General features: G+C 41.8%; 2 protein-coding genes across 6 annotated transcripts; both read right to left on the bottom strand.

The window, feature by feature from the left end:
• Positions 1 to 289: 289 nt before the first annotated feature.
• On the bottom strand, positions 290 to 13,192 carry NACA (nascent polypeptide associated complex subunit alpha). 3 transcript variants are annotated; one of them, XM_058307941.2, is made up of 10 exons: positions 13,120 to 13,192; positions 12,423 to 12,593; positions 11,483 to 11,554; positions 4,166 to 8,770; positions 2,975 to 3,060; positions 2,727 to 2,804; positions 2,292 to 2,438; positions 1,773 to 1,901; positions 532 to 654; positions 290 to 414 (listed from the first exon to the last, which is right to left on the bottom strand). In XM_058307941.2, the coding sequence occupies exons 1-10, from the start codon at positions 13,175 to 13,177 to the stop codon at positions 400 to 402; spliced, it is 5,484 nt and encodes a 1,827-aa protein (XP_058163924.1). In that variant the 5' UTR covers positions 13,178 to 13,192; the 3' UTR covers positions 290 to 399. The 3 variants fall into 3 exon arrangements, with proteins under 3 accessions (XP_058163924.1, XP_071074917.1, XP_058163925.1); XM_071218816.1 differs by lacking the exon at positions 13,120 to 13,192 and having other exon boundaries at positions 12,423 to 12,678; XM_058307942.2 differs by lacking the exon at positions 13,120 to 13,192 and having other exon boundaries at positions 11,483 to 11,577; positions 12,423 to 12,510.
• Positions 13,193 to 14,637: 1,445 nt separating this feature from the next.
• On the bottom strand, positions 14,638 to 48,485 carry PRIM1 (DNA primase subunit 1). 3 transcript variants are annotated; one of them, XM_004466150.3, is made up of 13 exons: positions 48,282 to 48,485; positions 47,529 to 47,686; positions 39,644 to 39,750; positions 39,500 to 39,573; positions 38,360 to 38,496; positions 37,235 to 37,293; positions 35,963 to 36,072; positions 35,366 to 35,457; positions 35,061 to 35,199; positions 31,335 to 31,404; positions 30,781 to 30,872; positions 17,448 to 17,546; positions 14,638 to 15,972 (listed from the first exon to the last, which is right to left on the bottom strand). In XM_004466150.3, exons 1-13 carry the CDS (start codon positions 48,382 to 48,384, stop codon positions 15,953 to 15,955), a joined length of 1,260 nt encoding a protein of 419 aa, XP_004466207.1. In that variant the 5' UTR covers positions 48,385 to 48,485; the 3' UTR covers positions 14,638 to 15,952. The 3 variants fall into 3 exon arrangements, with proteins under 3 accessions (XP_004466207.1, XP_023446816.1, XP_071074916.1); XM_023591048.3 differs by lacking the exons at positions 14,638 to 15,972; positions 17,448 to 17,546 and adding an exon at positions 24,074 to 28,821; XM_071218815.1 differs by lacking the exons at positions 14,638 to 15,972; positions 17,448 to 17,546 and adding an exon at positions 28,260 to 28,447.
• Between the last annotated feature and the right edge of the window lie 12,463 nt (positions 48,486 to 60,948).

The raw sequence follows: 60,948 nt of genomic DNA, 5'->3' as shown, positions 1-60,948 counted from the left end.
ACCATTTTCTGACAACCCCATCTCAGAAACTTTTTTCTCACTCTCTCCAACCAAGCTGTGACATGTCAAGGCATAACCAATGTGACATCAGAGGGGCCCAAGGTATAGACATTAGTTAATTGAAGGGGCTTCTTATTGGATAAGGAAGAATCAGGATTTGCTAAGGGTTAACATCTGGGGGCAGAAAGTAGAAATGAGAAACTTTATAAGCTAAGTTATCAATAAATCTGTATCCTCATCTCTAGAACCTTCATATTCTTTGTGGAAAAGAGATCAAGTACTCAGTGAGTTCATCCAACAAGAAGCCATAACTTTATTAATGATAGAAACAGTACAAATTTCAAACCAAGCTGCAGTTTTTCTTCTGAAACACACAAAAAAGTCCTCATTTTCAGATGGTTACATTGTTAATTCCTGTAAGAGAAAAGAGATAATCAGAAGTCCTTACAGGCAGAATGGGTGAATCCAGGTCACTAAAACCTGAATTGGTCAGGGAAGAGGAAGTCAAGGAATAAAGGCTTAGACACTTACCATAATAGCATTTACAATATCATTACTGTTGTTCTTCAGGGCTCGGACTGCCTTTGCTCTTGACACATTTGCTTGTGACATGACTAATTCTATGTCCTTAACTTCCACACCTGTTTCATCAACCTAAGACAAATGAGGAAAAACAAAACACCTCAATCAACCAAAGGCCAGGACAACTTCAGTAATTTTTGGGGGGTCAGGAACCTTCTGAATCCAGTTACTCTAACTCAGAAAGCACTTAACTCAGTGGGCTCTGAGAGCCTTTACAATACAGAATTCACCCAACACAAACATACTGTTATGTGGAGAGAATTAAAAGATTTCCTCAATGACTGAAGTGATGAATACACAATCATGTGATTATACCAAATACCACTGATTATACACTTTGGATTGATCACATGCTTTATTACTATGTATCAATAAAATTGATTTGTTAGAAAGAAAACAAAAAAAAAAAACCCAACATGCAGGTTCACAGCTGCCGCCCCACCACCTTCTAGCTCATGGAGCTCCTACCAAAGCATGGGAAAAAAGGAGGTCTCTGTACCATGACTCATACAAAGCAGACTGTCCACAAATCCACCCGCAGTTAACACTCAGGAGACAACATATGACAAAAGCCGCTTGCCAAAGTGCACCCTCTACTGGAAGGGTGAAGAAACCTCTTGGCTATAGGCCTGGTACTGCCACACTCAGTGAAATTAGACGTTTTAAGTCTTCTGAACTTGTGATTTTCAAACTTCCTTTCCAGCGTCTGGTGCAAGAAATAGCTCTAGACATCAAAACAGACCTGCATTTCCAGAAAGCAGCTACTGGTGCTTTGCAGGAGTCTATTGAGGCCTACCTGGTTGGCCTTTTTGAAGACACCAAAATATGTGTGCTCTCTGTGCCAAATGTGAGGCAATCATTCCACAAGACATTCAGCTAGCATGCTTCATTGAGAAGAAAGTGCTTAAGAATCTACTATGATGGGAAACATTTCATTCTCAAAGAAAAAGAAAAATGCTGCCCCCCTTTTCTGTTATTGGTAGTTTTGAAAGTATTTTCCCCCTCCATATGATTGCAAATGGAAAAGCAGGGGTATTGGGTTCTCCCATTTTCATCTGTGACTTTTTAATATAAATGAAGGACATAAAACATTAATGTAAGACAATGTTTCAGTGAAAAATTTCAACAGTACAACTTCATAACAATTACAAATAAAAGTTAAAAAAAAAAAAAAAGATTCCCTAGCATACCTCTTCCTCTTCACTCTCCTCTTGTACAGTCGGAGTCTGGGTGTTTTCCTGAATATTCGAGACAGCTTCACCTTGAACTTTGAATTTTTCAGCAGCTGCTAGTTGTGCTTGTTGAGATAAATCCTCAATCTACAGGGCAAAGAATACAGAGATTCATTTGAATAGGTAAGTCTGTAGTAAATGAAAAGAAACCATATATATTGTTTCTAAACCCTCTCTCTCACCTTGCTTCAGGTAACTTATTATATAGCTTTAAACTGCTTGCTCTCACTCAAAACTATGTATCACTGTAGAAAGAAGTAACATAGGTCTAGAGCAGTGGTTCTCAACTGGGGCGCTGGGAGGCTGGGGTAGATTTTGTACCCAAGGGGACATCTGGCAATGTCTGGAGATATTTTTTATCATTGCAGCTAGGGAGTGCCATGCTGCAAAACAACCTACAGCGCACAGCCCATACCTCCCACAGCAAAAATTATCTAGCCCAAAATGTCAATAGTGCTGTGTGCTTCAGCAACTTACCTTGGCTTCCCCAAAAACTATATAGGTATCTGATGCTGGGCTCTTGTAGACATCTGGCTTTGTGATGACAAAGAGGATATTCTTTGATTTCCGGATAGTGACTCTAGTAACCCCTGTAACCTGTCGAAGACCCAGTTTGGACATAGCCTAAAAGAAAAGAAAAGCAAACCAGGTTTTCAACTTCCTTACAAGCAGCTTCAGGAAGCAAGAACATAAGACCACATCCAAAGCAAAGGCTTCTCCCGGGTCAAGGAAAGTTTGTTACGAGTTAAGAACACAGAACCAGTTTCCAGGACTGTGTTCACTGCCATAATAACTTTTGCTACTTTAAAGGTAATTCTACCACTACCAAGAGTTCTACTACAGGTGTTCTACACTCTAATGTTGCTGGCTTAATAAAAAATTTTCACCCTTGTTTATAACTTAAACCCTTACCTTCCGTGCCTTCTTTTCACTTCGACTCTGTTTTGCTTTACTGACTGGTTCTTCATCGATTTCAGCTGCTGCCGCCAGCTAAGGTGATAAAACAGCTCTGAGTAAACTGGAACCTGGATACCATGTGGTTTTCCCTTTTATTAATGGTCACAGTTCCACATTCACAAGTCAACTTTTCTGATCAACCTTAGTTTGTCAATGCTTCCTTGACCCCAGTGCTTTTTACCAGTTAATTAAACAACACTCACCTGGGCCTGTTGTGTGGTTGCTTGTGTGGAATCCTGTTCCTCCAGCTCTGGTACTGATTCATCACTGTCAGATTCTGTACCAGACCCTAGGATGACAAACAACTTTTACGATTAAATAGTAGATTATAGGGCAGTGCCACTGCACCATGGCTTGCCTCACAAAGCTAAATGTAAAACAACCGACTTGCATGAAGCGAGCTCAACAGCCCCCAACTTAGAAACTTGTGTGTACACATCCATTAAAGATCCAGCCCCAGAAATGAAGGGTAAACACTAGAAACAATTGTGCAGTTTTATGTACTTTCTATCCCTCGGGGTCCTCACTTCTTGGCCATGCAAGCACCAATGACCCATTTAACTCTAATTTTACAAGGTGTCTCCAGAAACATTTAAGTGAGAACAACAAAATAATAAAGTCACACTGTAGAGGCAAGGCACTTCCCTCTCACTTTCTCCTCATCCTTTAAATTGAGTTGGGAGAGGCTGGAAGCAGTTGTGTACACACATTTCGGCCTTATTTTCAAACCATGCAACCTAGCAATTTGATCTAATCAGTACAACTTGAAGATTTTCAATGATGTCGACTTCAACCTCTAATAAGCAACTTCCGCTCTCCACTAGGTATTCTTCTGTGACCACCCTCATTTCTTCCAAACATAATTCAGTATTTTCAAAGGCCAAGCATTGATAAAGATTACTGAGGAAAAAAGCATACACCTATACCATTCTCAGGCTAGGAAAAACAGGTCTCTACATTTCTAAGGGTGTCCCTGGGCAGCTGGTCATTACTGAGTTTAAGAAAATAAATTCAAATTGCTCCATCCATATTTTTAGAAAATCCCAGGCCCAGGGACAAGGTTAGTGATGTGGTAGAGATTAGAACAAATTAAATGTCTGTTAGTTCTTGGTTTTCAATGTCAGATCAATTATGTAAAAAAGATGACACACCCAGGGTTTTGTGGGGGGTCACTTCACACTAGATGATACACAATGGACAATCTGAGGTGATGAAAACCAAGATTTTTTCATATTTGAAGAGCTCTTGCATGTAAAATTATCATTCTATGTTCTATGTCCAAACACAAGCAGATACACCAGAGAAAGTGGCATATACTAGGGTTAGTACTGGTGGGCAGCCCCCAAGAGGGGTGTGGGCGACACACCATGCACACAGCAAACCAAGGCAAATACCCTTATTGTTCTTCAGAACAGGTTGCTTGGCGGAGGGGGTTGGGGCAGGGATCCCAGCAGGTTTTGGGATAGGCATGTTGACGAGGACGGACTGGAAAGGCACTCCCCCTGAGATTGGTTCCGGGGGAATCAGAGGCGGCAGCTCATCCTCATCAGCAGGGGCTGGGGGCTTACAGGGTGACTCCAGCACCAGCCCAGGTGAGGACGGCAGAGGTTGCTGTTTAGGAAGCAGAGGGGGAATCGGGGAGGGAGCAAGAGGCAGAGAGACTGATGGGGTGGGTACTGGGGGGACAGATACTGATCCAGTTTTAGGAAGGACCTTTTCAAAGGCAGCTTTTGCTAGAGGGGCAGAGGTCTTTGACTCAGGAGCCCCCGAGGGACCCTTTGGGGAATCAACAGAATCTTTGTCCTTCACTGGAGAAATAGGGAAGACTTTGGGAGTCTCTGGAGGGGCTGAAGCCGCTGTAGAAAGGGATCCTTTAGTACCATTCCTAGCTGAAGAATCTGGACACACAGGAGGTGAAGCAGCAGAAGCCTTCTTAGCTAGAGGACCTTTCTGAGTGGGGACTGTGATACCTGGTACACTTTCTGGAACTGGGGCAACAAGTACTTCTTGTAAAGCTGCAGGGCCTTTCTTTGTTGGGAGCCCTTTAGATGCCTGAGGAGCAACAGCCCCCAATGGAGAGGTGACTGAAACTGGGGAAGTAATGGCACCTTTGGGCGATGAAGGAATCTCAGCTAGGGAAATTTGGGACCCTTTAGAAGAGGGAGGAGTTATACCTAGGCCAGTGGGGGTCACCATGGCAGAGGGAGTAGCTGAGACCCCTTTGGGAGATAGAGGAGTCTCAGCTGGAGGACTGGGATCTCCTTTAGAGGAAGGACTTACAGCTGCGATAGCAGGGGCCCCCTTGGTGCGTGGGGTAGTGGGGGTCTTCTTGGGGGATGGGGAAGCTGGGGCTCCCTTGTTAGGTGGAGTAGCAGGGCCCCCTTTGGTGGCTAGAGGAATCTCAGCTGGAGGGTTAGGGTCCCCTTTAGAGGAGAGAGGAATTACAGGGGGAGTAGCAGGGACCCCCTTGATGGGTGGGGTAGCAGGCGTCCCTTTGGGGGTTTGAGGACCCTGAGCTGAAGGGCTGGGGTCCCCTTTAGAGGAAAGTGAAGGTACTTGTGGGGTAGCAGGGGCCCCCTTGGGAAGTGGAGTCTCAGCTGGAGGACTAGGTTCCCCTTTAGAGAGAGGAACTACAGGTGGGGTAACAGGGGCCTCCCTGGTGGGTACCTTAGTGGGGCCTCCCTTGTTGGGGAGAGGTGTCTCAGTTGGAAGATTGGGGTTCCCTTTACAGGAAAGAGGAGTTACAGGTGGGGTAGCAGAGGTCGCCTTGGGAGTTGGGGTAGCTGGGGTCCCTTTGAAAGGTGGAGGAGTAGTTATAGCTGGGGTAGCAGGAGCTGCCTTGGTGGATGGAGGAGTCTCAGCTGGAGGACTGGGATCTCCTTTAGAGGAAGGACTTACAGCTGCGATAGCAGGGGCCCCCTTGGTGCGTGGGGTAGTGGGGGTCTTCTTGGGGGATGGGGAAGCTGGGGCCCCCTTGTTAGGTGGAGTAGCAGGGCCCCCTTTGGTGGCTAGAGGAATCTCAGCTGGAGGGTTAGGGTCCCCTTTAGAGGAGAGAGGAATTACAGGGGGAGTAGCGGGGACCCCCTTGATGGGTGGGGTAGCAGGAGTCCCTTTGGGGGTTTGAGGACCCTGAGCTGGAGGGCTGGGGTCCCGTTTAGGGGATAGAGAAGTTACTTGTGGGGTAGCAGGGCCCCCCTTGGGAAGTGGAGTCTCAGCTGGAGGACTGGGGTCACCTTTAGAGGGAGGAGTTACAGCTAGGGTAGCAGAGTCCCCCTTAGTGGATAGAGTAACTGGGGCCCTCTTGGGGGATGAAAGAGTTTTAGCTGGGGGAATAGGGGCCCTTTTGGGGGACAGGGCCTCCTTGGGGGAGAGAGTCAGACCTGGGGTGGAAGGGGTATCTTTGGGGGATGGGAAAGCAGAGGCCCCTTTGGGGGAGAGAGGAATGGGAGAATGATTTTTGGCTGGTGAGCCTTTAGGGCCTTGCAAAGAAAGATTGGCCTCTGGAAGAAAGGAAGCTTCAACTGGAGAAACAGGGGACGGGAGATTTCCAATTGGAGAATCAGGGAAAGCAGGTGCTATCTGTTTAGAAACAGGAGGAGCAAGAGTCAAGGTGGTAGGGGAAGTAGCTGAATCCTTCTTGGTTGGAGGAATTTTAGTTTGAGGAGACACACTGGTCCCTAAAGGAGATGGCGAATCAGCTAGGTAAGTTAGAGTTCCTTTGGAAGAAGGAGTAACAGAAGCACCAGAGTCCTTCTTAGTTGTGCATCCATCAGTAGAGGAAGATGGAGTTGCCAATAAAGGTGTACGAGAAATATCATCAACTTTCTTTGCATTTGGAGGAATCCCAGCTGGGGGAAGACAGGGGCAGGGCACAGACTTGGGAATTTCAGGGGCCAGTGCCAAGGTAGACAGAGAAGTAGAAACATTCTGTGGGGAGGAAATCACAGCTGGAGCCAGAGGGCAAGTTTCAGGGGCTGAAGGTAAAGCAGCAAGAGTAGAAGCACCCTTCTTAGCTGGGTGGCTTTCAGGAGTTAGAGAAGAGACAGTTTCTTCTAGAAAAGGGATGGCTGTAGTTGCAGGAATAGTGGTACTCACAGGGGCCACCCCAGAAGGGGCAGCAGGATCATTCTTACTTGGGATGTCTGTAGAAGCTGCAAAGGCAGCACTTTCCAAAGGAAATGTTGCCACTGTTGGGGAAGTGGGAAAACTTTTAAGGAGCAGACTAGCAGTGTCTGGGCCTGTGTCAGAATCTGTCTTGATTACAGAGGTTTGGGAGTTAAGACCACCCAGAAGGGAGGTAGTAGTGCTGGCTAGATCAATCACAGCAAGAGATTCTACAAGGCTCTTCTTTGCTAAAGTAGCTTTAGGAGAAAGAGACATCTCCAGAGAAGAAGATACACTTTGGGGAGAGGGGGAATCTTTAGGGGCTGCCAGAGCCAATGGTAGTAGAGTAGGGTCTTTCTTGGTGGAGAGTCCTGCCTGGTCTAGAGAAATAGAGGCCCATATAGGAGAGGCAGGTTCAGTTTGCAGATCTTTTTGTGTTGGGAGTTTTCCTGCGACAGAAGTGGAGAGACTTTTGGAGTCTTTAGGAACTGGCAGAGAAGGAGAGACTGCGGTTCCCAGAGTGGTTATTTCTTGAGGAGTAGGAAGCTCTTTGGGAACCACAGGTGCTATAACCAAGGTAGTATGGGAAGCTGGGTCCTCACTGCTTATAGGACCTGATGAAATTGGAGAGGAGATACAAGTAGCATCTTCAAAGATGGTATGTGTTGTAGAAATTGCAGAAGGGTTAGTTATCACAAGTGGGGTGGCTCCAACAGAAGAAACAGGAGGTTCTTTTAAGCATGGACTCCCTGGTGAAGCAGGAACCTGGGACACCAAAGACTGACTATGAGCAGCATCAGGAGAGTCTCTCAGAATGAGAGAAGCTGTAGGAGATAATGGAGACAAAGCAGCTACATTTGGGGAGCCAGACGGGCCTTTGTCACCAGTCAGAACCAAAGGGGTAGCCACTGGAAAAGCACCTCCAATAGTAGGAACCACCTCATCTCTGGAAGGAATTAAAGAGCTCTGAGAAGGATAAGAGGCTCCTATGGAAGAATGGCCCACAGGGATGGTATCCAATGAAGGATTTGAGAGACTATCGGGGCCTGTTTGACTTGAAGGTTGGACAGGAGAACTAAAAGAAGCGAGGAAAACTGGTGGCACATTGGGATCTGCAGTCTTTTGAGAAGAGGTGGCTGTAGGAATACCCTCGGTTGTAAGGGATAAGGCAGCAGGTGGATTAAGGGGCTCTTTTAGGGTGAGGCTTGCTGGGTTTTGTGGAGAAGGCAGAGCTGAGGGAATAGAGATGTCTTTCACTGTAGGGGAAACGGGTGATGTCTGAGGACAGGAGGTTACTCCAGATTGAACAGAGGCGAAAGGAGTTACAAAGTGGGATGAAATGCCACTGCCTATACCAGGAGGGGTTGGGGTACCTTTTGGGCCAGGAAGTACCTGAGAGGGAACTTGAATAGGAGAGATTTTTGGGTCTGAGGGAGCAATGGGAGCTGATGGAGATGTCACTAATCCTGGCTCAGCTACGAAAACCGGAGGAGAGGCCAGAGGGTTAGGTGGAAAAGCAGAGCTCTTCTGAACTGAGGGGGGAGCCAAGGCCACTAGAGCCAAGGGAGCTGAAGAGGACTGGGCTCCTTTCAGAGCGGGAGCTATCATGGGAGAGGCTAGAGCTAAGGCAGCTGGGGAGATGGGAGGCCCTATCAGGTCTGGTAGGAAAATGGGGGTACCTGAAGGGGGAAGGGCACCTCCCAAAGCTAGGGCTGTCTGAGAGGATGAGTGGGGAAAAGGAGCTTCAAAAGGGGTCGAAGGAATGGGGAATAGGGAAGGCTGGTTAGCAGTTGCCAGATGGCATTGTTGGGGAACCAGAGAGCAAGGAGGAAGGGCAGGTCCAGGCTGCCCTGAGGCAGCAGTGACACTCAAGGCTGAAGACACAGGAAGTGCAGCTGGAGCAAAGCAAAAAAAGGGGACAAAGAAGGAAAGAGGAGGAAAAAACAAAGGTGAGTTATACAGCCCCAATTTGGCTCAACATGCCTCACAGGAAAACACTGGAGTTTTAATCTGAGAATGAGTCACCACACAGGATTAGAAAACGGTGACAGGCAAACCAACCTTCCCCAAACATACCTCAGTGGTCCCCTCTCTCATTTCCCACTTCTCAAGTTTATCAAAATCAGTGAATTATTTTAGGGTGGAAGAACAGTCTCAGTGCAGCCTATTTGTCTCTAAATGGGACAAGTCCAGGAATAGGGTAGGAATGTCACCTTACTATGCTTTCCCATCTGTGCGCTCCCCTTCCCTCTTCAAATGAACCCCATTTATAAGTCTTTCTCACAGGCAATGGGATTACCACTAGAAGAACGGCTATTCTACTCTGCCCACCTAAGGATCATGAACTAACTGAAGCAGATATTGAAAACTGGAACAAGAAAGGTAGTGCATAGTGCTAAGGATGGGAAATCAGAGCTGAATGAGAAAAAGTAGATCTTTATACTAGATCAGGAAAAATCTGACTTTGCTAAAATAAAATTTTAGGAAGGCGGTATCTGGCACAATTCTTCCTGAAGTTGAAACTCTTCAGAATAAAATGTAAGCATTAAATACTAAGTCACTTAGCCTACCTATGCCTCAGTTTACTCTCTTGCACACACACACACAAAAACACCAAAAAACCAAATGGGTTGGATTCCATAATTTTTACAGTCCGAGGTAATGTTCACTCTTCAGACATCCATCAAAGGTGAATCAGACGTGTGAGAGAGCTTAGTCATAAGGGTAGGGGCGGTATTATGAAACTGTAACCCAACTTGTCAAACCAGACTACAGTTCTATTTTGGAAGCAGAAAATTGGAATGAAGAGAAAACATTGGATCCCCTTAATGTGGATAAGCAATTCATTCCGCCAAAATAGACCAATATTTGGCACGAGAGTAAAGCTAATAGATTTCCTGAATGATGGAAAAAAATACTATGTCATTCAGGAGATAACACAGAATCAACAAATGTTCAACCCATAAACTCAAGGGGAGAAAAAACAAGAACAACAAACCCACAGCATCCAAATTCACAATTCAAATATGCAACCAGAAATCCCTAAATTTTTATAGTATCCTACTACAGAAAAGATAGGTGGCTCAACCAGTTTCTCCTGGGGAGTCTGTAGATCAGTATCTTATAATGCAAATGCTTTCAAATAGATTAATTAAAGACATGACATGGAATGTATTTTCCTTTGATTGGACCTCAAGATGGGGTAAGACCTGTACTGCTTGCTTTTATATCATAACCAATTCCCTTAGTTTTCTCATTCATTCTGATAGATTAATCATAATTAGAGATAAAATCCTGAGTGTTTACCACTGGTATGCCCTTAATTTTATAAACCTACTGTTCAAGCTCAGGCTATTCAGGAGTAAATTAAACAGCACTATCTCAGGATTGCTTTGGAGGTAAATGGCATTAGATTTGAAACAGATTATTCCTGAGGCCTCTGAATTTCAGTCTCTACAACTGTAAAATTGCAATTGTTCAACACATGACCAAGGTCTTGGTTAACACTGAAAACACAGGGTCTTCAGAGATCAGTCCTTTAATTTTTTCTTAAGTCCCTTGTTAGTTCAAGGATTTCATATAGCTTATGCCCCAGCTCAGGGGCTCCCTCCTTTCTCCTTCCTCCTTTTTAGCAGCTGCATTAATCCTTTCTGTTGCTAAAATCAGACAGGTGGTGAGGGAAGACCTTAATGCTTTCAACTATAAACAACTCTATTTAAATTCCAAAATGGGACAGAAATTACCCTTAAGCGACAGGTGGAATAAAAAAATAATTTACAATTAAAAAAAAGTGAGGATGAAGGTTATAACCTAAAAATTTCCTTCACTTAGTTCTGCAAAACTGACTCAGTGAGGAAAGTGGGCACTTAAAAATTTCTTTTTCACTACTTCTTCCTATAGGAGTACAGTTTTTTGCCACTTCTTCCTGTAGGAGGATAGAACTACACTCCTTTTCTCTATGGTTTTCTATAGAAATGCGTTTCCATCATAACTAAACACTATAGTACACACCCATTAATTTCAAAACTGAAGAGCAGCCAAAGGAAGGCTTTATTTCAATCCCGGGTACCAGACAAGCTGTTGGTGCAGGCACTATTCCCACAGAACAAGTTAACCGACCTCAGAGGACTTGGGGCCCAGTAAAACATTTACCACTAGTACACTTCTCATCCAGACATGTGATGAAGGCACTATGCCAAGTTCTGCTATCTAAAACCTTGATGCAACTTGGTGGCTGGAAAAGTCACAAAAGCTCAGGTCTCCCTGGCCTGCGTGTCATAAAGTTCCAATAGGTAGGAATCACTGGGCCCCTTCTCCCTTCCTTCAGTTTTCCCCTGTGAGGTGGGGGTTCCAGAGCAGACCTCCTCTTGAGACAAATTTGGCTACGAGTTTAATGTCCCTAAATTTTAAAGATACTTTTTTTCTTTTTACTCCATCCCCGAAATGACGCACCTCCAGAGTAGCAGTAAAGCTATAACCCCGTCTTTTCTAATGAGAGTTAATTCTCTGAAACACAGAGGAGTATTCCCTTTGACACTTTACCAACCAAAGACTTTAAGGTCGTTCTTACGATCCTAAACAAAGGCAAAGGGGTTCTGGGAACCTACCTGTCTCAGCCTGGGGCTGTGGCAACTCCTGCTCTGTAGCAGGGACGGTTTCTGTGGCTTCACCAGGCATTTCTGAAGGAAGGGAATAAAAAGGTCTGACTTGACTGGGATCCATGCTCCTGCAGGACCCAGAGTCAAGTACTCTTAAACACTCGGCAGAGGGCTGTTAAAGAAAAACATCACGAGGGTGTTTGGGGACATTCTTCTTCAAAGTAGCTGGAAATAGGTGCGATATATGACGTGACGCTCTGCTCTCGGGTGAAGCGAATCACCATCTCTCGCTGCGCCTCCTCACTCCGCAGCGCGCCGAACCCCAGCGCCCCGGGCTCGTTTTAGGTCACACTCCCAAATCGCCTGTGGCCAGCAATCAGCACTGCGTTCTCAGCCCAAGGGCGAGGATCCCAGGCTGGCTCCCCACCAGCGGAGACTTCAGAGGCTACCGCGAGCCCCACCTCCCCTTCCATTCACTATGCCTGGGCTGCGTCTCCCCGGACTCGTCTGTTGCTGACTTTCGGGAGGCAGGACGAGAGGGAAAAACGGTGCCTAAGTCCCAACACTCGCTTGTCACAGTAAGAACGGTGTGTGCGGGCGGGTGGGGGGATGTTCCAAGGCTATGACCCCTTAACCTCCCCCGGATTCCCGTGAAGCGGGTCTCAACATCAGACGCACTCCGCTTCCGCCCCCAACGTCGCAGAGGCGCCCCTCTCCCCCGTCCAGGACTCCGCGCCCGGCCACGACCCTTCTGCCTTGCTTTTGCCAGGACACCAACCTCAGACCCCATTCTGAACGGAAGCCCCAGGGTAACAGTTCCCAGGGTCGGGTAGGTGCCCTGTGGCGCCAAAGCGCCTCCAAACCTCCTTAACTCAGTCCCCGGGGCGGCTTAGCCCCCAATAAAGGCGGATGGCTGCGGATAGAAAGTACCGGCGCAGATGGCACTTACTGTGCGGCGAACCAGGAACCAAGATGGCGGCAGAAAGAGCGAGGAAGCGAGAGCGTAACCCACGCCTGTTGCAGAAGGAAGCCTGGTCCGGTGTGGGCGGGATCAGGATTCGATTCCGGGTTAGGAGCAGTCGGCTTCCGGCTGCTCCTAGGGCGGAGCTGGTGACGAGCACTAAATAAGGGTAAGCACAGAGTCGGAGGTGCTGGCCAAGCAGTTCCTCCGGTAGTCGGCCCCCTCCCATCGCCTCTGCTCGAGGCATTTTTTTTGATATCTGCGTACAAACCGCAGAGGGAACCAATCTCCGTTCTCTGGTTACCAAAGTAGCCACAGCGGTATTAAAGCGACCTCACGATTTCCCTTTCTCAACGGAGGAAAGTATGAGACATTACATAATGTTGAATGTCACAGCGATTGCATCCACAGCATTGGAAGCTGGCAGTGGCCGAGATTAACCCCCAATTACTTTATTTTTAAAACACGATGTAAGCCTTTGTTTAAATTATCACGCATTCTCTGGGTGGACCTCAATTGACAGATTGATGTCAGCCTATTCAAAATTTGCCAACTTTTCACGGTTTGGTGGTATCCTCAAGTTTGCAGAAGCATCTCCCTTTACTAGTAATATCTCCAACTGTAATTTCTCCAATTTATAAAGCTATAGATTCTTCCCAGAAAAAAAGAACATAGGCACATATACCATTCTTTTTTTTTCCCTCTCCCCTTCCCGTCTTCAGTTGTCTGCTCTCTGTGTCCATTTGCTGTGTGTCGTTCTGTGTCCGCTTATATTCTTGTCAGCTGCACCAGGAATCTGTCTCTTTGTTGCATCATCTTGCTGCGACAGTTCCACTCCTGGGCAGACTGCACTTTTTTCTGGGCGGCTCTCCTTACAGGCGCATTCCTTGTGCGGGGCCTCCCCTACATGGGGGACACCCCTACATGGCAGGGCACTGTTTGCAGTCGTCAGCACTGCACATGGGTCAGCTCATCACATAGGTCAGGAGGCCCTGGGTTTGAACCCTGGACCTCCCATGTGGTAGCCGGATGCTCTATTCGTTGAGCCAAATCCACATCCTACACACTTATATACACACACACACATACATATATGTAGGAAGTGGATTTTTGTCTATTTTGGGGGCTTCTTAGATCTGAAACTCATCTAATGTAGGAGTCCAGGATCCCATATTAAAAACTTGTGTTTTATATAGGAGGATTCTTGAAAAGCAGAATGTAAAATTGGTATAAAATTTCTGAGATCTTTACCATGGTGAAGTCAAGATTAGGTTTAGTGAATTCGGATTAATGACAGTGGATATCTCTGACTTTCACTTCAGGTATGAGAGGCAATATGGTGGAAGTGATTAAGAACATGGACTCTGAGATCAGACTCTTGTTTGAATCTCATGTCACCTAATAGTGACCTTAGGTGATTTAATTAACCTATATGTGCCTCATCTGTAAAGTGGGGATAATAGCTACTTCACAGGATTATTAAGAATATTAAATAGGAAATATATGTATAGCCCTTAAAAAGTGTTGTTAGTATTAACACTGTAGATAGAATTACTTTCTTCCTAAGCAGGTAAGTAATTTGGAAGATTTTCAATGCAAGTCATTAACTTCAGAAAAAAGGGCCTGAAATAACCAATCTCTTTAGAAAAAAACACATTTTGACTATTCCCCTTTCTTTCTATAGCAAGCACACTGAATTTTCTCTCTCCCTGTTGTAATTATTAGCAAGGGATTTTCTTTTTCTTAGAGTTTCTTTATAAATTGGATAAGTTTGGAGAGGGAAGCCATTTCTGGTTTGCCTGTTTGTTTCTATAATTTTAACATATCGGTGAACTGGCAAATCAGGGGAAAGGAAATAGTTTGAGTATATTTCTGCTCTCTTCAAGAAGCAAACATCATTTTCATGAGCATAATATGTTCTGTAATTAATAACTTTATTAATTACACCAGCTTTTATCCAAGGTCTTTAATATTAAAGCATTAAAATACTTTAATGCTAGACATATTTACAAAACTATAATGGAAGCTTAAAGCATCTCTTGTTGAAAGCATAATACCAGTCTTCCTACTCTCATTCTTAGTTCTTAAGATGGACTAAGAACTAGTTAGTCTTTAGTAATTACCTGTATTCAGGAATTGTAATTGACCCACTGTTTTTAGAACTTGAACACTGAACAACACCTGTAAAGAGAAGCTCAAATAGTGAGGAATTTTGCATAATAATCTTTATTTTTTTCTTAAAAATTTACAGAAAGGAAAGAATCCAAGGCATTTCAGCATACTGACTGCATTAAAGAGTGTTTTATATAAACCAAAAGATAAAAGACTATAGAGGAAACAGTGTTAAAGGAAATGCAAAGAAAGGAAAAAAGTTAAAAAAAAAATCTGGCCCTCACCACCAGATGGCTCCCTTGTCTGTTTGCTCATTGTTTTTGCTCGTTGCCTGCTCACTGTTTTGTTTTTTCTTTAGGAGAGGCTGGGAACCAAACCTGGGAGCTCCCATGTAGGAGGCGGGTATTCAGCTGCATCAGTCACAACTGCTCCCCAGGAAGGAAAATTTTAAGTCACAGCAAAGCACTGGCCCAATGGCTTGCTTCTTAATTCTTCTCAGAAGATAGAATGTAAACTAGAATGACTGCTTTGTTTAGAGTGGTTGTAAAACCAGGCAAAGCGAAATCTGACACTCTATAGACTCTATCACACAAAATCAAACATGGAAGAAACGAAACTTTAAAAATTTAAGTATTCTATCTAAATATATTAAAAAACATCCAAGTTTTCTGACAAATAGAGCAGGTTTTATGTTGGTGAAGATGGTTATTTTTCCTAAGCTGCTTTTTAAAGATTAATCCAATTACTCTCTGAGGGAAAAAATTAGGAGCTACATTTGCAACAATCATAAAAAACACTATACTAAGCCCTAATACTGTTAATCTAGTAATTGATACCTTTTGAATTTAAGTTCTGGTAAGTTTAGATGCCTTGTTTAAAATGATTTTTAAAATATGGGCAATGAGGTATGGTCTGACCAATAACATTAGTAAGCAAAATTAGGAAGTAACTGGATATATACACTCCAGGAATAATTAACTTATGGGTCTGAGAATTAAAGCAAAAACTCCCATTCATCCTGCAATTGGAGGCTACGGTGAGCTGAGATGAAAGTCTTGGGTATATCACTGCTCACATAACTCTATTTATAGTAACTGAGTATTGAACCAAGTTATTTACATCAGAAATTGTAGCATTATCTTTGTATAATATTAAATTTTATAAATTTTAACTGAAATCCAACCATCACTTATTCCTCCCTTTTGTGCTATTTCTGGGAACCTTGACACTCTCCATCAGTGATCTCGAGGAATCTTTTCAACATAATTCTTTCTCAAGAAAAGGAAATTTTACTTGAAGCATTAGAATGCATAAATGGTTCTGCTGTATTTAGTAGATGGCTCTTGAAATATTTGATCTTTGGTTGAATGTAGAAGATATCCATATTGGTTTGAGGAGTTGTTATTTCAGAAATCTTTCTGTAAATCTAAAACAGAATAGATTTTGTCAAAGGATAGTAAAGGAACCCCCCCCCTCCAAAACACATTTATTTTCATGATTTGATTTGTTTAACACTTCCGTTAATGTCATATCATACATTAAGGTTTTTTTTTTTGAGGTCCAGGGCTGGGGACTGACCCGGGACCTTGTATGTGGGAAGCCGGAGCTCAACCACTGCGCAACACTGGCTCCTGTACATAAAGATTTGCTGAAGCCCACATTATAGGCTGAGCCTAGTACAGAACAATATGAATATGAAGGACTTAGTAGGTAAGTTGGAATGGTAGCTTCAACCAGGCTTTCCAAGGTCACAGTCATTATTGTTCACTCAGTAAATATATATTTGAGTATCTACTAAGACACTACTCCTTAAACCATCACAATTAACTAACGAAAAAAAAATAAATGAAATGGAGAGGGAGTATGTAGTTCTGTAACACTGCCACAGTTTTTAGGGTACCCATCTATCTCCTGAATAACACTTACTCTGCTCATTTTTTTTCCTTTTGGCTTATATATATATATGCTCAGATATATATTTTAAGAACTCTGCCTCTTCCTGGATACTATATCCAACAGGATTTTATCAGTTTCCTACTGCTTGATAATCTCCTTGAAAGGTTCCTTTTTCCTTGCTTCTGTGAAACTTTCCCTTCCTTTGTTCACTTTCCATTTCTAAATCATTACAAAGTTTCAAGGAGTCTCCAGCATTTGTATCTTTTGGATATCTCCAATACTACCGTCCTAATGGCAATAGCCCAGCTGGCCTTTTGGGCTCTATTTTATCCTCTACCTCCCTCCAGATGTACTGTTGGCCAGATTTATATTTATATCTCATCACTTCCTGACCCACTTTTTTTTTCCAGACTAGCTGTACTACTTGATGGCCTGTAGAGCCACTTGATACTTTCCTTTCTCTATATTCCTTTGCTCCTGCTTGTTCCTCCTTGAGTGAATAATGCTTCTTTCTCCACCCTTATACCCTTACCCATCAGATCTCTCCTTGTGGAAATCCTATTCATGCTTCAAGGCATTTGGCAAAGGGAATTAGAATTCTTTGAGAAGTGCAAATACTACCCTTTCAGATAAGTCATCTCAGATTCTTCCAATCAGATACACCTTTTAGCATTTTTTTTTTTCTTTCTTAGCATTTTGTACTTCTTCATTTTGCATCAGGTTAGTAAGACTATTAATTTCTTAGGGGCAGGGAGGCATGGTGTGAAATTCATCTTTGTATAATTCATCTTTGTTTCCCTCATATGACTTTATACATAGAAGGTATTTAATAAATATGAATTAAAAGACCTCCATTTTCAGGAACAGTAAAAATAATAAGACAAATCAGTGAATTTGGGGGGAAGAGGGCAAATACTAGACTCCAATATTGATCATGTATTGGATGCTTTAAACTACCCATACTAAGATCCAAATAGATAAAAGGGGAAGGTTATGGAATCTTACCACTCTTCTTGAGAAGTTCTCCTTTTTGGTATTTTTCCAGTTTCTCAAGAAACTGTTCAAAAACTTTCACATAAGGTGCTAGACTGGTCTTCTTATAATCTAAGTTATGAAGAACATATAGTTAGTATTTTGACAGCAAGAAGATGAAAATTTCTTTTAAGAATTCTCTAGGACAGTGCTGCACAAAAGAAACACAATGCAAGAAACGTAATTTAAAATAATCTAGGGAAGCGGATTTGGCTCAACTGATAGAGCGTCCGCCTACCACACGGGAGGTCCATGGTTCAAACCCAGGGCCTCCTCACCCGTGTGATGAGCTGGCCTACGCGCAGTGCTGATGCGCGCAAGGAGTGCCATGCCATGCAGGGGTGTCCCCCACATAGGGGAGCCCCACACGCAAGGAGGGCGCCCCGTAAGGAGAGCCGCCCTGCGTGAGAAAAGCACAGCCTGCCAGGAGTGGCGCCGTACACGTGGAGAGCTGACACAGCAAGATGACCTAACAAAAAGAGACACAGATTCCTGGTGCCGCTGACGAGAATACAAGTGGACACAGAAGAACACATGGCAAATGGACAGAGAGCAGACAACAGGGGGTGGGGAAGGAGAGAGAGAAAAAAAAATCTAGTAGCCACATTCAAAAATAAAAATAAAAATAAAAAGGTGAAATTAATTTTCATATATTTTACTTAACACATATATAGCTAAAATACTATGTCAACATGTAATAAAAATCTTTTTCATACTAAGTCTTTGAAATCCAGTGTGCACTCTTAATTTAGATGCTAAATTATCACCAGGAATCCTTGATCTATATTTAGATTTAAGTTTTAAAATGTGCAGGTAAAAAAGGAGGCTTATATACCCCAGTTGTTCCAAACATACTTAAAATTTTTCCAAAGACTGAACTGAGTTTCAGTTTCTACATTAAAATTAAATAAAAAAGGTTTAGTTCCTTAGTTGTACTAGTCACATTTCAAATGCTTGGAAACCACATATGGCTACAGTATTGGATAGTGCCGTTCTAAAATATCTAAACCACATGTACGTATCTACACTACTAGTAAGGTTTCCTAGATTAGTCCAACACAATTTTTTTTTTGAGGTACTGGGGACAGAGATTGACCCTGGGATCTCGTATGTGAGAAGCCGGGGCTTAACTAGAGCCACACTGGCTCCCCTGAGTTGTTTTTTTCATGTATTTTTTTGTTTTTAGGAGGCACCAGGAACTGAACCTGGGACCTCCTATGTGGGAAGCAGGTAATCAACTGCTTGAGCCACATCTGCTCCCCAGTCCAACACAATTGATTCCTATTAAGTCTCATTCAACATTCCTTTCTTTAAAAATTGTGACTTTAATAATAAATAGTTTGACCAACAGCAAAATTTAAAAAATGTAAGGGGAATGATGTGGCTCAAGCAGTCAAGTGCCCACCTCCTATGGAAGGCCTCAGGATTGGTTCCCAGTGCTTCCTAAAGAAGACAAACAATGAGCAAACAACAAGCAAACATCAAGCAAAAAAACAAAAACAAAAACAACCAACAACCATAAATTAATCTTTGTGCAGCATAAGGTACAGGTTTATAAAACCTTTGATTTATAAAATAACAAATTTTAAAAAAAGATTTACTTATTTTTTACTATTTTGTTTATTTTAATTTATTCCCCCCACCCCTTGTTGGTTCTTTTGTCTATCTGCTCATTGTTTGCTTGCCTTTCTCCAGGAGGCACTGGGAACCAAACCAGTGTCTCTCACATAGGAGCGAATGCCAAACAACCTGAGCCACATCCACTCCCCGCGCACTGGGGTGTCTGCTGGCTTTGTGGCATCTGTGCATTTAGGTGTCTGTTTGTTGCTGCAGGGTGCAGGCATCTAGATCTTGTGGTGGTGGGGTACGGGCATCTGCCCATCTTCCCAAGAGGCACTGGTCCCGAACCTAGGATCTCCCAGGTGGGAGGTGGGAGCTCAGTCACTTGAGCCACATCCACTTCCTATAACAAGTTTTTGAATACAGAACGTATTTATCCATTTAATTACATAATCTATAATTAAGACCTACTAGGGGAAAAATCTGACTGAGAACAAGAAAGGGGTTTAATGAGAGATTTGGATTTTAATAGTATGCTATATCTACATGGAATTAAGAGTATTCCTAATAGTCCCTTGAAGAGTTAAAAAAAGGGGGGGAAAAGGGGAGCTGATGTGGTTCAGTGGTTGAGTGGTTGAGTGCCAGTCTCCCACATATGGGATCCCAGGTTTAATCCCTGGTCCCAGTACTTCAAAAAAAAAAAAAGAAAAAGAAAAGAAACACTTAAAAAATTTATTATCTGACTTGATACTGAAGAAGGAATCTCAATGATGGTATTGAAGATGACTATCTAAATAGCAGTAGTTGCATTAATACATTATACTTTGTTCTATATTTTTATATAATGAATTCTCATATAATGAATAAAATTATCCAAAGAGTAATTTAGTTTGGGCTCAACCACATAGTACTTTGAACCTTAAATTAAATATTATAAGTTCCTTGGATGTAAATCTATAGGTTTGTTTTACTGTTGTAGAATATATGAGTACCCAATAATGGTTCAAATATATTTAATTTAAGCAAATATTTACTGGCTGCCTATTATATAACAAAATATTTTAAAAGAATAAGCCACAGTACTTGGTCTCAAGAAATTTATAAATTAATTGGAAAATTAAGACATATATTATAATAGAAACAATATATGATTATCCCACACTGGCAAACGGATAATTAGAGGAGTTCAAAGAATTGACCATTCAATATTGATTGAAGTAGATATGAGCTGGGTCTTAGAAAAGATACAATTAGAATACTCAGAAAGGAGGGTGGAGAAAATTCCAGGATTTGGGGAGTACAAAAGAAAAAACACAAACTGGTAGTTGCATGAGAAAGAAAAAAAGGCTTAAAATCATAGAAACTAAAGAGATAAAAGGATCTTATATATCCCTTATTTCAATCTCCAGCCACCTCTACAGCATTTCTGACTGATGGCTATTAGGTTATTTATGAATACTAGAAATAAGAGACTGTTCAGTTTACTTATTTATTTAAATTGAAGTATATCACTCATACATAAACATACATAAACAAAAGTATATAGGAATAGTTATGAACTTACAAAACATATATTACATCATACATGACTCTTATACCTCACCCTACCACCAATACCTTGCATTGTTGTTAAACATTTTTAACTAATGATTAAAGAGCATCCTCAAAATATTACTACTAACCAAAGTATTTCCCCCCCAAACCACCCTATTATCTTAATATCATTTATATATGAACATACATAAACAGTAAATGTATAGTAAAAGTTGTGAACTTACAAAGCAAACATGTATAACCTCATACAGGGATCCCATACATCAACCCTCCACCAACGCCTCACATTGGCATGAGATATTTGTTACAAATTATTAAAGAATATTGTCAAAATCTTACTACTAATTATAGTCCTTATCTTACATTTGGTGTATTTCCCCCCAACCAATCCTATTATTATTTTTTAGATATATTTTTTATGACAGAAGTTATAAACTTACAAAACAATCATGCATATGTGCAGAATTCCCAAACACCCCTCTATCAACACACCACACTGCGGTGGAACATTTGTTGCATATTATAGATAATATCATCTAATTGTTACCATGTCCATAGTGTACATTTGGCACACATTTTCCATACTGCTCCATTATCAACACAGTACATCTTTGGCATAGATGCAAGAATATTACATTATTACTGCTAACCACAGTCCATAGGTTCATGTTTCTCCACATTCCCACCACCCTGGAATAGTGATTTACATTTGCTCTAGATAACAAAGGCCACTCTTGCATCTGTACCATCAACCACAATTCTTATCCACCTCTTGGTTTACTGTGCTATTCAGTTCCTAGATTATTCTCTAGCATTCTGTCAATTGGCATTTATATCCCTAGACTACCATTTTCAGCCACATCCCCATTTATAAACTAGCTGTTACTATGTGTCACCATCTACTCTATATATTTCCACACTTTTACGTTAAAGACAATTAAAACTTCTACATGCATTAAATATTAGTAGTCCATCTCAGTCCTCCTCTTATCTCCTTTAAGAATCCACCAGGTCTTGAAGATATTTTCCTACATTTTCTTCTAGAAGCTTTATGGTTCTGGCTTGTACCATTTGTTGAAGGGAGTGTTCTGCCCAAGTTGGGTGGGTTTGACAGGCTAGTCAAAAATCATTTGACCATACACGTGAGGGTCTGTTTCTGAAAGATCAATTTGGTTCCATAAGTCTTTGTGTCTGTCTTTATGCCAGTACCATGCTGTTTTTACCAATGTAGCTAGGTAATATGATTTAAAGTCTGAAGATGAGAATCCTCCAACTTTGCTTTTCCTTTTTAAGATGTTTCTGCCTATTCAGGACCCCTTCCAAATAAATTTGATAATCATGTTTTCAATTTATTTAAAAAATGCTGGTAATTATTATCAGGATTGCATTGAATCTGTATATCAATTTGAGTAGAACTGATATCTTAATGATATTTATTCTTCTAATCCGTGAGCATGGAATGTTCTTCCAATTATTTAGGTCTTTTTTGATTTCTTTTAACATTGAGTTGTAGTTTTCTGAATACAAGTGCTTTACAGCGTTGCTCAAGTTTATGCCTGAATATAGGGGTTTTATCTGTCATTTTATTTGCACCACTTTTTTGACACTTTCAGTTACTTTTTTTGATATAATCTTCATTTCTAGACTCTCTTCCAGGCCTGTCTCTCCTCATTTCTTTTCAGGCTCTAGCACACCCTTTAGCATTTCCTGAAAATTCAGTCTCTTGGTTAGAAATTCTCTGTTTCTCTTTATCTGTGAATATCCTAAACTTGCCCTCATTTTTGAAGAGAATCTTGCCGGACATAAGATTCTTGGTTGGAAGTTTTTCTTTTGTAGTATCTTTTTTGTTTTGTGTTTACTTTTTATCTTTTTTTTTTTTTTTCTTGTATCTTAAATATATCACACCAGTGTCTTCTTGCCTCCATGGTTTCTGGTGAGAAATCAGCACTTAATCTTATTGGGTATCCCTTATATGTTATGCATTGCTTTTCTCTTGCTCTCAATATTCTCTTTGTCTTTGGCATTTGACATTCTGATTAGTATGTGTCTCGGAGTTGGTATATTTGGATTTTTTCAGATGGGGGTATGCTGTGCTTCTTGGACATGGATATCTATGTCTTTCAATAGAGTTGGGAAATTTTCTAACATTATTTCTTCAAATATTCCTTCGGCCCCTTTTCCCTTCTCCTTCTGGGACACCCATGACACATATGCTGTGATTTAGGTCCCTGATACCTTGTTCAATATTTTCCATTCTTTTCTTCATCTGTTCTTTTATATGTTCACTTTCAGAGGCTATTTTTTCAAGCTCACCAATCCTTTCTTCTGCCTCCTCCAATCTGCTATTATGTGATTCCAGTATATTTTTAATTTCATTTATTGCACCTTTCATTCCCATAAGATCTATTGTGTGTTTTTTTTTAAAGGTTTTTAAAAAATTTATTTCTCTGCCCTTCTCCCCCACCCAGTTGTCTGCTCTCTCTGTGACCACTTCTATCCTTATCAGTGGCACCGGGAATCTGTGTTTCTTTTTGTTGCATCATCTTGTTGTGTCAGGTTTGTGCGTGCGTGGCGCCATTCTTGGGCAGGCTGCACTTTTTCCCGCTGGGCTGCTCTCTGAACAGGGCGCACTCCTTGCGCGTGGGGCTCCCCTACATGGGGGACACCCCTGCGTGGCAGGGCACTCCTTGCACGCATCAGCACTGTGCATGGGCCAGCTCCACACAGGTCAAGGAGGCCCGGGGTTTTAACCGCGGATCTCCCATGTGGTAGGCGGACGCCCTATCCATTGGGCCAAGTCTGCTTCCCAAGATCTATTATTTTTCTGTGCTTTCAAATTCTTCTTTGTGCTCATCCAAGGTCTTCTTTTTTTCCTTTCAAAGATTTATTTTTTATTTCTCTCCCCTTCCCCGCCCCCAGTTGTCTTCTGTGTCTGCTTGTATTCTTGTCAGCGGCACCCAGAATCTGTGTCTCATTTTGTGGCATCATCTTGCTGTATCAGCTCTCCTTGTGTGTGGCGCCACTCCTGGGCAGGCTGTGCTTTTTTCACGCTGGGCAGCTCTCCTTACGAGGCGAACTCCTCGTTCGTGGGGCTCCCTTATGCGGGGGACACCCCTGCGTGGCATGGCACTCCTTGTGCCCATCAGCACTGCGTGTGGGCCAGCTCACTACACAGGCCAGGAGGCCCTGGGTTTGAACCCTGGACTTCCCATGTGGGAGGCAGATACTCTATCCGTTGAGCCAAATCTGCTTCCCATCCAATGTCTTCTTAATATCCTTAATCTCTTTAGCCATCTCATTGAACTTATTAAGGAGAGTTGTTTGAACATCTATGACTAGGTGCCTCAACTCCTTTATGTCATCTGGAGGCGTATCTTGTTCCTTTAACTGGGCCATATCTTCCTGTTTCTTTGTGTGGATTGTAATTTTTTGTTGGTGTCTTGGCATCTGGCTTACTATTCTTTTTTTTAAAAATTTTTAGAGTATTTATTATGGATGCAGTTTTTCTCTTTAGTTTAGGGCTTTCTTGCCCATTCTCCCATGCTGGTTGTATAGTGAGAAGGATGTAGTTGGTGCTATAAGCTATGGAGACCCAAGCTGCTCTCATTGCAGGGACCGATGAAGTTCCTCTCAACTTTCTCCTTTGCCATGGGTAGGGACAGAGTCAGAGCTGTGTGGAATAATCCAAGTTGTGCAGGTCTAGACTCTAGTTGCCCAGAGACTGATGAAGCTTCATGCCCATTTCTCTCCTGCCTGGGGTGGGGGTGGAGCTGCAGGTATGGAAAGAAATCTATGCAGTGTGGGTCCAAGATGATAGCAGTTGCCCTGGTAGATTTCTGATTATTCAGTATATGCCAACCAAATGTACCTGCAGGTACTTGGATAGGCTGGTTCAGGACCTGCCAGCTTCCTTCTTGCCAGAGTGGGGCTGAAGCTGAGCTTAGTGCTGCAGGCCAGTCTGGGTGAAAGAAACCAGTCTCTACCATCACTGTGATTTTCAGTCAGCTTGGTTTCCCCTCATGCTGGGGGTGGAGTCAAAATGGTGGCTACCGGCTTCTTTCCGACTTGGACAGGTTCATACTTTAGCCAGCCAAATTTACTCATCAGTAGCTGAAATCGGTGGCCAGTGGTCTCTTTTTCCTGTTTTTGGGAAGCAGAGTGTCCAATTCCAGCCGCAGAATAGCTCCTGGGGCAGCTTGCGCTACCAAAGTAGGATGATCACCAGCCTCTGCAGTATGGTCTGTAATTTCCCAGAGAGGCTGGTACAGGTCCCATCTTCCTCCCTGCTGGAGGTGGGGCTGGGGCTTAGGCTAGAGCTGCAATCTGACTTGGATGGAAAGAAGTTGTTTCCTACAAGTACTGTGATTTTCAGTCTGTTGCGCTTCCCCTCATGCCAGATGTGGAGTTGAGATGGCAGGTATCAACCTCTTTCTGACTTGGACAGGTTCAAACTTTAGCTGCTCTTAGGATTATACTTTAGCCCGCAGAATTTACTAATCAGTAGCTGAAGTTGGCACCCAACTGTCTCTTCCTCCCCCATTTTTGGGAAGTGGAGCTTCCAATTTCAGCCATGGAACAGCTCCTGAGCGGCTTGAGACTCCGGTGGAGGATGTGCACCGGCCTCCATGGCATGGAGCACTCTACTTATGAAATGAATTTTCTCTGTAGATGGGCAGTCTCCTCCTTCCATTCCTTCAAGGATGTTGCTGGATGCTCTTCTGGTCTTCTGGAGCCCCCAAACAGGTGCTTCAGCTAGCCCCAGATAGCTCTGGGTGATTACTAACTGCCCTGTAGCAGTTGTCTCTACGAGCGCCTTACTGTGCCACCATCTTGCTGGTTGTCTCATTTTATTTTTGGACAGTTATATTTATTAGAAAGTTTCTCCTTATAAGGAGCCAAAATTTGCCTCCCCAAAACCTTTTTTTAAAAAAGATTTATCTATCTATCTATCTATCTATCTATCTATCTATCTATCTATCTATCTATCTATCTATCTATCTCCCTTCCCACCATCACTCTGGTTGTCTGTTCTTTGTGTCTATTCGCTGCATCTTTTTTGTCCGCGTCTGTTGTTGTCAGCGGCATGGGAATCTGTGTTTCTTTTTTTGTTGCATCATCTTGTTGGGTCAGTTCTCTGTGTGTGCAGCACCATTCCTGGGCAGGCTGCACTTTCTTTCCCGCTGGGCAGCTCTCCTTATGGGGTGCACTCCTTGCACGTGGGGCTCCCCTATGCAGGGGACATTCCTGCATGGCAGGGCACTCATTGCACGCATCAGCACTGTGCATGGGCCAGCTCCACAAGGGTCAAGGAGGCCCGGGGTTTGAACCGCGGATCTCCCATGTGGTAGACGGATGCCCTCACCACTGGGCCAAGTCTGCCACCCTCCCCAAAACCTTTAAACAAAGGAAAAATATGTCCACAGAGACAATATTAAATTTAAAAAATTGTTTTAAAATAATGTATGCACATTGTTAAAAAGAGTAAAATGGTACTAATAGCTTTATAATAGAAAAATAGCAGTCCTGTGCCCTAATTCTGATCTTTCTCTCCTCTTGAAAAGCTAGCACTTTTAGCAAATGAACATTTCCACTGTTATTTAGAAGTCTGAGGCCATTCTGATTCCCTTTCATAGGTCTGTGGCTTTTTTAGGGGTGGGGTGGGGTGAGATGGTGTGAGAGTAGGGAGGAGTGTGGAAGCTCTTAGAACGTTTCTTAATTCTCTGTTCTAAAATTTCAAAATGATGTGCCTTAGGTTAGGTCTCTTATTTTCTTTTGTGCTAAGCCCTTTCAATAAAGGGCTTAACTCTGGGACGTTTTCCTATATAACTTTGACAGTTACTTTTCTGTTTTATCTCTTTCTGAAATTTCCATAGCCATATGTTAGACCCTCTAAACCAGTCCTCTAATTCTTAAAAATCCCCTCTTTTTTAAAACAATCCTTTAGCCAATTTTTAATTCCATGTATAGGTAGTACATTTAAAACTCATTTATAGTTAGGAAAGAATTATCCATTTGGTCAACAATTCACCCTGTAACATATATATATATATTTGAATAACATAGTTAAATTTTAAAAGTAGGGGAGTGGGTATAGCTCAGTGGTAAGTATATGCAAATTTCCTTGAAATTAGACCAAAATTTATTTGATCTAAACCTTAATTTTCACTTAAAATGCATATTCTTTATTTCACAATTATAAAGGGAAAAGGAAATAATATTTGCAATGATTATTAACTCTAACTCTTAAAATTAAGAATAGATTGGATCCGAACACTGATGCTTTCAGTTATAGCAACAGTTGAACTTATATACTACACTTCCAACCAGCCTTTAAATATGAAAAATTATGTAAAAATATTCCATTGTACAGTACAAAAAGGTGCAAGATATGAGGGTCTTCAGGGAAGCTTAATATATTAAAACAGTATAAGTAACAAGACAGTAATAGTAAACAGTGATAGTAATATGGCTAAAAAGCAGGATTACAATATCAAAATAGAGGTGCCCATTTATTCAACAGCTTGGCCCCAGTACAGCCTAAAGGAGATCCAACTGGTGGAAATGTAACTGGGATAAGAAACAAACTGTTAGGAATGGGGCAGAGGGAGTGAGTTCCACTCACAGAAAGCTTCTAAAATTAGCGGATGGGTATGCTTCATGAGTACAAAAGAGAGTCCACTGTGTAAATGTTAAAGAGGCCAGGATAGGTAACTCAATTAAAGAGTATGTAACAGTTTGATATTGTTTATGATTCCCAAAAGTAGATATTGGATTATGTTTGTGAACTGGTCTGTTCCTCTGGGCATATTAGATTGGAGTCAGGGGTTTCACTTTTACTTTATTAAATAATGATTAAGGCTTCGAATGGGTCACATCAGTAGGACGTTGAGTCCCTGCCCTGTTTTCTTCACAGAGAAAATGGCAGAGAAGAAAGTTATTTTGATCCTGCAGCCCCAGAAGTAAGCCACAGAGAAGCAGATTTGTGAAGAAAGAGAGAAGGCTCCATTAGACACGGCAGAGGCCCTGGGAAGAGAGACGAGCTGTTGGTCTGACAATTTACAGCTGGCCTTCTGGAGAGAGCAGAGGAGCTGAACCTAGAGAGCAACGAGCCCCAGGAGAGAGATAAGACTTGTCCCCGCCTGCGGCTGAGATTGGAAAAAGCTGAAGCCGAGACCATGGAGCCATGGGAGGGGGAGGAAGACTGAACCCTCGCAGACTTTGCCCACCATCTGGCATCAACATGTGGCAACAGACTCTGGGTGAGAAAGTACCTCTTATGGTACCTTGAGTTGGACTCTTTAGAGTCTAAGACATGACTGTAAGCTTATACCCCCAAAAACCCCACCCTTTATGAAAACCAACCAACTTCTGGTATTTTGAATCAGAATTCCTTTGGCTGACTTATACAGAGTGTAACAATAGCAATAAGAACATAAAATTGCCTATTACTGATATTACAGTTATCAGAGAATATAATCTAAGAGGAAGTTATTCCAATGGCTAGATCCTTATTCCCCCCTAATCAATTTTATTGAGACATATTCATAAATCATACAATTCATCCAAAGTGTACAATCAATGATATTTGGTATAATCACATAGTTGTGCATTCATTACTACAATCATTAGTGATTCTTATTTTTTAAAATATTGCAAGAATGTTCAAAATAAAGTAGCACAAGTGTCAGGATTCTTGCTTCCAAAGATGTGTTTTTATTCTTGACTGATTGTGTCCTGAAGAAATCAAAGCTCTTCATAAGCTGCAATCACCAGTCTCTGGTTGTATTATACCATCCTAGGAATGTGCAGGCTCTCTGTTTTCAGGCCCTTTGAGCCATTTTTATTTGTGTAACAACTGACTTGGAGATAAATTAAAAACAAAACAAAAATACTGAGGAAGTGTCACGAGTAAAATGACTTTATGCAGAGTTAAAAAAATGTTCATGATGTTACAGAAAGAACAAGAGCTTGCTACAGTACTGTTCAGCAATAATTACTTACATTGCTCCTCTTCTGAGTTTCATTCCAATGAGAGCTGTACACTATCAGGTTGGTTTTGTGGTTGCTGATACTCTTATTTTCTTGAAATGGAATACATTTCCAGTTACTGTCTCAAATGAATATTGCTTATTGTGTCATAAAAGTTGGGCTCTGACAAAGTTTCAGCTGTAGGCAGCATACTGAACATCCTCAAATTTTCCTTTTATTCCTCTTGGCATACATGAAGAGATCACTATCATAACAAGGATCACTATCAAGAAAACATTCGTGGCTTCCTTCTAGACTTCATGAACAGTATAATCAATAGAACCATCATCCCCCACACCACTTGGTAACTGTGTTAGTCAGCCAAAGAGGTGCTGATGCAAAATACCAGATATCTGCTGGCTTTTATAAAGGGTATTTATTTGGGGTAGAAGCCTACAGTTAACAGTGTAAATTACTTCCCTTACTAAAGTCTGCTGCCACATGTTGGAGCAGGATGGCTGCCGATAACTACAAGGGTTCAGCCTCCCTCTACCTCCGGAGGCTCTGTGGTCCCAGCTTCTTCCAATATCATCTGTAGGCTGGCATAAGTCCTGTTCCTCTCTCAGGGCTCGTTTCTCTGCTCTCTACACAAGGTCAGCTGTAGAGTATGATCAAATGGCTCATTTCTCTTCCTGGGGTCTCTGCTGTGTCCAACTGAGCCTTCTCTCCTTCCTCACATATCTGCTTCTCTACGTGTTTACTTCCCAGGCCACAGGATCAAAATACCAAACTCCCTTCTCTGCAGTAGAGTTTCTCTATGTGTCTCCACCCACCAAGGAGGAGGGGATGCAAAGTCCTACAATGTGGCCCAATCAAAGACTTAATCATTATTTAATCAAGTAAATGTGAAAACCTCTGAATCCAATATAATTTAATATGCCTGGAGGGACAGACCAGTTTACAAACATGATCCAATATCTAGTTTTGGAATTCATAAACAATATCAAATTGTCACAGTAACCTTGAGCCATGGGGCTTCTCCCGAGCAGTAGCCACAGACAGGAACCTCCAGAGCTGTGTGGAGATCTTTCATGTTTCTGCTTCCTCGCAGGTTGCATATGATTCAGTCTTAAAACACTCCTGCTATAACCCAACCATCCCGAGAGCGTCTCACCCCACGTTTTCACTGCAGATGGGGCTGCTTCAACTTTTTGTATGCCTTTCAGCAACTCAGAGCTTTCCCGTTTCCTAAGACTCTGAGAGGCCCCAAACAAGAAGCCTCCAGGCTCAAGGAGGTAGGGGAGCAGGTATGCAGGGACCTGAGGGCTAGGACCCTCTCCTTGGATTCCCAGTGAGCCTGGGGCCGGGCCAATTTTTCTTCTTCTTAAAGACAAGAAGAAACATCTTTTTTGTATTACTTTCTGGGAAATCTCAACCTTTCTCTTCTAACCCTGCCACTGAATTTTTTTATTCTAATGATTGTTTTTTATTTCTAAGAGATCTTTCTCGTTCTCTGAGTGTTTCTTTTTCATAGGATTCTGATCTTGTTTCATGGATGCAGTATCTTTTCTTATTGTTCTCTAAGGATATTATACTTTTTTAAAAAAAGGTTTTTTTTTTATTCCTTGGATTGTCTGTTTTCCCTGAGTTCCCTTTTTTAGTTTATTATGATCTTAAATGTTGGGGACTTTTTTCAAATATTTTAAACAGAATACTTTTACTCTTTCCATAAACATTAACAGTGGAATGTTCTATGCTTAGGTATTATGTTAGAGCTGGTATAGGTGAAGCAATATTTGAGCTTGGATTTTGAAAGAAGAGTAGCAATCTTTGACCGAAAAAGGTCAATCAGAGACAACAGATTGGCCCTGTTCAATTAGGTAGCAAGAGCTGTTAATCTAAGAAACTCTGAGATTCAAACAATTGCCAACAATATCAACAACAACAAACAACTAACAACACCAACTGACAATTTATTCTTACAATATAGATCCCACCATTTTTAAGTTGCTCAGTGTTATCTGTTGAATCACATTGGAGTAACAGTACCACTTAAGCAATTGGTGAAGATAAGACAGAAACACTGCTATAACATTATTTATTACCAAGCAGGCTTTAGGATAAACATGTACTTGTTCCAAGCTGGATTTAAGGGGAATAAATTAATTGCTGGAATGACAGAAGATACCTATATAAGAAGTGCGATTTCAATACATTAACCTACCTCTGGTTCTACGTTTGATGTCGGCTTCAGCTTTATTCTCCTCTTTTTCCTCTCCGTTAGTGGAAATGTTATCCAGTTCATGGCAGATGGCGCTACAAGTCACAGAATAGGAGAAATTCAAAGTAGGCTCCTGCTTAGTTTTCCCCACTGTGTGATAACACTTAAGCCTCACAAACTTTTCTGTGAAAAAATTATGTGGCCAATTAAATTTGGCATATTATAAACTTATCTTGGAGTTTTCCATGTATATTTGAATATTAAAGTTTGGGAAATCTTACAGAAAAGAAACTTAATTTAAGTCAACATTTCCCAAACTTACTTGACCTTAAGATCTTTTCATGCACAGTAGCAGCCGAAAAACTTGTGTTCTGTGGAACTCAGGAAATGTAGCTCTACTAGGGCATCATTATGGAACCTCAGGGCTAGGTGGTTCCATAATCAAATATATGTTCCTATGCAGCTACCTCTCTGGGAGCAATCTAATCCAATTGACTGCAAATTCAGAACAAAAATCACAAATTCAAATAAGCAGTGATCAATGAAGTGGAATATACCTTATGGTTGGAACGGCAAATGGATCAAACTCATCCACTTTCTGTAAATCAATAGGAACAGAAATGCGACCTGTAAGAACCAAAAGTTATAAACTGATGACTGTGAAATACAAACCATTATAGCCTGTTTCTTACTATTTTTGGTTAAAATTTTTATTTACAATTTAGAACAAGGGTTAGACTCATCTGTTAAGAACAATATTTAGAAATATAAAGTATTTCCATGCTAGCTGTGCCTTTTCTTTCTCTTAACAACAACAAAAAACATATGCTAAAGACTACTGAGCTATGTTCCAGTCGCTCTTGTCCCAACTTTTAAATTTCTCTCTCTCTTTCTAATATCCTCCCATATGTAAATTTAGAACAATCTCAAATTTGGTAAACCCTAAAAATGGAACAAAATAGATGGAAATAATTCATTACATTAACTTGGTTTATTTGCTGAGTTCAAAATAGACCATATGCTGGGCATCTTTAAAAACCAGGTTGGAAATCAAATTGACAATATTAACCTTTTACAATATCTGCACCTGGTACACTACATAAAATTAATCACATCTCAAAAGTGACATAATGAACCTAAAGAATGCTAGTGAGTACAAATAAAATAATTAAAGGAATTGGGAATTGCTGTTTGAGGACAGAGTAAAAAGATTGCAGCTATTTAAAATGAAAGGGAAGGGAAAATAATAAAAAGATATGAGTAAAAATAATTATTTACCCAAACCTTGAATATTAGAGTGAGGGGATACCCACTGAAGCTTTAGAATTAAACTTGAAACAAATAAGAAATATTAGGGAAATGGATGTGGCTCAAGCAGTTGGATGCCCGCCTATCACATGGGAAGTCCCGGGTTCAGTTTCCGGTACCTCCTAAAGAAGATGAGCAAGACAGCCAGCTGACGGAACAAGATGACACAATAAGGTGACACAACAAAGAGACACAGTGAGAAAACACAATGAGAGACACAACAAGCAGGGAGTGGAGGTTGCTCAAGCAATTGGCACCTCCCTCCCACATGGGAGGTCCTGGGTTTGGTTCCCAGTGCCTCCTAAAAAGAAGGCGAGCCCACAACAGACAGACACAGAGAGTAGACAGTGAGTGCAAACAATGAGGGCGGGGAATAAATCTTAAAAAAAAAAAAAAAGGAAATATTAGCATATTACTAAAAGAGGGCGGGGGGAGGGCGGGGGGAGGGCGGGGAATAAATCTTAAAAAAAAAAGGAAATATTAGCATATTACTAAAAGAAGCTAAAAAAACAAAGTTTGAAGAGGGGTTATATAAATGTATACCCTATTGACCACAGGGTCAAATAGGTCACTAAAGGAAACTAGGCAGTTTGGGAGAATTGAAAGTGTGCTAGACACTATTCTAAGCACTTTGCATTTGATCTTCACAGTAACCCACTGAAGTAGGTACTAAGATCGTTTCCATTTTACAGATGAGAAAACTAAGGCACAGTGATGTTAATTTGCCTAAGGTCCACAGTGTGTAAGTGACAGAGTATGACTGCTGACACCAAAGAGGACAAATGTATGCTTCTATGTCCCCTGGTTGGCCGGAGCAAAGTTTTACGTCAATATAGCCACTTTTATATCTATTTTAAAGTCTGTTTCAGTCCACCAAATCTTATCTAAGAGAAATGTAAAGAGTAAAGCTAAAAGTATTGAAAAAGAACTAAAGAAGCAAGAGAGTGGAAAAACACTGAACTTTTGAGTTTTAAGAACTGAATTCTGGGTGGCGGACTTGGCCCAGTGGTTAGGACCACATGGGAGGTCCGCAGTTCAAACCCCCGGCCTCCTTGACCTGTGCGGAGCTGGCCCACGCGCAGTGCTGATGTGCACAAGGAGTGCCCTGCCACGCAGGGGTGTTCCCCGCGTAGGGGAGCCCCACGCGCAAGGAGTGCGTCCTATAAGGAGAGCTGCCCAGCGTGAAAGAAAGTGCAGCCTGCCCAGGAATGGCGCCGCACACACGGAGAGCTGACACAACAACAAAAAAACACAGATTCCTGTGCCACTGACAACAACAGAAGCAGACAAAGAAGACGACGCAGCACATAGACACAGAAAACAGACAACCGGGGTGGAGGTGGGGGAAAGGGGAGAGAAAAAAAAAAAGAACTGAATTCTGTGGAAGTGGATGTGACTCCTGCCTACAACATGGGAGGTTGCTGGCGCAGATCCTGGTACCTCCTAAAGAAGACAGTGGATTGGTATGGTAAGCTGACACAACAAGAGACATAAGAAGAGGGAACTTAATGAGAGACACAACAAGGCAGGGAGCAAAGGTTCCCAGTGCCTCCTAAAGAAGATGGAGAGCTGACACAACAAGATGATGTGACTAGACGCAGGGAGGAAAAGCAATGACAGACACAACAAAGCAGAAGAGCAGAGGTGACTCAAGCAATTAGGCACCTCCCTCCCACATCAGAGGTCCCGGGTTTGGCTCCTGATACCTCCTAAAAAGAAACAAGAAAGGTGAATAGATATAGCAAGTGCAAACAATAAGGGAGATGGGGAGAAATAAATAAATAAAATAAATCTTAAAAAAAAAAGGGGGGGGGGGAGTGGACTTGGCCCAATGGATAGGGCCTCTGCCTACCACATGGGAGGTCCACGGTTCAAACCCTGGGCCTCCTTGACCCGTGTGAAGCTGGCCTATGTGCAGTGCTGATGCACGCAAGGAGTGCCCTGCCACGCAGGGGTGTCCCCCGTGTAGGGGAGCTCCACGTGCAAGGAGTGTGCCCCGTAAGGAGAGCTGCCCAGTGCAAAAGAAAGTGCAGCCTGCTCAGGAATGGCGCCACACACACGGATAGCTGACATAAGATGACGAAACAGAAAGAAACACAGATTCTTGGTTCTGCTGATAAGGATAGAAGCGGTCACAGAAGAACACACAGTGAGTGGACACAGAGCAGACAACTGGCAGCGCGGGGGAAGGGGAGAGAAATAAATAAAAAATAATCTTAAAAAAAAAAAAAGAACTGAATACTGTTCCTATTTTTTTTTTTTTTAAAGATTTATTTATTTTATTTTAATTTCCCCCCCTCCCCTGGTTGTCTGTTCTTGGTGTCTATTTGCTGCGTCTTGTTTCTTTGTCCGCTTTTGTTGTCGTCAGCGGCACGGGAAGTGTGGGCGGCGCCATTCCTGGGCAGGCTGCTCTTTCTTTTCACGCTGGGCGGCTTTCCTCATGGGCGCACTCCTTGCGTGTGGGGCTCCCCCACGCGGGGGACACCCTTGCGTGGCACGGCACTCCTTGCGCACATCAGCGCTGCGCATGGCCAGCTCCACACGGGTCAAGGAGGCCCGGGGTTTGAACTGCGGACCTCCCATATGGTAGACGGACGCCCTAACCACTGGGCCAAAGTCCGTTTCCCTGTTCCTATCTTTGACACAATTTGTTTATGACGGGACAAGTCATCTTAATCTCTTAGGCCACTGTTTTCTCAACTGTACAATGAGTACTGATTCCTAAGGTCCTCTCCAACTCTAAATCTATTACAGAGCCCCAGAAACCCCACTGAAAATATTTACATAGCAGTAACTGATCTGCTGGGTATTTAATTGACAATGTAAAAAATAAATTAATTAGATATTAGCTGATGGTAATTCTTCAACCTTTAAATATCTCAGAGATTATGTCTTCACACCCAATGATATGCTTGCTAAAACAAGAAATAACTTTCACTTTTCTCTCAGGTTTCCTTGCTTTCTTTACACAGTACCTGTTTTAGGATGAACACTAAAAGGGCTCTTCAGTAAATGATTGATTCCTTTGCTAACATTGATATCCAGCCGGGGAAAACAGTACTGGAGCATGATCTCCCATTCTAGCCAGGGTCCACATTTGTCATTTTTGTTATTCTAAAAGCAGACATAAGCCAGCATGAGGATCAATAAGAACTTCTGTGGTTTTCTTTAAAGAAGGCTGAAAAATGATCTTCAACCATGTATAACTTAAAAAGCAAAACCAGAATTTAAATAATCACTGCATTATTATATTTGTAGTACAGATTTCAGGGGAATATACCTGACATTTGCTGGCTACTTTCTTCAAGTACTCCCAACGCTGAAGTGAGTTGTGATGCTTTTGGAAGGCTTGCTGAAGATCATCATGAATTGGTGATGGGTCATTAAGGAACACAGTCATTTAGGGCACATCAATGAAGAACTTTGTTTTCAGTATGTATTATCATAAGAATCTCTAGAGCTTATAAATACTATAAAGTAATTATAAGTGGTCTCTGCAATGCAAATGTAAACACTTATTTCCTTAAAGATTCCTCTGTAAAAACAGTGGTGATATGATAAAAAGAATGCCTAAGAAAATAACTATATGGTTAAATGTAAAAGATTTCCTTGGACTTCACATATTTTGACTAAATTATTCAGCATTCCTTAAATAGCCATTAATCTAGGAGGACTATCTTCCAAAATTGAGGAAACTGATTTGTGAAATGGCCTCATTTCTCATTGTATTCCAGATTAGAGATAAAAAAATGCAGAAACTAAGGTGGTGTTTTGGGTAAAAAAGATTAAACTTATAGCAATAAGTATATGAAAATATGTAGACAAAAAACATCACAGGTCAGTACAACTAGCTTAAAATGATCTCAGGAAAGGATATTTTCAGGAACAAGAGCTAAAATCTTATCCCAGCTTTCTTTATTTTCAAGAATATCTTGATTGACCAAGGCATATTCTTCAAAGTATTTTTTAATTATGTTTATAGACTTTCTGTAGAAACAAAAAAATAAAGCCCAACACTGTTAGCAACACATGTACCACATAGGTATTGCTACCATTTGGACACTAGCGCTTACTCCAAATTTCACTGCTTCCTAGAGCTTAATGGGGGTAAATTGGGAATAATACTCCATTGAAGAGTTACAAGAGTTAAATGAGATACTCAAGGAAAAGAACCAGCATTGCATTTGGCTCAGAATAGACATTCAAGAAATATTTACTTTTTAATTAAACTCCAAAACCTAGACGGTTAATAGCATTGTAAATAAATAAGTAACAAGGATAGAAAGCAACCAAGCAAGGACAACACAATAGATCAGCAGGCGAATGTGGGATATGTCTAATGTTTCTACTCTGAATTACTTGTTTTAACATCTTTTTTTTTTTAAAGATTTATTTATTCTACCCTTCCCCCTTGTTGTTTGCGCTTGCTGCATGCTTTCAGCTCTTCGCCACAGCATGGGCCATCAGCCCTCCACAGTGGTGCAGGCCAGGAGGCTCCGGGAATCGAACCTGGGGCCTCCCATATGGTAGACAGGAGCCCAATCACCTGAACCACATTTGCCTCCCTGCTTTAACATCTTAATTATATAGAGCTCGGCAATGTGCAAATACACTTCATACCTACTGTTTCATTTAAATCTTTGCCACAACACTCAGAGATAGGTAGGGTAGTTTCTATTCTCCCCATTGTAAAATAAGGAAATGGAAGCTCCAATATATTATTAAGGTCATAGGAAATGGCAGAAAAGGGAGTCTTACTCCTAAATCCAATATCTTTCCACTATCCTAGAGAAATAGTGAATTCAATGGAAAGAGCATGGGCTTTGGAGTCAAGCAGATGGAAGCAAGAATCCTGAATTTAACAGGTTACTTGTGGTGTGATGCCAAGCAAGTTATACCATTTATCTGAACCTCACTTTCTTCATATAAATGGAGATACTATTATGTATCTCATGAGGTTGCTGTGAAGACCAATGAAACATTTATAAAGTATTTATCACGGATATTGCAGCACAAAATAGGCACTCAATTAACTGTAGCTATTATTAGTATAAATGCTACTCCAGCAGTGAAAATTAATAATAAGGCAGCTCTAAAAGTACATGCAGATAAATCAGACACAAACTGTATGGAATCTTTTCCAACAGACCTGACGAAAGGGTGAATTTTTTCACTGAGGTGAACTTTCTTTCTAACTTCTTGACCACCCTGAAAAATAAACCATTAAAAAAGAACTTTGTGTCTATCACATAGTAACAGTTTGATATTATTTATGAATTTCAAAAAGAAATAATAGATTATGTTTGTAAACTGGTCTGTTCCTCTGGTATGACAACCGTTTGATTGTATTGGATTCAGCTGAGACGTCTGATTAACTTATGTTAAGATTAGGGCTCTGATCGAACCACATCATTAGAGTATGACTCAGCATTGAGCCCAGCTCCCTTGGGGCTAAAACACGCTCACAGGGAAGAAGAGAAGAACATAGAGAAAGAGAAACAGTTCATTAGACACCACAGTGGCCCTGGGAAGAGAAATGAGCCTGATAGTCTTCAGCTGATCTTGTGAAGGGACCAGAGCAGCTGAACCTGGAAAGAAATGAGCCCAGGGAAGAGAGACAAGCCTTATGCTGTCCACAGCTGAGATAGGAAGAAGCTTTGTCCACGGAGCCTTAAGAGGACGGAGGAAAGCTGAACCCTCACAGACATCACCTGCCATCTTGCTTTAACATGTGGCAACAGAGTGTGGTGAGCAAGTAACTTAGAGTTGGACTCTTTAGGGCCTTGTAACTATAAGCTTCCAGCCCAAATAAATACCCTTTATAAAAGCCAACAGATTGCTGGTACTGTGCATCAGCACCCCTTCTGGCTGACTAATACATACACATAACATAAATGAAATGAAAATATTTAAGTTTTCTATTATTATATTTAAAATTATATAAATGCAAAGACATTTATTACATTCTGTCAAAGTATAGAAGCATGGATGCTATTTCATATAGTCTCAAAATCTGTAACTGTGTTAACTTTTCTTGAAATGAATGAACCAGAAAAGTGAATTAATTATCCTTTTGCCACAGAGGACACTTACTATAAAATATGAAATACTAAACAATGTAGCTACTATGATTTTAATTGATTTATTGATAAGATCATCACTCTGGAATGTGGATTGTACAAAAGATAGTTTAATTTCCTTTGTTATTAAACATATGAGTCTTGGTAACATTTGGCAAAAAAAGAAGTATAAATTATCATTAAGAGGACCTTACCTTTAAAAGACTCAAATACTCAACTATTCCAGAACGTACTGCAGAGGACAATTTCCTAACTGATTCATCACAGACCCAACAATGAACGCCTCTCCTTCCAGAATACACCCAAAGACGATGCTTAAATCCAAAGTCCTCTGAAGAAGGGGGGAATAATAAGATTTAATATAAACCTACAAATTCCTGGTTTTTGCTTACTTTCTTAGCTTCCTTATTTTATTTTATTTTTATTTTTTGAGGTACTGGGGCCAAGGATTGAAGCCAGGTCTTCATATGGGGGAAGCCAGCGTTTAGCTCAACCACTGAGCTACATCGGCAACCCTGAGTTGGTTTTTCATTTGCTTTGCTTGTTTGTTTTTTTGTTTTTAGGAGGCACTGGAAACCTAGTTTGGTGACTGTTCTTTTATCTCCCATGTGTGAAGCAGGCACTCAACCACATGAGGCACATCTGCTAACCCCTTAACTTCAATTTTAATCTATTTACATGTACTCTCCCTTTAACCATACTCAATTATTTTAATTTCCCAAGTGCCCCACACTCTTGCCTTCCTGTCTTTATCCATCCAAGTCTCTCTGCCAAGAATTTCTTCATGCCCCAGCACTTCCATTTCTCTCTCTGACCATTATCCTAAAAGATCTGCCTTGGAATTCTAAAGGAGTCAATATATTTAAAGTATTTTAGAAAAGTGCATGGGACATAGTAAGCCCTATATAAGAGTTAGTTATCATTATCATTATCCTCACTTCTGGGAAGCCTTTTCCAACTCAATGTCTTCCCATTCCTGTGTACACTCCTGTTGCTCTATATCCCCAGAGTGCCTGTACATGCTACTTAAATGCAATCCTCAATTTTCTTATCTATTTCCTTAGAGTGTGTGACTGATTTGAGGAAGGAATTGTTATCTTTCATATTTCCTTCATCTAGAACAGCACCTAGCACACAGACCCTATAAATGACTGACTTGGAAGAAAGTGCACTGGATTGCTCAACGGCTTTATTAGAGTTTTGACTGCAACTTTACTTGAATCACTTCCCTATCATGTTTCAAGGAAACATACTGAAAATTTATGAGATTAAATTTTATAATGGTATAGATAGAGGAAAAAGATTCTTGCAACTCAGATAATGCCGATACTTGCCCTTCAATGCTCGGTCGATGATGTGTATGGCCATTGTCATGAGGGTCCAGCACTTGGAGCATATGTCTGCAGAACTGGAGCAGAGGCATCATTACTCCCTGTCAGTGACACCACCCACCAAAAGGCAAGGCACACGGAGCTTACCTACAACATCTCCTCACGTCGTCATAGTCTGTCATATCAATGTCAAACACCAGCTCTTTTTCCTGAGCCTGGAAAGCTCCCAGCTTCACTGTATTGTATTGACTAGGCTACAAATACAAAATATCTATCAGTTTCCATAAGCGCTCCATGCTGTTTCATCTGCTAATTTTCTACCCACACAGAAAAAGTGGCCAAAGAGAAATGGAGAAACCATAGAAGGCCACGTCTATGTCATTTAAAGCTCATTAATTTAGATCCTCCAAACCCAGAATTGATGACAAATTAACTTTTATTTACTTAAGAGTTTGATAAATATATATCCACCATAAATATTTGTTGATTGATATAAATCATAATGAAACTTTTTAGGTCTCTGTTACGGAAAGGTACCCACAAATAATTAATACCTTATTGCAAGGGGTTTTAAAGACCTTTACTTGTTACTGTATATACAAGAAATAAAAAGATAATTATTTTAAAACATTCATTAATTCAAAGGATTTTCCCAATGTGTTTGAATTGAGACTTTATACTAAAGAGGCGATGGTCTACCAGATAAAGTAGGTTGACTGAATACAGATACTTTTGTTCCCTTCAAACCCCTACAAAAACAACAGTAACTGGTTTTTCAAGGAAGCCTTTTAGTAAGAACTGGAGAGGAGGCAATACTGTCACAATTTTTATAACTGGAAATCAGAAGGGAGTGGTAACTGAGGGGACCCATAAAACCCAGATCTTATGCCATCAGTAAGGAGAGATAAGGAGCAACCCAATTTACACCTCAGGACCTCCCAAAGGCTCAGGAATAAGTATCTTTGGAGTATGTATATATGAAGGATGGCAGAAGGGGTTGGTGGTGAGGCTGAGATTAAAAACAGGAGGAATAGTTCAAAGGCTATTCAAGAAGCAGTTATGGGAAGCGGATGTGGCTCAAGCGACTGGGCCCTGTCTACCATATAGGAGGTCCAGGGTTCGATTCTTGGGGCCTCCTGGTGAAGGCAAGCTGGCCCAAGTGGAGAGCTGGCACAGCATGATGATGCAACAAAAAAAGACATAAAGGGGAGACAATAAGAGACACAGCAACCGGGGAACTGAGGTGCCCCAAGAGATTGAGCACCTCTCTCCCACTCCAGACGATCCCAGGATCGGTTCCAGCTGCTGCCTAAACGGTAGATAAGCAGACACAGAAGAATGCACAGCAAATGGACACAGAGCAGACACTGGGGGGTGGAGGGGCGGGTAAGTAAATATATAAATCTAAAAAAAAAAAAAAAAGAATAGTTAGCTCCCCAAGTTCCTACACTTACTTTGCAGAGTTAGGTAACTGATATTTTACCTAGCAGAAGACCCTGATTTATCATCTGGAGAATGTAAAACAGAGACTCTCTCCATGTAGGGGACAACAGGTACAGTTGAAGAAGGGGGTATTCTATCGATATTAGAGGGATTAACTGGACATTTACATATGGAATGTTGAGACCCAGCCTCCCTCCCCGCACTTCTGTAACTTTCCACTACCACTCTAGGCAGGGGACTGGGAAATTTCTCTCTGAAGAATCTGACCAGATTAAGAGGAAATCTCTTCAAGAATATGTGTATATCAGACACTGTTCTAGGTCCAAGGAAAAGAGATCAGCGATCAAACCAAAGATCTCTGCCTAGTGGAGTTTTTATTCTAACATGAATGTACAGAAACTGATGCTAGAGATCCCCCATCTTAAATATAACCAACAAATAAGAAATTAGCAGACATCTGAGAAAAGCTCTAATATGAAATGGGGTGGAAGGGAGACATGACATAAAATAATGCAACTTAGAGAAAGCAGACTATGCAATAGAAGAAAACTTAAAAACTAATATTAACACCTCAGAGATATTATATCAATGACAAAAGTATAGGACACACTAAAAAAAGCTCTTAGAAATAAAATTCAGTAGCACAAATGAAAACCTCAAAGGGATAGATAATAAAGCTGAGGAAATTCCCCAAAAAGTAGAGCAAAATGACAAGAGATGGACAGTCCAAGAGGTATAACATCTGACTTTAGGATTCCTAGAGAGGGCAGTGGACTTGGCCCAGTGTTTAGGGCGCCCGTCTACCGCATGGGAGGTCCGCGGTTCAAACCCTGGGCCTCCTTGACCCGTGTGGAGCTGGCCCATGCGCAGTGCTGATGAGCGCAAGGAGTGCCCTGCTACGCAGGGGTGTTCCCCGCATAGGGGAGCCCCACGAGCAAGGAGTGCCCCCCGCAAGGAGAGCCGCCCAGCGCGAAATAAAGTGCAGCCTGCCCAGGAATGGTGCCGCACATACAGAGAGCTGACACAGCAAGATGCACAACAGAAAGAAACACAGATTCCCATGCCACTGACAACAACAGAAGCAGACAAAGAAGACGCAGCAAACAGACACAGAGAACAGACAACCGGGGTGGGAGGGGGAAGGGGAGAGAAATAAATGAATAAATAAATCTTAAAAAAAAAGGATTCCTAGAGAGAACAGAGAAAACAGGTAAGGGGGACTATATTTTTTTAAAAAGGGTGTGTGTGTCTGCTTACCAGATGGGAGGTCCCGGGGGGTTCCCAGTGCCTCCTAAAACAAAATAAAACAAAACAAAAAGCAAACAAATGAAAAAACCAACTCAGGGGAGCCAATGTGGCTCAGTGGCTAAGTACCAGCTAACTACATATGAGGTCAATCCCTGGACCTGGTAACTCAAAAAAAAAAAAAAAGGAAAAAAGAAAGTGAAGGACACGAGTCTATTAATCAATGGGAAGGGTCTACCAAATATCTAGCATAATAGATGAAAAAAGATGCACACTGAGGCAAATCATTGTGAAATTTTAGAATACTGGGGATAAAAAGAAAATCCTAAGAGCTTCCAGGTCCAACATATAGGAATGAGAATCAAAATGGCATGTCTTCTTAACAGCAATATTGGAAACCAGAAGACAGTGACTCAATTCCATTACAAATTTTGAGGGATCATTATTTCTAAACTCAACCAGTGGTCAAGTATAAAGGTAGAACAAAGGTATTTTCCAGATACTTAAGACATCAAAAATTTTGTCTTCCATACACCTTTTCTCAGGAAGCTCCTGGAGAATATGTGCGGCCAAAACAAGAGAGTAAATCAAGAAACAAGAGGACATGGGATCTGGGCAACAAGGAATCTGACACAGAAGAGAGGTGAAAGGAATTCAGGGTGATGGTGAAAGGAGATTATAAGGTCCTATTTATCCACCAGGCCTAGAAAGCAATTAGTCTAGACTGGAAAAGTCAGAAATTTCTTCAGGAGAAATTTCCGCAAGAGGAAATTCAAACACTTTTTTTTTTTTACCTGATGGGTTTGAATACATTGGGAGATTCAGAGTATGGGGTTGAATTAGTGATCTAACCCTAGTTTTTAATTTAAAAGTTTTATTAGGAACGTATGGGAATGGAAAGGTTACATGTGTGTTGGAGTAGGAGGTGAGATAAAAGAAAGCTTAGAACTCATCTCCCAGAGTGGAAAGTTAATAAATACTTAAAATGGTAAAATGGAAGAAATATAAGATGCTACCTACCTGAATAGCCAAAAGCATTCTGAAAAAGAGCAATGTAGGAGAAATTTCACTGCCTGACCTGGAAACATTACAAAGCTACAGTGGTCAAAATAGCATGGTACTGGGAAGCGGATTTGGCTCAACTGATAGAGTGTCCACCTACTATATGGGAGGTCCAGGGTTCAAACCCAGGGCCTCCTGACCTGTGTGATGAGCTGGCCCATGCATAGTGCTGATGCACGCAAGGAGTGCCATGCCATGCAGGGGTGTCCCCCGTGTAGGGGAGCCCCACACGCAAGGAGTGCACCCCATAAGGAGAGCTGCCCCGCACGAAAAGAGTGCAGCCTGCCCAGGAGTGGCACTGCACACATGGAGAGCTGATGCAGCAAGATGATGCAACAAAAAGAGACAGAGATTCCTGGTGCTGCTGACAAGAACGCAAGCAGACACAGAAGAACACACAGTGAATGAACAAAGAGAGCAGACAATGGGGACGGGGAGGGAGGGGAGAGAAATTAAAAAATAAAAATAAAAAAAAAAGTGATTCCTTTAAAAAAAACAAAACAAAAAACCAAAACAAAAACAGCATGGTGCTGGCATAAAGATAGACACATCGATCAGTGGAATAGACTTGAGAACCCAGAAATAAACCCTCATCTATACAGTCAACTGTTTTTTGACAAACCTACCAAGTTAATGTTTTTTTAAATTTTTTATTTCTCTCTGCCCCCCCGTTGTCTGCTCTCTGTGTCCATTCGCTGTGTGTTCTTCTGTGTCTGCTTGCATTCTTGTCAGTGGCACTAGGAATCTGAGTCTCTTTTTGTTGTATCATCTTGCTGCATCAGCTCTCCATGTGTGTGGCGCCACTCCTGGGCAGGCTGCAATTTTTTTGGACGGGGCGGCTCTCCTTATGGGGGGCACTCCTTGTGTGTGGGGCTCCCCTATGCGGGGGACACCCCTGCGTGGCATGGCACTCCTTGCGCGCATCAGCACTGTGCGTGGGCCAGCTCACCACATGGGTCAGGAGGCCCTGGGTTTGAACTCTGGACCTCCCATATAATAGGCAGACGCTCTATCAGTTGAGCTAAATTCACTTCCCCCAAGTTAATGTTAATGAGACAAAAGTCTCTTCAACAAATGGTGCTGGGAAAACTGGGTATCTATAACCAATAGAATGAAAGAGGACCCCTATATCACTCCTTATACAATAATCAACTCAAAATGGATCAAAGACCTAAATATAAAAGCCAGTATTATAAAACTACTAGAAGAAAATGTAGGGAAACATCTTCAAGACCTTGTTGTAGGTGTTAGTTTCTCGGACCTTACACCCAAAGCACGTGCAACAAAAGAAAAAAATAGATAAATGGGACCTCCTCAAAATTAAACACTTTTGCACCTCACAGGACTTTGTCAAAAGGGTGAAAAGGCAGCCAACTCAATGGGAGAAAATATTTGGAAATCACATATCTGATAATGGTTCAATATTCAGGATATATAAAGAGATGTTACAATTGAACAGTAAGAAGACAAACGACCCAATTAAAAAATGGGCAAAAGACTTAAATAGACATTTGTCCAAAGAAGAAACACCCCAAACTCTTTGGCAATGGCAAAAAAGAAAAAAAAAAAAAAAAAAGAAAAAGAAAAAAACAAAAAAAACAAACACACACATGAAAAAATGCTCAGCATCACTAATGATTACAGAAATGCAAATCAAAACTACAATGAAGTATCATTTCACACCTATCAGAATGGTCACTATTAAAAAGACAGAGAACTAGAAGTGCTGGAGAGGATGTGGAGAGACAGGAACACTTATTCATGGTTGGTGGGAATGCAGAATGGTACAGCCACTATGGAAGACTGTTTGGCAGTTCCTAAAGAAGTTGAATATAGATTTGCCAAGGGACCCTGCAATACCACTACTGGGTATAAACTCAGAACTGAGAGCAGTGACACGAACAGACATCTGCACACCGATGTTCACAGCAATATTATTCACAATTGCCAAAAGATAGAAATAACCCATCAACAGATATTCATCAACAGAAGAATGGATAAACAAACTGTGGTTTATTCACATGACGGAATATTATGCAGCTGTAAGAAGGAATGAAGTTGTGAAGCATATGACACCATGGATGAACCTGGAGGACATTATATTGAGTAAAGCAAGTCAGACACAAAAGGCAAATACTGTATGATTTCGTTACTATGAACCAAATATATTGTGTAACGTATTGTATGAGTGAAAAAGAAAATTTATAGGTATCTAGAGCCAAAAAAAAAAAATGCTATCTAGAGATAATGAGACAGGGAAGCGGACTTGGCCCAATGGATAGGGTGTCCGCCTAAAACATGGGAGGTCCGCAGTTCAAACCCCAGGACTCCTTGACCCGTGTGGAGCTGGCCTATGCCCAGTGTTGATGTGCGCAAGGAGTGCTGAGCCACGCCGGGGTGTCTCCCACGTAGTGGAGCCCCATGGGCAAGGAGTGTGCCCCATAAGGAGAGCTGTCCAGCGCGAAAGTGCAGGCTGCCCAAGAATGATGCCGCACACACGGAGAACTGACACAAGATGACGCAACAAAAAGAAACAGATTCCCGGTGCCGCTGATAAGGAGAGAAGCGGTGAGAGAAGAACATACAACGAACCGGGGCGGGGGGGGGGGGGGGGGGGGGGAGGGGAGAGAAATAAATAAAAAAAAAATAAATCTTTAGAGATAAGGAGACAAATACCCTAAGAATCAGCCCAGGGAAGCGGTTGTGGCACAAGCAATTGAGCTCCTGTTTACCATATAGAGGACCCAGGTTTGATCCCTGGGACCTCCTGGTAAAAAAAAAGACACTCCAGACCTGCTCAGAGAGATGCAACCAGATTTTAAAAAAAAACAAAGAATCAGCCCAAATAAAGTGGTTGTCTCTAGAAAGCAGCAAATGGGGGAGAGGTGGATAACTTCCCCCTCCAAGCCATATAGAACTACTTAATCTGTAAACTATGTGAATATATAACTGATAAAAATCACAAAACAAAATACAAAAAGAAAAAGAGTTATAGATGCCTCTCTTGGCTCAAAAACAAAATGAGGTTTTTTCTTCTTCACAATTAGAAAGAAGGAAGTAGATTGGTACCTTGGCCTTTATTTTGAGAATTCAGTTTTATGCTTCACCTCCAAAGAGGTGTAATCTGCTCCAAAGCACTTTTTTTGCCTATCTTTCTTATCCTGATGAGGGGTGATAAGCCTTGGATTTAGAGTAAAAAAACCTGGGTTCAAGTTACAGCTCTATCATTTAGAAATTGTGTGGCTTGGGCAACCTATTTCAGTTCTCTGGGCCTGTTTTCTCCTCTGTAAAAAGAATAATGAGGACTGATATGAGAAACAAGTTATTCAATGTAAGAGAAAGCTCCATATAAAAGCTTATCATCCCTGTTCATGTATTTTTTCCCCCATCTGTTGTATTTTTAAGGAGGACAAGAAGGGGAGATACTGGTTTATTTAACAAATATTTATGGGGTACCCGCTGTCTTCCAGGTGCTATTCTAGGCACTTAGGCTACATCAGTTGTAGGGGTGAAGTGAGTTAGCTGGCTTCTGTAGACTTCATTAAGAAAGTGCTACTTGAGCAAAGACTTGAAGTAGGTACAGGCACAAGCCAAACAGCAATCTGAGAAATGGGTTCTAGGCAGTGGTGACAGCTTGAGCAGGTGCCAGTATGGCTGGAATAAAATCAGTGAGAGGGATAAAAGGGCTTTTACTGTGGATGAAATGGGGAGTCATTGAGAATAGTTTTGACAGGAATCACAGAATTGGAGTTGTTTTAACAGGATCACTCTGGCGTCTGTGTTGAGAAGAGGTCGGGGCATAGAAGGACAAACTATTAGATTTTTACAGTAACTCAGGTGGGAGATGATGATAGTAGTAGCACTAGTAGCAGTGGTGGGATTTTAGATATATAGTATTGTAGTCAAAGGAATTTCCTAATTGAAAAGTTGTGGAAGTGTGTGAGAGAGGAATCGTATAACTTCAGTGCTGAGAGAAAATAAAGTTCTTTTTTTGGTTCCCTACTATTGACTTCCTCGTTAGTCTTCCGGCCAGATATACACCATTTTTTTTGTTCTAGTGAGAATGCAAATAATTCACTTGCCGGTGATTTCCAATCAGTAGCATACAGCGTCAAAAACAAAAAAGATTACAATCTACTTGCGAAAGGAGCTAAATAAAGTTTCTTAAACAGTGCCCTTTTAAACTCTTAAAATTTTATCCCAAAATGCTGGGGACACCTACTCCTACTGATCCTTGGTTTAAAATACAAAACAATAAAATACGTTAAAAAAGGTTTCTTACTCTGTGGGAATACACTGCCCCTATGTCAATCTTGTATGGATTCATTTTCTGCATCTCCTTTTCCAGGTCACCCTGGTTGTTGAAGGATTGGTAGCGAACATAAATATCATCTTTCAAAGTAAATGAAAATTCACGGTGTTGAAAGTAATTCTTTATCACTGCAAAAAAATTTACATTTTAGAATTAATTTGGTACTTTATTCAATTCGGGGCATATGACATTAACCAACGAGATGATATTTAATGAGCTCCTTAGGCCCAACACTGTGCCTGATGTAAACAAAAGGACAAGACCTAGTCCCTAATGTGAAGGGATTTAGCATCCCTTACATGCTAGGAAAAAGCAAAAATAAGGGAAAAGATGCAGAACTATCTTACAAAATCTAATGCCACCTCTCTCCTTGGTGGGCACTAATAAATGAAATCAGCAGCAGAGATGGAAGTATCTTTCCTCTTCCCGGAGACGCTGGGCTGCCCCGATGCAGACCACACCTCTGCAGCGTCCTGCTACAACCACTAACCCTCTCGCAGCAGGTAACAGGCCACCTGAAGTAGGCCTGACCAGGCAGTGGCAGGAGCAGAGGCTGTGCTTTTCACTGTGCGGTCGGAGGCTGGTTATCATACCCTCTCTCGGCCCATTTCCACTCTAGAGGAGGTGGGGAGGGTTCGAAATAATACCTGAAGGCGCCGGCACCGCGCGCACGGAGCCGTCTCACAGCCCCTCCCCAGCCACCCCGCTTCCCGCGCCCTTCACCTCCGCCATAGTTGAGCCAGCGATAGTAGTGGGCGTAGGGGAAGAGCCTCCGGTAATAAAGTTTAAGCAGTTCAGGCAGGTCGGCGGGGTCAAACGTCTCCATGAAGCACAGATCTTGACCCACACGGGACTAGCCTAAGAATTGGCGGGAACCACAGCACGGCCCGAGCCTCCGCCAGTGCGCAAGCGCGCTGCGCCAGGCCCGCCCCCTGTCAGCCCGCTGGGAATTGTAGTTCCGGCATGGGGTCAGCCGGCTGGCGGATGGCGTGCAACCTGGTTCCCACGCGCCAGGTGCAGAGGCGTAATTGGGCAAAGGCAGCTGGAGGAACTTCTCTAGAAAGGTGATACCTTTTTCAAAAGGTAAATGTATGAGGCATATGGAAAAGTTCGAGTGTTAAGTAGGTAGAGAGCCACACAATAACCGAAAGAATATCCAGTTCCCATCCTGGGGAGTTCTGCCATATTCTCCTAGGGGCCAGCAAGAATCCTCCAAGCACAGGGGCAGTCACTAGTGAAAGAGAATGGGCCATTGATGGGTACTTGATATTGATGATTGTGCTAGTGAACCTTTCCTTGTGAAATTGAAACAGCCTACTAGTATTGTATATTGACCATAAGTTACCTCCCGAAAACTTCCTTGTTGCTCAAATATGGCCTCTCTTTAAGCCAAACTCTGCATATAAAAGTACTACCTGCCTCTTCCCATGTGGGACATGACTCCTGGGTATGAGCCTTTTTGGCACCAAGGGATTATTACCAAGCACCAAATAGCAATGCATCTGGAAAAAGACCTTGCCCAAAAGGGGGAAATAGTAAATACAAATGAGTTTTTATGGCTAAGAGATTTCAAAATGCATCAGGAGGTCATTCCAGAGGTTATGCTTAGGCACATCTCAGCAGGATCTCATTGACAGCCACAGTAAACAATGCCTCAAACAGTGGAGCTCCTGAGGGCTCCAGAAATATCTAGACACTACAAGCAGGGCAGACAGGCTCCGGAATCTGGCAACCTGTCAGTGGGCCTTACTTTGGAATTTACCCACCCCATTGTAACAGAGTTAGACTCATTTATATTAATAGTTTCCCTACAAATGGCTCTTCTGCTCCTTTTATTTAAACCAATAATTATCATTATACTTGTTAATATATGTCCCAGAGACTTAAATCTTTGGTCCGTTCATGTACCAGTTGAGCCCTGAATCTCAACAGAGTTGCAAAACCTACTCTCCAGTTCATTGGATTCATTCAGGATAACTAACAAGGAGATGATGGTGGACAATGCCCATCTCAAGGAACAGAAAGTGTCTGCAACTGCAAGAAGATAGTTCTATCCAGCTGCCCCATGGGATCTAAGCCCCCTCTCAATTAGAAACAAAGAGGTCATCACCATCCCCAAATTCTCAAGATTGGGGAATGAACAATGCACTAAAGTAGACTTAATATTGTTCTATTATAGAGTTATTATTAGTATTATTGTAACAATGGAAGAACTTGTATCATTGATATAAAGGCAGTGGCTACCAGAGATTCTGAAGGGAGAAGGAAGAATAGGTGTAACATGGGGGCATTTTTGGGACATTGGAATTGTCCTGTAGGACATTACAATGACAGATATAGGCCATTATACATTTTGTCAATACCTGTAAAATTGTGTGGGGCAGAGTGTAAACTATAATGTAAACTATATTCCATGGTTAGTAGCAATGCTTCAATATGTGTTCATCAAGTGTAACAAATGTACCACATTAATGAAAGATATTGTTAGTGTGGAAAAGTGTGTGTGTGTGGGTGGCGTACACGGGAATCCCTTATATATATTTTTTAGTTTTTAAAAAAAATAATTTTTCCCCACCCCCTTGTTGTTTTTCACTTGCTTTGTCTGTTCGTCTTCCTTGTTTCTTTAGGAGGCACCAGGAACTGAACCAGAACCTCTGATGTGGGAAGGAGGTGCCTAAAACTTGAGTCACCTCTGCTCCCTGCTTTGCTGTGTCTCTCATTAAATTTTTCCTCCCACGTCTTTTGTTGAGACATCTTGTTACATCAGCTTGCCATGGCTGCCTGTCACGTCAGCTTGCTGTCTTCTTTAGGAGGCACTGAGAACCTCTGCTCCCTGCTTTATTTTTTCTCTCATTATGCTTTTCTTCTTGTGTCTCTTATTGTGTCAGCTTGCTGCACCTGCCCATTGCACCATCTCACTATCTTTCCCCTACGCCCCCAGCCCTGCTCTTTTTTTTTTTTGCTTGCTGTGTCCATTTGCTGTGCGATCTTCCGTATCTATTTCTCATTTTGTCTTTTCTTCTCTATTTTTTTCCCTCTAGGATTCACCGAGAGTTGATCCTGGGGACCTCTGATGTGGAGAGTTTCCCTGTCACCTGTACCACCTCACTTCTTGCTTTTTGCTGCGCTTCACCTTGACTCTCCCCTTCGTCTCTCTTTTGTTGCGTCATCATCTTACAGCGTGACTCACTTGTGCAGGCACTGGCTCACTGTGCGGGCACATGGCTCGCCACATGGGCACTGGCTCACTGCACAGGCGCTTGCACGGGTACTTGGGTCACCACCTAGGCACTCAGGTTGCCACACAGGCCCTCGCGTGGGCACTCGTTCGCCATGTGGGCACTCGGCTCACCATGCAGACACTGGCTTACTGTGCAGGCAAGTTTCTCTTTTTCTTTTTTTACCAGGAGGCCCCAGAGTCCTCCCATATGGTAGGCAGAAGCCCTATCACTTGAGCCCCATCCCCTTCCCTCACTGTCTTCTTTAGGAGGCATCGGGATCTGAACCAGAGACCTCCCATGTAGTAGACGGGAACCCAGTCACCTGAGCCACATCTTCTTCCCTCTCTTATATTTGATGTAACATTTATGTAATCTAAAGCTTCTTTAAAAATAAAAAAACATTAAAAAAAAAGAAAATGTATTTAAAAAAGGTAAGTATTGATGCAGGTTGTAAAGATGAAGGAAAAAAAAGTCCCTTGCTAACTTTATACATGTTTTAGAAATAACACATTTAAACAACGTAAACTGATATCCTTTTAAGAGGGTTTGGAAATTAGTTCTTTTAATGCCTCATGGAGTTATAAGAGCAATAGAACACACAATGACTAAAATATAAATGAAAGGCAGCTGCAGAATGATGGAATGCTTTACAAGTATGACAGGATCCTTTTTGCTATTGATGTAGCAGATCTGCCCTGCCAGGTAAAGATACAACTCTTTGCAGCTGTGGATTGGGTTGGGCAGTCTGATACTCACATCAATACGGTGTCCCTTGAAAACCACCATTTTCATGAATTTTATTTTTCACAGTAATGACAGGAAAGAAGGTTAAAATAGTCTCTTGTAAGCTTTGCATTTATGCCTTGCTCTGTTCTCAGATACTGTTTAAATAAGATTTTATTCCTCATTAGAACCCAATGTGGGAAGCGGACATGGCTCGACTGATAGAGTGTCCATCTACCATACGGAGAATCCAGGGTTCGATCCCCGGGGCCTCTTGACCCACGTGGTGAGCTGGCCCACGTGCAGTGCTGCTGCACACGAGTGCTGCCCCATGTAGGGGCACCCCTGCGTAGGGGTGTCCCACGTGCAATGAGTGCGCCCCTAAGAAGAGCTGTCCCATGTGAAAAAAGCACAGCCTGCCCAGGAATGGTGCCGCGCACATGAAGAGCTGATGCAACAAGATGACGCAATAAAAAAGAGAGGCAGTTTCCCAGTGCCGCAGGATAATGCCAGTGGACGCAGAAGAGCACACAGCGAATGGACACAGAGAGCATGTAACAGGGGTGAAGGGAAGAGAAATTAAAAAAAAAAAAAGTAAATCTTTAAAAAAAGAAAAAAACAACCCGATGAGGTAAGTACTAATGTTATCCCTAATTTCTCTGTGGGGAAATAGCACAGAAAATTTAAGTAATTTGTTCAAGTCACACAGTAAGTGAGAGAAACAGTAAGTAGGGAGCCAGACAGCCTGATTCCAAAGTTTGTTTGTTTAACTCCTAAGGTACAGTGTGTCTCTGTAAGGGGTGTTGGGAGGGTTAAATGAGATAAAATAAGGAGAGCTAGTCAGTGTGAGAAAGCCACTCTTCCCTACAAGTGCTCCGGCATAGAGGCTTTTATCTCAAGTGCCACTGGGTGGCAGTATTGCCATTGTTTGTTTTCCTCTTGATTTCCAAGCCTTTGTTCTTCCACCTAGGTGCAAATCCCCTTTCTCCTGCAGGCCTTAACTCGATGTGGCTCTACCATCCTTTTTCGTCTCCTTTGGTCAGCCCCAAGTCTTTCCCCAAGTTCCTTGCAGACCCTTAGTGTGCTCATGGACTTCCTTCCACTTTGACTCCTGTCGTTAATTTGGATTTTTTTTTTTTTTTTTTACCATCTCAAAGGATGATCTGTTTGGTAAAGGTATGGCCTGTTCAGTTATTCTTTAATTCATTGATTTATTCCACAAATAGTTAATGAAAATATGTGTTGGACACTTTGCTAGGCTCTGGGGAGAAAAAGTTAATGACATATTTCCTGCTATCCAATAAGCTATATTCTAGTAGGAGTAATAGACACAACTCAAAAAGTGCAATGAAGGGTTATGGATGCATTTGTAACCCATCTATTAGAATCAGCATGTTCTGTAAGACTTGGATAAGATGGCTTAGACCCCAAGCCCGCAATTTAGGACATGTCCAGTGACTTCTACATTTCTGCAAATCCTCAGTGAGCTCACTTTCTTTGGTCTAACTAGAGCTCCTGCCAGAATAAAGTCAATTCAGTTAAGAAATCACTCGTCCTCCTTCACAGGTTGTCCTTTTTCTGTCTAAAACTAACAAAGATATTGAGCTTACCCATTACTCTAATTTTCTCACACACAGACACACACACCATAGTGAGTGAACCATATTAAATTGAAGGTTTGGGAATTTGAAGGAGAATAACAATCTAACATAGATTATTCTGTGGAAACTCTGGACCGTGCTGTGCAAGTCCTGCCATGTGGCTTGACTCTTCTTTCTCACCCCTCCTGCCTCTGCCCACCCCCAGATTCCTGTTCATTTCTGTTGCAGAGCACTTAGGTTTTCTCTTGTGCCCTTGGGGTCTCTCCTCCTCTACACTTGGTCTTGGCCAAAAAGGCGAGAAGTGATCTTTGTTTAGGGATCCTAAACAACAGTTTCCTCCCTTAAAGAAATTCGGTGCCAACTATTATGATAATTAGTTTTTCACCTCACTGCACTTCACTAGAAGTACATAAAGGGTAGACTAAAGTCACAAAACAATGAGTGGTGAAGTTTCTTTTTAAACAGGGGACGGTAGACAAGGTGGAGTTGAGGTGAGTCTGGAAAGAAGTGTGTGGCTTGCTCGGTTGACAAGGTGGGAGGGGAGGGAACTGCTAAGCAGAGCAGGTACAGAGAACACAGGCACATTCAGGGAACTGCCAATGATTCTATTTGGACAGAGTTCAAACCTTAAAGGAAGGCATCCTGAGAGATGGGCTAAAGAGGCCAGCCATGGCCAGAGAACTGCATGCGAAGCTAAGAGGTATGGAAAAAAATTGTTCATCTTCCACTTTTGTTAAGCTTTGGTTAAAATAAAAATAAAATGCTGATTCTATCAATATTTGATGAGAATTCTTGGGAATAAATAAACTTGTTGAAACAAGTAAGTTGTTTGAAAATTTAAAGTACTCTGCAAGTTCTGTTCCTTCTCAGTAAGATAAGGAATAGAAGGTTAGGGAATGTGTTCATTTGACAGGAGCATAATAAAGGAAGATTATTTAAGTGGGGCCAAGGTCATATCTAAATTCATGTATGATAGGTTCTGTCTCTTGTTATCACAAACTACTGAAAAGTAGCAAGAGACCCTCATATTCATTTAATGGAAAAGTTTTAGTTAAATGTCACGGGACTGTTTCCCTTTTTTAAAGTAAAATTAATATTTTTTTTTAATAATCATCATCCTAGTGGGTGTGAAGTGCTCTCTCATTGTGGTTTAGACTTGCATTTCCCTAATGGCTAATAATGACATTGAGCATCTTTACATGGGCTTATTGCTGTAAAGTTAATTTTTAAAATATCTATTTTCAGAGGTCTCTCATGTTCAAAAGCCCCAAAGCGAAGAGAGTAAAACTTAGACTATCCACAGCTGATGGGGGTGTTAACTGTGAAAATCCCAATCATCAGGGGTGGTTGCTTCCTGCCTCTGGTCCCCCCCAGAAGGGGTGTGTGTGTGTGTGTGTGTGTGTGTGTGTGTGTATATGGAAGTGGATTTGGCCCAATGGATAGGGCATCCACCTACCACATGGGAGGTCCAAGGTTCAAACCCAGGGCCTCCTGACCCATGTGATGAACTGGCCCATGCGCAGTGCTGATGCACTTGAGGAGTGCCGTGCCATGCAGGGGTGTCCCCTGTGTAGGGGAGCTCGATGCGCAGGGAGTACGCCCCATAAGGAGAGCCGCCCAGAGCGAATAAAGTGCAGCCTGCCCAGGAAATGGTGCTGCACACACGGAGAGCTGATGCAGCAAGATGACGCACCAAAACGTTACACAGATTCCGGGTGCCGCTGACACAAGCAGACACAGAAGAACACACAGCGAATGGACACAGCAGACAACTGGGGGTGTGGGGTGGGGAAGGGGAGAGGAAAAAAAAATCTATATATATACATGCACATACATAAACAAGTGTATAGTAAAAGTTGTGAACTTACAAAACAAACATGCATATTATACAGGGCTCCCATACAGCACTCCACCACCAATACCTTGCATTGTTGTGGAACAATTATTACAAACTATGAAAGAGCATTGTCAAAATATTACTATTAATACTAACTATACTCCATATCTTACATTTGGTGTACTTTCCTCCAAACGCATTTCCATTATTCAGAGTTCTTTAGGGAAACAATCAACGGGAGATATTGTCAATAGTAAGAGATTTAATAAGAGCCTCTCACATGACCCTAGGGATGCACAAGTCCAGGTTCTGCAGGCAGGCTGCAAACCAGGGCTCTGTTGAAAGTCCAGCGAAGGTCCTTGATGAGTTCCAGGAAATAATGGATGTCCAAAAACAAGCTGGGAAGTTCTCTCTGAATGCTGAAATCACTTCCTCTTTTAAGGCATTCACCTGATTGGATAAAGCCTCACTCATTGCTGTTGGCAATCTCCCTTATTGATGTAGATGTAATCAGCTACCTATGCAATAAAAGTCACTGGTGACTAAAGTCCATTAATGTCTTTGTATTACAATTAGCCCAGTGCTTGCTTGACCAAACAACTTTCCACAATTACTTGGCCGAGTTGACACATTAGCCTAACCATCACACCACTTTATTGTTGACACCCTGTGTTAGTATTATATATTTGTTGTAGTTCATGTGACAATGTTCTCATACTTGTTCTGTTAACCATAATCCTTTTTCCACCATTGTGTTCTACAGTCCCATGCTTTGTACAATCCATTCAATGTGTGCACTCAGTGGCTCTCACTTTCATCACAGAATTATGGTGTCATCACCTCAGTCAATTTTAGAACATTCCCATTACTCCAAAAGGAAAAATCCCATGCCCCTTTATACCCCATATTTTTGTCCCTTAGAGTTTATAAAGGTCTTCTGTCCCATTGCTGCAAAAATATTACAATATTACTGTTAACTACCATCCAAAAAGTATATTAGTTGTAATTTTCCCATGTATCACCATAGTCTTGACACTTTGTAAAAGAAGAACATTCTTATAGGAATGTTTCCTTCAACCACAAATCAAGTGGTAACCCAGAAAGCTGATAAAACATGTTACAAAACATTGTAATTGTTTTTTTCTTAAAGATTTATTTATTTATTTTTCTCCCCCCCCCATCCCGGTTGTCTGGTCTCTGTGTCTATTTGCTGCATCTTCTTTGTCTGCTTCTGTTGTCAGCGGCAAAGGAATCTGTGTTTCTTTCTGTTGCGTCATCTTGCTGTGTCAGCTCTCCGTGTGTGCGGCACCATTCCTGGGCAGGCTGCACTTTCTTTCGCGCTGGGCGGTTCTCCTTATGGGGTGCACTCCTTGCCCATGGGGCTCTCTTACGCAGGAGACACCACTGCGTGGCTCGGCACTCCTTGCGCGCATCAGCACTGTGCATGGGCCAGCTCCACACGGGTCAAGGAGGCCCGGGGTTTGAACAGTGGACCTTCCATGTGGTAGACGGACGCCCTAACCACTGGGCCAAGACCTCCACCGATAATTGTTTTTTAATCTATAATTGGGTTTGGTATAGGAAATTGAATTTTTTCTACCTAATCTATGAATTAACTCACCATACTTATCATAAGTAAACTACCACTATACATAGTATGTAGGTTTTTCTTACAAATTTACATACTCTTGGGTCTAGCTTTCTTCTTGCAGAATGCCTGAAATAAAGGATGGCTCTAGAAGATTCAAATTAAAACACATCAAAGCCTTATTCTATGAGAATTTGGATTTATTTTGAAGGCAAAAGGAGCTATGGAAGGTGTAGCAGTTTGATATTGTTATGAATTCCAAAAAGAAATACTGGATTATGCTTGTAATCTGATCTGTACCTGGGCATGATTGAGTTAGGATTAGGGCGAGGGTTTGGGACTCACAGATAAAAGGCCTGGCGAAGAACAGAGTTGAGAGTTTCTGACGTTGGAGTTTTGGTGTTGGAATTTGATGCTGAAGACCTACGCTGGAGCCCTGGAAAGTCAGCACACAGAGGAAAGAGAAGCCAACCTCAGGAGGAAAGCAACCCTGAATCCAGAGAAAAGCAGGCCCCAGGAACATAGGAACGCAGGAAGCCTGAACCCTTGCAGACGTCGGCAGCCATCTTGCTCCAACACGTGACAATTGACTTTGGTGAGTGAGGAAAGTAACTTATGCTTTTCGGCCTGGTATCTGTAAGCTCCTACCCCAAATAAATACCCTTTATAAAAACCAACTAATTTCTGGTATTTTGCATCAGCACCCCTTTGGCTGACTAATACAGAAGGGTTTTAGACAGGGGAGTAACATAACCAGATTTGTGTTTTAGATAAACTTTGGAGCCCTGTGGAGAGTGAATAGGAGCGAAAGAGCAACTGAGGTAGAACCATCCTAGGAAACTGTTGCTGAAATCCAGGTGAGAGATATTTATGGCTTAAGCTGAGGTAGTGAAGTGGAGATGTGGATGCAAGGGACAGAACTGGCTTAAGGAGGCAGAATTAATATTGATTGGACATGGGGGTGAGGGACAGGAAGTAGTCCAGGATGATTGCCAGGTTTCAGGCTTGAGAACTGGATGGAAGAGGGTTTTCTGGCATCTAGAAGACATCCATTAAATTAGCTATTTATTGAATAGATGCACAGATATGAAATATAAGAAAATAAGGAGGATCAGTGTGCAGTGAATCATCATTTTGGTTTTGAACAAGCTGAGTTTGAGGTGCCCCTCCAAGCACCCTTTACTTTATTTTATGTATTTATTTCTCCCCACCCCCTCATTGTTTTGCATTTGTTGTGTCTGTTTGATATGTACTGGTCTTCTTTTTTTTTTTTAGGAGGCACCAGGAATCAAAACTGGGACCTCCCATGTGGAAGGGAGGCACCTAATTGCTTGAGCCACCTCCGCTCCCTGCTTTTTGTTATGTCTCTCATTATCTTTTCCTCTGTGTGTCTCTTGTTGTGTCAGCTTACTGCGCCAGCCATGGCATCATCAGCTTACTGTCTTGCTTGTCTTCTTTAGGAGGCACTGGGAACTGAACCTGGGACCTCCCATGTGGTAGGAGGGAGCTCAGTCACTTGAGTCACATCCGCTTCCTCCTATATTTTTTTTCATATCCTTTATCACAGTGTGTAACTATGTATTTATGTGTGAGAATATGTTTGTCTGTTTTCTCTACTAAGACTGTAAACTCTAAGAATTCAAATATCATGTCTACTTTACTCACCTGTATATCTCTAGCACAGTCAGAACTCTATTTATGGAATGAACCTGGTGTATCCAGGTGAAGATGTCCAGCAGATAGTTAGAGAGGAGGAGCTAGATCTAGATCTCAGGAGTGAGATCTGGACTGGCTAGAGACGTACAAGTCACTAGCAGGTGGGTCAGGGTTGACCCACAATGGTGAGGAGATTGCCAAGCAAGGAGTGTGTGTACAGTGAGAAGAGAAGAAGGACCTGGAGAGAGATCTTAAAGCTACTGACTTCAAAGACTGAGTGGAGGAAGAAAAGCCAGCAAAGGATGAGAATGAATTGCAGCAGAAGCAGCAGAGCTAGAGGAGAGTGATTTTGCAGGGCCCAGGAAGCTTGAGAGTTGTGAAGGGTAAACAAGGTCAATATGAAGACTGAGAAGAGCCCCTCAGATTTGGCAACCAGGGAATCACTGATGATTTTTGCCAGATCTATTTTGTGGAATGGTCAGGGCAGAAAGCAAATTGCAGGAGGCTGAAGAGGGACAGGGATGTCCATTTTAGTTCTAATGTTCTTGGAATATGTCCTCTCCTCTCCATCCCCATTACCACTGCCTGAGTTCAGATTCTTATTATCTCTAATTTAGATTGTTGCAATAGACTCCTAATTGGTCTCCTCATTTCTTTTCCACTGTTGTAGTGGCAAGGTTCTTCAATGGCTCCCTAGGCTTTTTCCTGACAGGGTTCCTGCCAGACTCTAACTAGATCTTTGATTCCTTCCTTTGCAGCTTGCTCTTTTGTTATATAAAACAATCTTTAAATACCTGATGCTCTTCCATGCTTCTGAAGCTCTGTACGTTCTAGTACAATGCTGGGATGCCATTTTCTGCTGGCGAGTGTCTTCTGATTCATTTCCCTCTTTTGTGCAGCTGTCTTCTCCATTTTTCCAGAGATAGGTCTTCCCGTATCTCCTGTTCTTTGTTATGAACTGTTGCAAGTATGCAGAGAATAAAGTAACAGACACCTTTGTATCCATTGCTTAGATTTGACAAATCTTTAATTTTCTGTATTTTTTTTTTCAGATACAGTTAGAGCCCTTGTAGCCCCCTTCCTCTCTTCCTAAAGGTAACCATTTTCTTGAATTTGGTGTATGATTTTCAGTCTCATTCAATGACTTTTATACATATGTATCATTTAATAAACAATATATGGTATGGTTTTACGTGTTTTAAAAATGTATATAAGGGAAGCCGGTGTGACTCAGTGGTTGAGCTCTGGTTTCCCACACGTGAGGTCTTGGGTTCAATCCCTGGCCTTGGTACCTAAAAAAAAAAAAAAAAATCTAACATGTGGGGATCAGAGGTGGCTCAAGCAATTGGATGCCTACCTCCCACATGGAGGTCCCAGTTTCAGTTCCTGGTGCCGCCTAAAAAAAAAAAAAAACAAAAACGAGCACACATAGAGAGCAGACAGTGAGCACAAACAACGAGGAGGGGGAATAAATAAATAAAAATAAATATTTAAAAAAATGTATATCAATGGAATCATACTTTATGTGTGTAAATGTAATCTTACTGTAGGTATTATTTACTATTTGCTACTTTTGCTCTACATGGTAGCACATTTTAAAAACTTCTTTTATAGGACTTGCTACATATTGTTAGTTTCCATAGGACAGGGCTTTTTTTCCTTATTCATCTTTGATTAGTTTTAGCATGGTTCCTTGCATATAGTTGGTATTCAGAATGTTAGCAGAGATGGGATTATGGGTCATTTAATTTTTGTTTCTGTGAACTTTTCTGTCTCTCTCTCTCTCTATTTTAATTTATTGAAATTATAACCCACACACAAACATTCATAAACAGTAAGTGTATAGTAATAGTTGTGAACTTACAAAGCAAGCATATATAATGTCACACAGGACTCTCATAACTCACCCTACCACCAACACCTTACATTGTTGTTAAACCTTTTTAACTAATGATTAAAGAGCATTGTCAAAATGTTACTATTAACCAAAGTATTTTCCCCCATCCTTCCCTCTTATTATTATCTTTATATTATTTATATGTAAACATACATAACCAATTAAGTGTATAGTAAAAGTTGTGAACTTACAAAGCATACAGCATAATATCATACAGGGGTCGCATACATCAACCCTCCACCAACATCTTGCATTGTTGTGAGATGTTTGTTACAAATTATGGAAGAGGGAAGCAGGCTTGGCTCAATGGATAGGGCATCTGCCTACCACATGGGAGGTCCACGGTTCAAACCCCGGGCCTCCTTGACCTGTGTGGAGCTGGCCCATGAGCAGTGCTGATGTGCACAGGAGTGCCGTGCCATGCAGGGGTGTCCCCTGCGTAGGGGAGTCCCACATGCAAGGAGTGTGCCTCGTAAGGAAAGCCGCCCAGCGCAAAAGGAAGTGCAGCCTGCCTAAGAATGGTGCCGCCCACACGGAGAGCTGTCCCACACGGAGAGCTGACACAACAAGATAATGCAACAAAAAGAAACACAAATTCCCGTGCCGCTGACAACAACAGAAGTGGACGAAGAAGATGCAGCAAATAGACACAGAGAACAGACAACAGGGGCGGAGGGGTGTGTGAAGGGGAGAGAAATAAATAAATAAATCTTTAAAAAAAGAACAAATTATGGAAGAATATTGTCAAAATTTTACTACTAATCATATTTTTATCTTACATTTGGTGTGTTTTTTCCCCCAACCTGCCCTATTATTATTATTTTTAAATGTGTTTTTTATGACAGAAGTTGTAAACTTATAAAAAAA

The sequence above is a fragment of the Dasypus novemcinctus genome, chromosome 12 (assembly GCF_030445035.2).
Source record: "Dasypus novemcinctus isolate mDasNov1 chromosome 12, mDasNov1.1.hap2, whole genome shotgun sequence".
Lineage (NCBI taxonomy): Eukaryota > Metazoa > Chordata > Mammalia > Cingulata > Dasypodidae > Dasypus > Dasypus novemcinctus.
The sequence above is the reverse complement of the archived record's forward strand: the minus strand, read 5'-3'. Positions and strand labels throughout refer to the sequence as shown.

What these genes read in the sequence shown, in the direction of transcription:
- NACA (XM_071218816.1), bottom strand. Translation starts at nt 12,663, where the DNA reads ATGGGAGGGGGCCGACTACCGGAGGAACTGCTTGGCCAGCACCTCCGA. An exon ending in ACAGCCCCAGGCTGAGACAG is followed by an intron (nt 8,771 to 11,482) that starts GTAGGTTCCCAG and finishes GCTTTGCTCCAG; the next exon opens with CTGCACTTCCTGTGTCTTCA. An exon ending in GTGAAAAGAAGGCACGGAAG is followed by an intron (nt 2,439 to 2,726) that starts GTAAGGGTTTAA and finishes CTTTTCTTTTAG; the next exon opens with GCTATGTCCAAACTGGGTCT.
- PRIM1 (XM_004466150.3), bottom strand. Translation starts at nt 48,384, where the DNA reads ATGGAGACGTTTGACCCCGCCGACCTGCCTGAACTGCTTAAACTTTAT. An exon ending in CTGGCTCAACTATGGCGGAG is followed by an intron (nt 47,687 to 48,281) that starts GTGAAGGGCGCG and finishes ATTTTTTTGCAG; the next exon opens with TGATAAAGAATTACTTTCAA. An exon ending in TTTAGCTCTTGTTCCTGAAA is followed by an intron (nt 35,458 to 35,962) that starts ATATCCTTTCCT and finishes ATGACCCATCAC; the next exon opens with CAATTCATGATGATCTTCAG.